At 25.9% G+C, this 72,089-nt stretch overlaps 3 protein-coding genes across 4 annotated transcripts; all 3 read left to right on the top strand.

Moving 5' to 3' along the window:
* Positions 1 to 12,595: 12,595 nt before the first annotated feature.
* On the top strand, positions 12,596 to 17,962 carry LOC145837938 (large ribosomal subunit protein eL37A-like). Its single transcript, XM_082945433.1, has 4 exons — positions 12,596 to 12,630; positions 14,021 to 14,135; positions 17,071 to 17,155; positions 17,863 to 17,962. The coding sequence occupies exons 1-4, from the start codon at positions 12,628 to 12,630 to the stop codon at positions 17,915 to 17,917; spliced, it is 258 nt and encodes an 85-aa protein (XP_082801559.1). The 5' UTR covers positions 12,596 to 12,627; the 3' UTR covers positions 17,918 to 17,962.
* Positions 17,963 to 40,271: 22,309 nt separating this feature from the next.
* LOC145837775 (nascent polypeptide-associated complex subunit alpha-like) lies at positions 40,272 to 45,916 on the top strand. The gene is made up of 8 exons (XM_082945219.1): positions 40,272 to 40,482; positions 40,917 to 40,961; positions 42,841 to 42,915; positions 43,412 to 43,480; positions 44,063 to 44,209; positions 44,562 to 44,693; positions 44,867 to 44,998; positions 45,568 to 45,916. The coding sequence occupies exons 1-8, from the start codon at positions 40,294 to 40,296 to the stop codon at positions 45,580 to 45,582; spliced, it is 804 nt and encodes a 267-aa protein (XP_082801345.1). The 5' UTR covers positions 40,272 to 40,293; the 3' UTR covers positions 45,583 to 45,916.
* Positions 45,917 to 51,176: 5,260 nt separating this feature from the next.
* Positions 51,177 to 54,717, top strand: LOC145839509 (uncharacterized). 2 transcript variants are annotated; one of them, XM_082947104.1, is made up of 8 exons: positions 51,177 to 51,309; positions 51,381 to 51,823; positions 51,860 to 52,268; positions 52,335 to 52,406; positions 52,511 to 52,657; positions 52,906 to 53,037; positions 53,330 to 53,461; positions 54,502 to 54,717. In XM_082947104.1, exons 1-8 carry the CDS (start codon positions 51,211 to 51,213, stop codon positions 54,514 to 54,516), a joined length of 1,449 nt encoding a protein of 482 aa, XP_082803230.1. In that variant the 5' UTR covers positions 51,177 to 51,210; the 3' UTR covers positions 54,517 to 54,717. The 2 variants fall into 2 exon arrangements, with proteins under 2 accessions (XP_082803230.1, XP_082803229.1); XM_082947103.1 differs by having other exon boundaries at positions 51,381 to 52,268.
* The last annotated feature ends 17,372 nt before the right edge of the window (positions 54,718 to 72,089 follow it).

Genomic DNA, 72,089 nt, shown 5'->3' with positions numbered 1-72,089 from the left:
CTACTTTTACAATGGCTATGTAATAAAACAGTTCAAAAAATTATAGTAAGTTGCTAGTGAAAAAGTATCATGGTATGTATATATCTTTTTCCTTTTTATAACTAGTTTGAAATTCTTATACAATTTACGTGAGAACACTTAGAATTGAAAAGTATTGTGCTTTTGCTTTTAAATAAATATATTTTCGTCAAATAAGAAAAGTTATAGTAATTCAAAGGATTTTATAACCTTTTAAAATTTATAACGTTTTCTTTCAATTTAAAACGCTTCAATTTTCACACTTGATTATGCAAATATGAATGCCAATATCGATATAAACAATCTAGCATAATTATCTAGTTTATTTTTTATACATAATGCGAACATTTAACAAATTTTATTATAAAAATATTTTTATTTACATTAAACTCATTAAAAAAACAACCGTTTTTTCTTAAACAACGTTTATTATTTTAAATTACTTCGTATTTTAATAAATATAGTTTAAAAAAGTTGTTTTATTATTATTATCGAACACATTGAAAAAATTTCTCTTTACTTTGGATTGTTATTTCTTTCCTTGATACCTGGAAACATAATTGTATTTTTTATTTTTGATTAAAAAATAGTTTAAATAAAATAGATATTTTTATTTTCATTTGCAAAACAGCTTAAATTAATGTGGCTTTAAATAAAAAATACAAACTTGTATTAGTTTCTATTTCAAAAATTAGCTACTTTTATTGACAAACACAATAAATTAACATTTACAGAAGATTTGAATTTATAAAATGTTTTAAAAGCTTATGCTGTTTATATAATTTTTAGGAATTCATATTTTAACACAAAGTATTAAGTTCAAAGGCTTTTTTTACAAATAATAAGAACTGCACAATCTTTATATTTTTGTTACATTTATTATTCAATACTTGATACATATAAAAGAATGCTTAAATATTGATTTATATTAACTTTTTTTGAAATACCTCATAAGCATAGGTAAATTATTTTGTAGCTTTTTTTATGAAAATTTATAGCAAACAAATCAATTTAGCTTTTTGATTTTTTTTACAAACTAATTGTTTACTTTTACTAAACAGTTTCAAACAAATATTTTAAAAGTGGTTTTTAACGTAGGCGCAAAAGTTTATGGTTGAAGTTTTGTTTAATTTATTTTCTATAAAAGTCATAAAGAATAATTTTACTCGGCTTACTTTAAAAATTCATTTTATTTTTTGTTTATTGATTTCAAAAACAAGTTATTTAGTTTTACAGTACTCTTGTTTTCATTTAACTCTTGTTCATTTAACTTTTGTTTGCTTTATAAATATTAAAATTACATATACAGTTTGAAACAAAAAACGAATTAAGAATTAACAAATGTAAAAAGTTTGCAAAAACTCACTGTTTCAAAATTTTAGATATACAGTTATCTTTTGCTTTAGAATAACAAAAAAATATAAATTACCTCCAATTGTTAGGGTTCAATTGGTTTGCATGATTATCCAAGTCAGACTTTGTACCAAGTCCACTGTAGTGTTTATCATAGCCTTGATACTTTTTTATACGTAAAAAAATTTGTTATTTGCAATAAAAATTAGTTTACATTTATATTCTCTTATAAAAAGAAGAGTTGAAATAAGCCAAATTTTGAAACATTTTTATTTTTAAAATAAAAGTAGTTTTTATTTCAAGTCTACAATAAAAATAATGAGTCAAAAATTTAATTTTAAAAAATCTTTTTGTAATTTATAAGTATAAATGTAACTATAAATATATTAGATGCTATAGAATTAACAAAAAACTCAGTAGAATAGAGAAAATAATTAAATTAATTAAAATTAATTTAAAATTTTACTTACTTCTATTTCTAGAAATAAGTTCGTTAATATAATAAGATAACTTTTTGTTAAATACTTATTGATGTTTTAAATAGTTTTTAAAAGTCTTTTTAATGTCTAAATAAAAATAAGTAACTTAAATAGTGTTTTATTTTAATAAAACATAAAATTACCATTGATTATTTGGGTTGCATTGGTTGGCGTGATTATTTAAATCTGAATTGTCCGAGTTTGATGTTCCGAACAGTAAACTGTAAAAATTTGTATAAATTTAAAACATTTTAAATAAAAACATTTTTATAGTCTAATACAATCATTTTTACTTGAACTCTATTTTAAGTTACTAAAGAATACGATAAAGGAAATTAAAATTAACTTATATTTATGAAACTATATTTAAAACATTACAACTTTAAAATGTATAGTTTATTGAAATTTTTACTTATCAATTTAAAATTGCAAAACAAAAAAAAAACACATAATCCACCCACTTTCCCATTATAAACGTTGTGTGCTCTGTGCTAAATCAAATTCTGTTTAACCTGCAGCAAATTCGCTTTATAAACTGTCTACTGCGAAATAAAATTCTTAACAAGGGAATTTACCTTTTAATTGAAGAGTTTGCGGTAATTTTATGCAACAAAGTATTTAACGATACGTTTTTTATGAACGAATTGAATTTTTGTACTGTTTGCTAAACTTTGCAATTCTGCTTTATGAAATGCTTACTGAGAAATAAAGTCGCTAGGAAGGGGGCTTTACAATGTCAGTATTTGATTTGTGATTATAATCTGTGAGTTTTAGACGTTTTAAATTGATTAGTTGTTTTTTTTCTTTATTTTTGGAATTTCTACATGTTAATAAAAGAAATAACTTTGAAATAGTTTTTTTACATAGAAACTTTTACAAAGTGGTTAAAACGAACAAAACAATTTTTCACACTTATTGCAATTTATAATAGACCATCAGGTCTTAAAATAATACTGAAAAGATTTAAATAAGTAAATGGAACGTTGTAACAAAATGTATATTGTGTTGTTTTTAAATGACCGCCAGTGTATTACTAAATAAATACTAATAGACGATTGTTCATCAAATCATCACACAATAAAACTTTAACAATATTTGCTATTGCGCTAAGTTCAGCCATAAGACCGTGCGGAAGGCACACAAAATTTAAGACCTTAAGACACTAATTAAAATAAGGAACTTATTTATGATTTTAATTTTATAAGATTTTTGTACTTATTTGTACTGTTGTACTGTTTTGTGCTCAGTTTAACCATCGTTGTGCATGAAGCACGACATATATCAAGACTCTGTTCTTATTAGTAGTATTATTAGTAAGACCTATTTTTGTATTTGAGATTGTGAAATTCAGACACTTTAAGAACAGAATTAAGAACATTTTAATTTGTAGAGTTTGGTGTTTACTTGTTGTGTTTATATTCGCAGTTTTATTCTACTGATATATTTGCTGCTTTATCACTTCTATTTAAGAATTTAAGTTAAAGAACTGTTGTTATTATTTGTTTGAAACTTGTCGTATAAAAAGAATTTTTAATTAAAAAAATTTTAAAATTTATTCAAATGCATGTATTAATACTTGGACAATTGAAGTGAAATAAGTATAATTTCACATAAATGTCCAACATCGACTCTTATCTAAAAAACTTTTTTTTTTAAGTTTGCAAAAAAAAAAATTACACGTTGTAATAGAGTTTTGTTGCCATTGACAATTAAATAATAAAAACACCAAAATAATTTTAAACTCCAAAAACTTTATTTTTGTCTGCAATATTTACAAACAATCACTAAAGAAACCAAAAACGAGAATCATCGATACAATTATCAAGGACTAAAAACGTAAAGGCATTGACGAAAAAAATAACATACATTTTGTTTAAACAAACTACAATAATATTTTTTTAAATTATTGTAAACAACTTCTTATTTAAGTGTTGATACAATAGGCTTATGAGCTTGACATTGTTAAATTAGTTTTCATTTTGAAATATTTACTTTTAAAATACTTAACTCATGCAGTAAAAATTAAAAACTAACAACTTAATTTGTAAACTCAATAAATATACTTAAATCATATAAAATGTCTTAAGCAAAATAAAGAATAAATATTTTTACAAGGATATTTCTATAGTTGAGAGAACTTTGCATCATATGCAAATTTTAACTATATACAACAAACAGTTTTTTTTTTTTAATTTTTTATGTTTTAACAGTATTTATACAAATATACACATATATAAATATATAGTTTTTAAAGTTATTTACAAAGTTTAAACTTCGCTTTGTCTTACTGTAGATGTTAATGTTTGACTTTGGTTGATTTGCAGACTATTAACAAACGACTTGGTCGGCTTCATTTTATAAGTGCTTTACTTCTATTCAAGATATGTAGCTGTCATAGATTATTTAATGAGGTGTTTCAACAACAATCGCTTTTCTTCAGATACTATATATTGTTTTGTTGCTAAGTCGAGTTTTTACCTTCAGGGTGGAATAAATACGCATACATAAGCACTCTTTTTAACTGTTTTATTTCTAGTACTAGAGCATTTAAATCAAGAGTGATTTTCTTTGCTGCAAATTAAATTCCTTTATGTCTGTACGGCTGATAAAAAGCGATTATATTTTTTACGACAAAAACAAGTGCAGTGGGAGTTAAAAGTGCTTTCTTTGCGGCTTACATGCGCTCATTGACGGCTTATATGCGATTAGCGACTTTTTAATAATAAAAGCTTTGCGTTAAAATTTTGTACACATTTAGCACAAAATAAAAATATAGATGACAAAAAACTGCACATATATGAGGAAATTAAGCAATTCTCAATTTTCTTGCTAGCAATTAAACCACTCGAGAAATAAACATTATCATTTTAATAAAACTCAGTAGACTTTTACCGGACGCTTTTACCTTTAATTTTACACTCACTGTCACAAAAACCGGTGATTTACACTACCATCCTTATTAAAATCAAATAAGCGATCATCGCAAACTATAATTAAGTTCAGTTTTACACGTAAAAAAGCATCGAAGAAATTATTTCGAGTTGTAAGTCTAAAAAATAAATGAATTCTTCAAAAATAACTTAGTAAAATGAATTATTTTCTGATCGGTTTTAATTAAATCGTTACTTATGTTTGCCTTGTCTTCGAAAGGTTAGTTTTACGAGCTGTTAGAGGACGCCATTATTGTATACCATATTTATTTATATGTAAAATAAAATGATATTAAAATATCTCTATCTTTAACGGGTATAAATAGGTATAGCAACTTAATTTACTTATAAAATAAACAACAAAAACTATGTACAATTTAATGCCTTCACAAACAAAACATACAAAATGGTGCGCGACGCTTAAGTTTTCTAGACATTAATCTTTTTACGAACTTCAATATCGATAAAGGTGGAAAAGACGATATTTATGAACGTAGAAATCCTATCAAAATTGTTTCATATCGTACTACAGCTTACGTCTTCGGCCTCGAAGTCTCACATAAGCTGATTTATATCGTTCTCTAGTCCTCTGCGGCCGCGCAGTCCGAATCCAACTATTTTGTATCGTACTGCCATTGACGTCTCCGGCCTCGAAATATCACGTGAAAAGCTGCAACTACTTCCAGGAAGGAAGAGTCGCCCCGTTGAAGCGGCCTAGGTCCGATCCGTAGGGTAGTTGAGGTATAATAACCTGTTTGTAGATGTGCTTCATTGTTTATATACGTTTTTACTCTCTCTTTTGCAGGTGGCTTGACATGTTGACAGTTGCAGGTGTCTTGGCATGTTGGAAGCTGCAAGTGTTTCGGCATGTTGGAATCTGCAGGTGTCTCGGCACGGTTTTAATAGCCAGCTTACATACTCACCTGGCTTTGCACACGGCAATTAATGAATACAAAATTGTATTTATTTTGCCTTTGTCGATCAAAAAATATCGAGTAGAATTTAAAATATAAGTTAAAGAACTGTTGTAATTATTTATTTGAAACTTGTCTTTTAAAAAGAATTTTTAATTAAAAAAGTTTTAAAATTTATACTAATGCATGCATCGATACTTGGACAATTGAAGTGAAATAAGTATAATTTCACAGAAATGTCCAACAACAGTTTTATTCTACTGATATATTAGCTGCTTTATCACTTCTACTCTCTGGTTATCATATTAATATCACTTTTTAAATAAACTCAATTCATTAGAGAAATTCTATATATATATATAAAGTTTATTACATATTTATTAATTACTAAGTTAAACCTGATGAGTAAGGTAAATTTAGTAAAAGCCTTAAGAGCTAAACGTTCAAAGCGTTTAGCACAAAAAAGGGGACTTAACCAATTGACGGTAGTTCCAACCGCAGTCCTAGGACTTCAGCGTATTACTAAATAAAAATAAGTAAAACAAAACTAAACAAAAATGAAGCATATAAAAACTTACGATTAAAAACTTCTGGTGGTGTACGACTCGATAACCGAAAGGTTTTTTCGTACACCAGGTCCATAGATCAAACTTTTTGTACGCAATAAACCATATATATTTTTATTCAAAAACATACCGAAAAATAGTTAGTTACTTTTACTGCTTTAATATGAAGTATAAAACTTTATATATTAAAAAAAGTTTAATGAAAATAAAAATATCAATAATAAACCGAACTCACATGGAATGAAGTTGAAAATAAAGAAATTTGTTAATAACAATCTTAAAGTTTGTAATTAGTAAAAGCTTTGTTAAAATGTTCAAAAAATAAAGACAAAAATTTTCAACTTAGCTCTCTGAGGTAGTTATGTAATGGTTTAATGGGACACTTTCAAAATCCATCCGCGATCAAAATCCACCGGTGTTCAAAATCCACCCAGTCAAATTCGAGGACCGCTTACCGATCGAAGGTAAGGGTTCAGGGTAAAAGTGATAGTAAAATATAAATAAAAATAAATTTTTTAAATGCAAAAAAAGTATAAAATAAGTAAATAACTAAAGAAAATATATAAAAAATCGGGTGGATTTTGATCGGGTTGATTTTGAACGCGATTAAATTTTGATAGTATACCGGTTTAATATAGTATAATTAATTTCGAATGGTACGAACGTCATTCTACTTACGGCCTAACTTTTACGGTTTTTACTAAAGTTCTTCAGTTTTCACGCTCAATAGCACCCTTTATTTTTAATTCTTTAATAATGTTATGTACATTATCTTTTAGCACAATATATTTAGTTTCCAAACTTTTATTTTTTTTAATGTTGGGTTACTACAAATGGTGCTGTAGCCCATAGAAAACGTGGTACATTATGGTTTTTTTAGTTTTTTAGGAAATCTGACAATAAACAAGCAGTTTTTAATTAATATTTTTTTAATACACATACTGAACACTCCTCATGCACAAATTTTTATAAAACAAATTATTTATAAAGAAGTCGTCAATTTACTGTTTTTAGTATATTAAGGTATATCTAAACAAAAATTGAATTGAAAAAAAAATTGTTTAAAAATCCACACAAAAATTAATCTACATTATGCCCATGAACAGTTTTTTTTAACAAGGGACTTTTGAAATATTGAAAAAAAATATTTTTTATTTTTTGATAACTGTAAGCTACTTTGTCTATGAAGTACAAAACAAATGCAGTGAATAATTTTTAAACACTTTTTTAAGTGACGCTAAAAAACATAAAACCAATTTAATACATAACTAGATGCTACTGCTTCATCAACATAACAGTTAAAATATAATTTAGGTAACAGAAAAAAAAGTATTCTTTTTACAAGTAAACAATTCTTTTAAAATTACTATCAGATATTTTTTTCCCTGACTGACGAGCTTAACAAAACCGAAACACGAGTCTCAGTCTACTGAAAGCTTGTCGTCCTGTAATCGAAGTGGTATAGTCATACCTTTATATCAATTTGAAATTTTCTCTCAGCAAACAAAGTCCAGGCTTTGCCTTTGTTATACTCTCGTCGTATTTTCTTTTGTTTTTAATTATATACTTAAGGAGCTCAGTTACAATAAATTCGTAATTTTGTAATTTTAAGCTGAATTAGTTTTAGATTCAAATTTTAACCTCAACTAAGTAGTAATTTTAGTAGAAATATTTACGTGTAAAATTTATAACTTTTGTTTTGTTTTACCTAAATTATATTTTAGCTGTTATGTTGATGAAGCAGTAGCATCTAGTTATGTATTAAATTAGTTTTATGTTGTTTAGCGCCACTTAAAATAGTGTCTTAAAAACAAATAATTCGAACTTGTTTTGTACTTCCATAGACAAAGACGAGTGTGAAGTTAGCTTGACCGCGTTTTTCAAGAATTTTTATAAAATGTCCAAACTTTGGACCTAATTATTTTCCTTATCTTGATAGCTAATTGACCTTTTTTTTTGTATTATAGAATCTAGAGAACGGTCCTTTGCCTTTAACTTAAAAAAAATCCATTGGATTGGGGTTTGGGTTTTATGAGTGGGAGTGTGGGACCCCTTAAAAAAATCGGGATTTTTTATGAATTTTTTTATTTTATGAGATAGAGTAAAAAAAAAAAATAATAATATTCTTTTTTTTTAAATCTTCTTATTAATATGTGAATTAACGGCTAAAACTTTTTTTTTTACCAACTCTATTAATTTGCACAATTAAGTCTTACTTCAATCTTTTTACAATCCGGCCAATTTTTTTACTCAACTTCATAAAAAAACCTAGTTAAAGCCAAATTGTACAAAATAATGACAGTTAGTAATAAAAAAAAATTATAGCCGTTCATTCACATATTAATAGGAAGATTTTTTAAAAGCATATATTATGATTTTTGTTTTTTTACTCAAACTATCAAAATAAAAAAAATCATAAAAAATCTCAATTTTTTCTAAATGGCCCACTCAAAAACCCAAACCCCAATCCAATGAATTTTTTCTATGTTAAAGGCAAAGGACCGTTCTCTAGAATATAAAAAAACGGTTAATTAGCTACTAAGATAAGGAAAATAATTATTAGGTCCAAAGTTTGGACATTTTATAAAAATTCTTGAAAAACGCGGTCAAGCTAACTTCACACTCGTGTATTATTAGAAAGAAAAAAAAATCAATGTTTAATATTTCAAAAAGTTCTTACTCAAAAATAAACTGTGCATTAACATATTGCAGATTAATTAGTTTTGTGTGGATTTTTAAACAATTTGTTTTCGATTCAATATTTATTGAGATATACCATAATATACTAAAAACAATAAATTGACGATTTGTTATAAATAACTTGTTTTATAAAAAATTGTGCATAAAGAACATGCAGTATGTTATTTTATATATAAAAAATAAAATTAACTAAAAACTGTTTTTTATCGTCAGATTTCCTAAAAAACTAAAAAAGCCATAATGTACCACTTTTTCTATGGGCTAAGCTGCATTATATGTACTAACCCATCATTGAAAAATTAGAAGTTTGGAAACTATATACATTAAGTTATAGATAATGTACAAAACATTATTGAAGAAGTAAAAATAAAGGGTGCTATTGAGCGTGAAAACTGAAGAACTTTAGTAGAAACCGTAAAAGTTAGACCATAAATAGAATGACGTTCGTTTCGAATCGTAATATTTTTGCTTTAGTTTATTGCTACTTTAATTCATTGCAAAGTTGCTTTATTTAGAAAGTTTATATAATTTAAGTTAATAATCTAAAATATTAATTTTAATATAAAACAAGCTTATAGAAGTACAGACAACACTTTACAGTTATAAATAAATCAAATATAAACTTTAAATTTGTTATTAACAAATTCCTTTATTTTGAGATGCCTTCCATATGAGTTCGGTTTATTATTTATAAAAACATTTTTATTTGATTTTTTTTTTATGTACAAAACTTTATACTTCATATTAATGCAATAATAGTGATTACTTTTCATTATTTTTTAAAATTAAAACGCGAGATTTCAAACCATAAGTTTTTATATGCTGAATTATTATTTTGTTTTATTTTGCTAATTTAAATTTAGTAATACCTTCCATTTATTTATTCAAATATTTTCATAAATATTATAACATTTGATAATTTCTTATGATTTGATATAAGAGTGAAACATTGTTTTGTTTTTAATATTATAGAAAATAAAGTATTATTCATCTCCGTAAAGACATTTAAGTTTAGAACTTTGATGTTGTTTAATTTAATATTTGTTTAGTTTAAAGCAAATTACAACAACATAGTACTTAAAACAAATGAAATTATATTTCATAATTAATAAGAAAGTATTAAATCGTACAATTAAAACTTCGTTGACTATTTTTGTTTGTGGGTAAATTAACAGTTTAATTATTATAATTTATTGAACGCAAAAAAAATCTTAAAACATTTGGTCCAAAAACCTGGTGCAAAAAAATCTTTCGGTTGTCGAGTAGTACACCACGAATACCTTCTAACGTCTTGTCCAGAAATTTTGTTTTAACCTTATCGTTTCTTGCTCTAAGTAAGCAAATTACCTGAACAAAAAAATATTTTTTAAATACTATTTAAATTTTTGGCGTACGAATAATTTCCATACTTTAAAATCTTTGAAAAGCTATAAAAGTAAGGGTAAAAATAATAAATGTTTTTTGATATTTAATTTATATTACTTTGTCTATTTTTCGCTTATCTAAAATAACATGACAAAAATTTCTAAGCTGTAAAATGGTAGGGCCATAAGGCAATAATTTAAAACCTACACTAGATAATATCGAGTTAACAATTGTGAGCAAATAAAAGGTCTTAGACGTAATTAGCTTAGATTTTTGAAAGATTTTATTGAAAAGTGCCATAGCTTTTTTTGTTTTTAAAAGAGGGCCGTAAGAAAAAAAATTGAGAAACCGTGATCTAATGAATTTTGACTTGAGTGGAAAGCGATAGTACAGCAAAATAGTTAGCATTTAGATTAAATAGAGAAAAGAATCCTTAACATTTAAAAAATCTTAAAGTAATTAGGGAGTTGTTTAGAGACTGCTTAAAAATTAAAATCAAACGATAATTTATTAAGTTTAAACTAGATAAAACTTTGTTTAATTTAGTTATTATTATTTAAGTTATAGGTAAGGGGTGTATCCATTCAAACTATTTTTTTTAAACTTTAATTTACACCTAAATAGTTCATTTGTTTACCAACTGTCTACTTATGAAGTTTACAGCATGCTGACAGTGTTTACCAAAAATTTATATTTGTTTGTTTTGTAGAAACTAGATTCTAAAACACTTGTTAAAATATATATTTACTAGAAAAACAACTCAAATCAATTTATTGGATTGTTTAAAATTCATTTAAATACTAAGTTTTAAAAGCTAAAAAAAAATAAGTTAAGTTGAAACATACTTAGCTCATTGCTATTTTCTTTACTGTTAGATATTATTAAAACTTAAAAACTTTAGTCTAAATTTAATAATAAACAGTTTCTCCTTCAATGCTAAATTTTTATACTTTTTTTTTTCTATAGAGTTTAGAACTTTTTATTTTGTATCAGATTTGTAGGAATAATGTAATTAAATTCGATAATTTATTTTAGTAAAAATTGTGTAACAACAGAAAGTTTAGATATCTGTAAAAATACTTTTGACTTTTATCAATTCTATTTTAAATAAATATGCAAACTAAATCAAATTTTGTTATTTTAATTAAACTTTTCCCTGAATTAAAACAAATTAAATAACTAAACTAATGCTTCTTAGTTTTTTTTTTCTATTTGAATTTTACTTTTATGAAAATTATTATTTAATTGAATTTTTTTTTTTAAGTTCTAATCACTGTCTTTATTGTAAATTATGTAGTGTTTTTTTAAAGTTATTTTTAATCATTTAAGATCATGTAAGAAATAATGTTACGTTAAAACTAGAAAAAAACTGTTTATGTAAAATTAGAACAACATATTGTTTTAAAAGTTTATATTAATACATAGTTAAAATTAAGAATTTTGTGTATTATATACTTTTATCGTTTAAAATTTTATGAAATACACTTATATAGAATTTTAATCTTAAAAACCAATTATTAAAGATACGTTTATTAGGTTATGATTTTAAAATGTTCTCACAGTCTATAAACTTTATATAGAATATGTATTTGATAAAAAGAATAGTTTAAATTTATAGTATGAATTAAATTTATAACTATTGAGTATGAATGTTCCACACAAATTAAACTTTTCTTTAGTTCGTTATGTTATATAATTTTAAAATTTAGCATAGAACCAACACAAAAAAGTAACACATGATTTAAGAATTATACAATTATAATCAGCTATATACTTAATCGATCATATGTAAAAAAAAATCTGTAGTACCTCTAAAACGTTTCTTTTTATAAAGTTAGTTCTTATGATAATTATAAGAAAAACTCAAAGCAGAAGAGTCAGATTTGCAAAACAAAGAGTGGTAAATTAAAATTTGTAAGTTTTAACCCAAAATTTTATGCCTGAGCAAATTCGTGGCGATTTGCTCATTTAAATTTGGCAAGTGGAATACACTACACAACACAGTACATACTTAAAGGTTATTATTTTTTTGATTTAATTAGGTAATGGTTTAAAAAAAAAAAAATAAAAACAAATTTTTTTTTTAACTTAAAACTTTTAAAAAATTGAATCTTAAGAAAAAAAAAATTTAACATTTGAAAACAAAAGTAATTTTGTAAAATATCTACTTTTTCTTAACTTAAGCCCTGGTACTTAAATTAATTTGACACTTAAACAATCTAAGTCCATTTTGTTCCTTTAGTAAAATCAAAACTAAATAACACAGTATTTGGATTCTTTTATAAGTTTCTCAGGACAAAAAATGGTAGGTGTTGTTATCATTATTTTATATTTATTTTAGAGATAAAATTATACTATGATTTGTTATGTTTACTTAAAATTCTACTTTATTTTAAATCTAGGTTTTGTATTAATTTACAAAACCTATACAATTTTAAAACTTGATAAAAGTTTACTTATATTTGAAAAGTTACACTGTCAATCTTGGTTTAAAACATATATAGACTTGGTTATTTTTTAAAAATTAACAAGTCTTCTATTATATTATAGAAACATCACATGAATCTATTTATTTCTATAAATTTCAAATTGCAGTTTTTTTGAGTCATAAAATTGGCCCTGATTTTATTTATTTAAATTAACATTGTTTAGAAAATGAAATATATTAATTATTTCAAGATGAAAAACAGTATAGCACAAACCCTTAATTTTTGACATTCTTTTTTATCAGAACAGGCTGAATAGTTAAAAAAGCAATAATTAATTATCCAGCTTTCTTAATGTTTAATCCATAGTAGATCAATAAAAAATTGAAACTTCATCACAATTTGAATATAATCAAAAAAGAATATATTTTTATCATTACTCTTGGATATTAATAGTTAAACCATTCTAAATTTATGTTAAGTTTATTTGGCAAAATATAAAATTGTTACCAATTTAGTCTAGTGTAAGTTTTCATTAGTTGTTATTTGTGTTATTGAGATTTATGTAAATTTATTTTTTGTATTTTCTTACATGAATGATCTTTTAAGTTACTAGGTATTAATTTATAAACACACTATTTATTCTTAGGATAGCTGTCTACTTTTCTGATGTTCTTGTACCTTAACAGAAGGGTTAAAATGATATTCGTTTCCCCCAATTCAAAACTGATAATAAATTTTTTTCAAATTTTTCATATTACATATACAATTTAATCTAAATATCAAGTTTTTTTATTGACTAACACAAATACTATTTTTTTTATTGACTAACACAAATACTATTTTTTTTGTAGAGCTTATTATAATAATGTAATTTCCTTGCTCAAAAACAATAATAAGCCTATAAAGTGATCATTATTCTAATAGGAACTGTTAAAATGAACTAGATATTAGTTTTTATACTGAGTTCAAAATAATGAAAAACAAATTTGAAATTTCTGAATTGTGTTTATTGTTCAAACTGATGAATTATTCACTTTTTATTCTTTGTTCTTTTTTGCAACAACTAATTTAGTTTGTATATATAGATTTAACAAAGTAATTTCACTTGTAACTATATATAGTATTAAGCTATGATCAAAGTAAAGCATATCTGTAAAAATTATTGGTTTTTAGGTTTACTATTCACCTGTACTGATAAAATATATCTAATAATTAACTTGATATCAAAGTTTAATTAATTAAATAAATATTTTTGTCGTCTTACAGACCAAGGGAACTCAATCATTTGGAAAGCGCCACAATAAGACCCACACATTGTGTAGGCGCACTGGCCGCTCAAACTACCATATCCAGAAGAAAACATCTGCAAAGATGGGACAATGTTAGTTTAAAATATTTTAATAAAATTTTCTAAGATTTTATCTAATTATAATTTTACTTAATTGTCACTCTTTTCCAACATTAACAACTAAGAATTAAAACAGTTTGAAACAGCATTAGATACAAAGTTTTACTATTTTAAGAATAAATTGTTAAATTAAATCAAACTGCACATATTCAGCTCCATATTTTATATTGACATTAGTATTTATAAGATATTTTAGTTCTCATTTTCATATGATAACCACAACATTTAGTGATATTGTTTTAATTATATTTATTTTAATTTTAATACTACACTGCTACTACAATTTTATTTCAACTAATAGGTCTCCATAACCAAAAATAACTGATTTGCTTTTAAGCTTTTTAAATATCTTAATTGACCTTAAGGAATACAGAATTATTTTTAAACCAATTTTTTACAGAGCTTGAATTTTATTGATGAAAATTTTTTCATAGGATTTAGGTAATGAGGCTCACCTTGTTTTTTACAAGTTGATCTTTTTTTGAAGAATTATATCTTCAGGGTTGCCAAAATACCTGTAATCCTGGAAAAACTTTGAATTTAACAATTTTGGCTGATAAGACTGCAGTTTGATAATTTAAAAAAATAAACCTGAAAAAGACTGGAATTTTAAACAAAAATAACTGAAAATTTTGATCATTTATTACATGTCAAGCAGTAAAATTTTGATTTGTCACAAAAATTTATTAAATAGATAAATCTTATTTCCCATCATCAAAAATTTATCTATTAGTAAACACATTATAAGTAGCCTAACACTATCTTTTCAATGTTTTTGTACTTTTTAACACAGTATATAAGCTTAAAACTTCACTTAAAACAAAATTTTAAACAGAAAATGTGTATTTTAAAACTTGAAAATTTTTTTCCAAAATATGTTTGTCAACCCTTATCTACAGGGTTGGCACTTTACTTGAAAATTCCTGTGAAAAATTAAGTGAATTTTATAGTATATGAGAAAATTGACAATGAAAATTTTGTGGTTTATGTGTTTTTATCAAGAGTTTACAAAAATTATAATATCTTAAGTTATCTAGAATTATTTAATTCCATAAAAAGACTTATATTAAATATTTAGAGCTTTTGTATAAGATCCTATGTTAGTTATGTAAAATAAAAAGTTAAAAAAGACTTCCCTATGCCCTTAATGTATGACTTTTTACCAGCTGATGAAATTAATTTAAAATTTTTTAATCAATTTCTTTTAAAATGTAAAACTTAAAAACTAAGAGATGAAGTAACTATAGGCCATAGGGAGGCTGCAACACATTTTTTTACACAAATAACTTAGGCGTTTTATATGAAATCATAAAGTACAAACTACAAGCTATTTTTAATAAAGTTCCAAAATATTCAACTTTTGAGATGTTTTATATTTTGTAAAAATAGTTTCCAATACAAACGCATGGACTACAAACTTTTCAGGGTGGATTTTCTCAATAATTTAAATATTCACTAAATTCTGTCTCCTTCATTTTTTAACCAATCTTTTTCAAATTTTCAGGGAATTTTACTTATATAATAAGAAAAAAAAAACATTACTTATGAATCTTAATAATTCAAAAAAAAATTATGACAAAAAAAAGGTAATTTACTTGAAATTTAAAAAGTCTTAAGTAATGATTTTTGTAATTGTATAAAGGTTAGACTGTTGAAGTTTAGAAAAAAAAGATTGCTTAAAAAGTGTAGGAGATAGATTTTAAATAAATTATTCTTTTTTTGCTCTTTTAGTTTTCCCTTCCCATAAGGAACCTATTATACGACCCAACTTTAACTGGACATATATCAAAAAATAGTTTAAAACTTTTAAAATGGTTAAAAGGAATATGAAGCTTAGTTAAAACTCAAAATAAGATCAACTTGTAAAAAAAATCATGGTCAACCCCCTATGGCATTAATAAAGAATTTCAAAAAAGTTGATCCTTCTAAAGTATCTCTAATACAAGGGCGAGCAATTTTTCAAAAAATAACTTAGGCTTTTATATGAAAGCTTTAAATACAAACTACAAGCCTGTTTTTATAGAATTCAAAAATATAATTTTACTTTTGAGATATTTTATTTTTTGTAAAAAGTTTCCGATACAAACGTATGGACCGCAAATTTTTCGGGATCAATTTTCTCGGAAATTTAAAAATTCACTAAAAACATCTCCTCCTTCATTTTTTGACCTAGAGACTTTAAATTTTCAGGAAATGTTCCTTTTAATATTTTGAAGAATCTGAATGTTGGAATTTTCGAAATTTTGAAAAATAAAAATTTTATCCACAAAAAACTAAAAAAAAGGGTAGTTTTTTGACAATAATTTTTTTTTACTCAAAATTAAAAAAAAAATCCTACTATAGATCTCTTTAAACTTTAATGATACACATTCTGTAAAAATTTGAGAAAGATTACTCAAAAAATGAAGGAGGAGATAGATTTTTAGTGAAATAGTCTTTTTTCGCATTTTTAGTTTTCGCCTTCCATAAGGAACCTAATGAATGCCCTTTCTTTGATCGCTTATATCTCAAAAGTTACTTTGAGTTTTTTTAAGCGGTTAAAAGTGTCTGATAGCTCAGATTAAATTCTACAAAATAAGATCAAGTTGTAAAAAACAAAGTGGACCCCCACCTATGGCCTTAACTAAAAATAAACCCAAAAAATGTGTACTTATAAAAACCTGGAAGAAATTTGGAAAACCTAGAATTTTTTTTTAATTAGTGGGAACCCTGATCATAAATTAAAAAAAAAAGTTTATGTAAGTTTTTTAAGTTATTAATAAAGTTATTACATGTAAAATTTAATAGATACTTGTTATGTTGACTTAAACATCTTAGTGCTAGAAATAACTACTGACTCTATACAGTAATTAATTCAGTTTTTTTAATTTTGTAACAAATATTCATTTTAAATTGTAATAATTTTTAGTCAACTGGAGTATGAAGGCAAAGAGGCGTCACACCACTGGAACTGGCCGTATGCGTCATTTGAAGCTTGTCAACAGACGTTTCCAGTGAGTTTTTAATTCTTTTACGTTGACAATTAATGAAAAATTGCAGATTATTTTGTTCGTCTTATATTGGTACATTAAAAAAAAAAATTGTATAAAATACTTTTTATTAATGCGAGTCGAAAACTTAATAACATTCTGAAGTTTCAACTTGATGTTTTTTATAAAAAAATACTGATTTTATATGTTCCATATATTGTTAACAAGATTTAGTAGTTAACTATATTATATTATTTTCCGTTAATTAAACCGTTTTTTTTTAAACGTTTTTTATCTAAATTTTAATTGTGCTAAGAGCCGATTCTTTATCTTTAATCAATCAATGATAGTAATACCATGATTCTGATGTAATTTTGATACTTATTATAGAGTAATTCAGTTTCAATTTTATGCCATATTCGTTTACTGTGTTTTGATTAGTTAACAATTTTTATGTTAGTTTTTGTATTAACCCAATTTGGATTAAAATCAGATAGAAGTACTCCTTTTTATAATTTTTATCTTCAAGAAAACTATCATAATTTGTCTCATAATGTTAATATAAACAACTAGTTCCCTAAATCTTTTAGCAACGATACTATCTTGAAAAATAAAAATAAAAACTAAGTTCCTTGTTATTAGTAAAAACCAAATTTTATTACAGATATTAATGAACAGATCTTTTATAATTCCCTAAATTTTAAATCTATTTAAATTTCGTGTTTTTTCAGCAATGGATTCAGAGAAGGACAAACTGCCAAGCCCAAGCAGAAGAAAGTCCAATAGATTCTTTAGTTAATTTATTAGGAGAAAATAAATTTTAATTTTCTATTGTCCATCTCTGTTATTTTTGTGTTTTAGTATTTGAGTAAAAGTTTTCGAATTTTTTTGATACTATTTATAACTAAAAATTATATGTCAATACAAACTGAAATGAAGTAATCAAGAGTTTTAGAACCATAATTGATAATAACTTATATGTATAACAAGCATCAAAATCTTAAGGTTTTTGAAATAGATAAATAAAAATTAACATTTAGTCCCAAAGCTAAGGTATTTAATGCCATCATTGTTCTGTAACGTTGAACTAGAATTAAATACAAGTTCTGAAAAAACTATAATTACGATTTGTGTTAACAAACATTTTTATTTATGATATTATTTAAAATTCTAATAAAAATATTAAAGTAAACTGACCAGCTACCAGAAATAGTTAAATTAAAACAGTATTACTATCAACAGTAATAAAGAAAACTTTTATTAACCTAAGTTATTAATATTAAATTGAAAAGCTGAAAATCCCAAAGCTTCTGATTAGTATAGATTTTTTTAATAATTGTCTGGTATAGGAGTAAGGGCTTCTAATGATTTCTGATATTAGGATCGGTCGCATATATCGCAACAAAAATTACTAAGATTTATAAGTAATGAAGTTTTTGATTAGATTATTATCTCAAAGGCTAATTACTGTGAACAGTTGATGCATTTAAAACAAAGTCCTGAAGTATTGTGGTCTAACAGAACAGTTGAGAAATTATTATGATTAATTTGTAATCTAGAAAATATTAGTATATCCTTTGAATCTAGTTATTAAGTACAATGTCGATCAATAAACCTCTGCTGTTTATACAAAATGTTGCCGAATTTGGTCAACTTAACATAGTCTAGGTTCTTCGATTAAATTGAAAAGTTCTAAGAGTAGCCTGTAATTCCGAACAACAACAGACTTGAATTATTTTTACATGTAAAGAAATTACATTGCAACGACATTTATCACATATTTATTGAAACTTCAAAAACATTTTTTATTAATCTTCAATGTTGTCATACTTTAAAGGCTGTTTTTATTTAACTTCGATTTTATATACAATATGACTTTAAAAGAATGAGTAGTTTCTGTCAACCCTTTTTATAATAGTCATTACAAAAGTGCGTTTAAGCCGGTAAACTTGTGTTCAAACAAAATTACTATGTATGATCCGGAGAGTAGTGAAAAATGCATTTTTTGATCTGGTAGATCACTAGTTAAGTTTTAAAAATCTTTAGCTGTTGCTGTTTCAATTACAACAATGTACTATTAATTTACCTCATTCGTATAAAGATTATTCATGAAAAAATTCAAAAACTATTACTCTTTCGGTTCCTTAATAGTAGCACAATTTGACTATGGTTGTCATGCACGTAAATTTTTCCCTTGGAGTAACTTATAGTTGTTCATATCAAGTGGCAACACATTTAAAAGTTATGTTTTTGTTGATGAAATAATTATTTAAAACAGAATTTTGATTGGAAGTATATAGTTAAATAAAACAGCATAAGTGAGATAAAACTGTGAATTACCTTTCTAAATAAGTTGATGCATTATTTAGTGAGTTGAAAACATGATGTCAGTATTTATCTACTTTAGTATCAAACTAACAAGAATAATTGAAATATAATGTACAAAAGATCAAACTGTTAAGTTTTTAGTGTAAAAATTTTACTTATTTCTATTAACTGGTTTTAATATTTCTAAAATCTAATTTTAAGATATAAGGTTTAAATTATTTGATGGTATACAGATTAATTTACAATTATAAAAACTTCATCTTTTGTAAGTAGTCTAGATATCAGTGATCTAGCTGATCCACAAAGTTAGGATCTGTAAATTAATCTAAAATGTCATGACATCTATAATTTTTAAAATAACTTTTTCTTAAAATTGCTGCATATGTTAAAATTTTTACTAAATGTTCTGTCATAGACGAACAAATCAAAGCATATAAAATTTTAAATGAAAAATTTATGCTTGTTGAAACAGATTCCTTTTCTCAGCTGTCTTGATGTCAACTCGATATAGCTTGCTATACAAAAGCAGCTGAATAGGTAAATTACCTTACTCTTTTAAAAGTGGACACTCGATCTTTTCCACCAGGTGATATTTGAGATGAAGATAATTGTTAGATTCGCTGCATAGTAAGAGTTTCTGATTAGTTGGTTTACCTTATTCTCATTAATTCCAAAGTTTTTTTTAAAGTAAGCAGTTTTAAAGTCAACACAGAACTATCAGGTGTTAATATCTTTCTTTTAACTAAGTTCTTGAAATGTAACTTAATTTTTTTCTTATTAAAAAACTGATTCCAGAATATTTTTATTGAGTTGATTAACAAAAGAATTAATAACTTTATAATGTTATAAAAAGGCTATAAAGAGCTACTTAAAAGTTTATCTTTGTTTTTTTTATAATTTTTTCTAGAATTTTTTATAAATCTATAGCAATGAGCAAACGAAAATAAATATTTGTTTACATATAACATTCATCAAATACAGTTTTTAAAAGTACTGATACATGGATTTTTTTATTTTTGTTAGTTCACAAAAGACACACCTTTTGATTTGGACCTTTTTTGAAAGTAAGATCTAGCCAAATATGAAACCTTTTTTTTTTAAATTAGCAGCTGAATCCGGTAGATCACTAGATTAAAAAAGACAACTCTCCAAAAGCCTTTGTTAGTATATACACAAACTTTCTACATAAAATATTGATAGATTAAAACAGTTAATAACCCATGTATTTACATACATATTAAAGTTAATCTAGAATTAAGTATTGAACTTGTAAAATATATGAATAACACAGCAATGCGTAAAACCATAAAATTTAAATAAGTCCATACAAAACTTAACTTATAATACTTATTACTATTTTTTTACTTAAAGATATAAAACAATCATCTTCTAATTTTTTTTTTTCTAGAAAGCTGGATCAAAACCTGGGGTCATAACACTTAGATTAGTTATAGCCAAGTCTTATTTTATGTCTTTTAGTTATTTTTCAAATATACTTTACTACTTATTTGTACATATTTTACTATCTAAATGAGTATAACAAACAAGTATAATTTTTATATGGTCTACACTGTAGCCTAACAGGAATTATATTATCTAAAGATGGAATTACTTTAGTCTAAATTACAAAGCAGTCTTACAATGCTAAAACACACTAGCTTTTGTTTTCTTTGTGTATTTACGCTTTTGCATAGGACTGAGCTAGGTATGTTAGATAATAACTTTAATGACAAAAAAAAGTTCGAAATATATATATTTTCAAACTTTATTGTAGTTGTTTGCTAATTAAACCAATAATGTATGTAAGTATTCAGGGATATCTACTTTCAATACTTAAGATAGATACTTTTTATCTAAACAAACTAATACCAATATAGGTTATAGTAAATTTATTGTCTTAATTTATTTAATCCTAGTCTATATACACTGAATTGTTTTTTTCTCATTAAAATTTTTATTAAATGTGGTAAACGATCAATTCTATTAAGCAATTGAGGTTAAAGCAGTTTTGATCAGGTCAACTTCAAATTTTTTATACCCATTTATTCAACTTCTTTCCAATTAAGTACATACCTTATCGTAATTTTCCTATTCAAAAAAAGTGCAACATTAAACTCTATAACTTATACTATAATTTGTTACTTGATGATAGTAATTATATTCACGCTTTTTTAGTAATTACATAACAAATGTATCATATTAAGTATCATTTAAACAACTATAGTATTTCTTTATGGTTTTAGATAGTAATTATATTTGTTGGACATTTATGTGAAATTATACTTATTTCACTTCAATTGTCCATATATCGATGCATGCATTAGTATAAATTTTAAAAATTTTTTAATCAAATATTGTTTTTAAAAGATAAGCTTCAAATAAGTAATAACAACAGTTCTCTAATTTATATTTCAATTTCTACTCGATATTTTTTGATTGACAAAGGCAAAATAAATACAATTTTGTATTCATTAATTGCCGTGTGCAAAACCAGGTGAGTATGTAAGCTGGCTATTAAAACCGTGCCGAGACACCTGCAGATTCCAACATGCATATACCAACATGCCGAAACACTTGCAGCTTCCAACATGCAACGAGACACCTGCAATTGTCAACATGTCAAGCCACCTGCAACTATCAACAAGTTAAACCACCTGCAACTGTTAACATGTCAAGCCACCTGCAAAAGAGAGAGTAAAAATGTATATAAACGATGAAGCACATCTACAAACAGGTTATTATACCTCAACTACCCTACGGAGCGGACCTAGGCTGCTTCAACTGGGCAACTCTTCTTTCGTGGAAGTAGTTGCAGCTTTTCACGTGAGACTTCGAGGCCGGAGACGTCAATGGCAGTACGATACAAAATAGTTGGATTGGGACTGCGCGGCCGCAGAGGTTAACTATAGAACGATATAAAACAGCTTACGTGAGACTTCGAGGCCGAAGACGTAAGCTGTGGTACGACATGAAACAATTTTGATAGGATTTCTACGTTCATAAATGTCGTATTTTCCACCCTTATCGATATTAAAGTTCGTATAAGATTAATGTGTAAAAAACTGAAGCGTCGCGCACCATTTTGAATCGTTTAGGCAATAAATTGTACATAGTTTTTGTTGTTTATTTTATAACTAAATTAAGTTGCTATACCTATCTATACCCGTTAAAGATAGAGATAATTTAATATCACTTTATTTTACATATAAATAAATATGGTATACAATAATGGCGTCCTCTAACAGCTCGTAAAACTAACCTTTCGAAGACAAGGCAAACATAAGTAACGATTTAATTAAAACCGATCAGAAAATAATTCATTTTACTAAGTTATTTTTGAAGAATTCATTTATTTTTAATACTTACAACTCGGAATAATTTCTTCAATGCTTTTCTACGTGTAAAACTGAACTTAATTATAGTTTGCGATGATCGCTTATTTGATTTTAGTAAGGATGGTAGTGTAAATCACCGGTTTTTGTGACAGTGAGTGTAAAATTAAAGGTAAAAGCGTGTGGTAAAAGTCTACTGAGTTTTATTAAAATGATAGTGTTTATTTCTTGAGTGGTTTAATTGCTAGCAAAAAAATTGAGAATTGCTTAATTTCCTTATGTATGTGCAGTTTTTTTGTCATCTATATTATTATTTTGTGCTAAATGTGTACAAAATTTTAACGCAAAGCTTTTATTATTAAAAAGTCGCTAATCGCATATAAGCCGTCAATGAGCGCATGTAAGCCGCAAAGAAAGCACTTTTAACTCCCACTGCATTTGTTCTTGTCGTAAAAAATATAATCGCTTTTTATCAGCCGCACAGACATAAAGGCATTTAAAATGCAGCAAAGAAAATCACTCTTGATTTAAGTGCTCCAGTACTAGAAATAAAACAGTTAAAAAGAGTGCTTATGTATGCGTACTTATTCCACCCGGAAGGTAAAAACTCGACTTAGCAACAAAACAATATATGTATCTGAAGAAAAGCGATTGTTGTTCAAACACTTCATTAAATATAATCTATGACAGCTACATATCTTGAATAGAAGTAAAGCACTTACAAAATGAAGCCGACCAAGTCATTTATTAATAGTCTGCAAATCAACCAAAGTCAAACATTAACATCTACAGTAAGACAAAGCAAAGTTTAAACTTTGTAAATAACTTTAAAAACTATATATCTTTATATGTGTATATTTGTGTAAATATTGTTTAAACATAAAATACTAAAAAAAAAACCGTTTGTTGTATATAGTTATTGTATAAGTAGAATTTGCCCAACTTGCAATACAGAAAGAGCAGTAATTGCAGCAGAAGATAAAGACCTACTTCTGAATAAGCGGCAAGATTTATCGAATATTTGTCCCCACAACCGACGATTCTACTTTAAATAACTCTGTCTACTTGTGTACTAATTTATTTCACAAAACTCACATTACAATTACATACACTTGCAAGCTTAATACTTCATATTTTTAAACTGTATAAATTATTGACCAATTTGTTAAATTTATTATGACGTAACATTTCTGTACAACTCAATTTAATTTTTGTTTTAAAAACTTGCCTATTCTTAGAGCTTTTTGAGGTTAGTGCCTACTTTTATTAAATTTGTACTTTTTGTAGACAATTTTATAATTTTATGTTTTTATCCCAAACTTTGTTTTTAAACCATAAAGTTCATTTATAGTTACTACCTACATAAACACTATACATAATTATACATGCTTTTTTTCTAATGTGTGTTAATATTTTATAGACTCCGTAGATCTGTTCTTAAATTTATTTGAGAGCAGTGAAACGCCGTTAGTTGAAATAAAGTTCTCTATCCCCTTTAACAACCTGCAACGTGAAAACATTTTCTCTGAGTTTGAAATTTTATCAGGACAACTTAGACATCACAGACCAATATCCCAAGAGAAGTTAGACGGTTGTAATGCAAAGCTATACAGCTTGTGTTATTCTTTTACTAGTGTAAAATGTAACTCTTCTGATTTTAGAATGTTTAAAGACTGCAATGAAGCCTATAAGTCTCTGAAATCTAATCCTGATATAGCAATTCTAAAGGCTGATAAGGGCTCATCTTTTGTTTTGTTAAATAGAGAGGATTATTTAAAGAAAATGTATGATATTTTAGAAGATAAAGATAAATTTATTAAACTAGGTCCTTTTGAAAGATTTGATTCAACTGTTAAAATAGAACGAGCTTTTCAACTTAAGCTCAGAGGTTGGTACGCCAAAGGTTATATTTCTAAGGGTTTGTATGAGTCTGTTAGACCTTCAGGTTCTCAGTGTCCGAAATTGTACGGACTACCTAAAACTCACAAAGACGGTGTTCCAACTAGACCTATTTTAGATATGAGTAGTTCTGCACAATATAAAATTTCAAAGCTACTAATCAAAATCCTCGAACCAGTTTCCAGTAAGTATTCCACTTTTTGTATAAAAGACTCTTTCTCATTCGTTGAAGTCATAAGAAAAAATGCTTTTTTACCAAGTAACATGTGTTCTTTTGACATAAAAAGCCTCTTTACTAATGTCCCAAAGGATAAAACTATAAATATATGTTTAAATGAACTTTATAATTCTGGTCTTACAGCTCCTTCTATTCCAAAAGATGTTTGTCTTAGTATGTTAAACATGGCAGTAAAAAATGTTGAATTCAGATTTAATTCTTATATTTATAAACAGATAGATGGAGTGGCGATGGGTAGTCCACTTGGCCCTATTTTAGCCAACATTTTTGTGGGATACTTTGAAACATTGCTCTTTTCCAAGTATCAAAAACCAATAAACTATATTAGGTATGTTGATGACATTTTTGTGTCTTACAATGATGAATATAACATTGAGGAATTATTTAGCAAAATTTCGAATTTACACCCAAATTTAAAATTTACTATTGAAAAAGAAAAAGACAATTGCTTACTTTTCTTGGATGTACATCTGTTGCGTACATCTTCTGAGTTGCTTACTACTGTTTACAGAAAACCAACATTTGCTGGTCAATATATTCCATTTCAGTCATTCTGCCCTTTATCTCAAAAACTCGGTTTAATTTCCTGTTTGGTATTCAGAGCACACAAGATTTGTTCGAAAAAGTTGTTTGAAGAGGAATTAGATAAAATAAAAAATATTTTTGAAGCTTTTGGTTATCCATCGCATATAGTCAGAAAGACAATTAACAATACAATCTCAAAATTTGAAAAACCGGTTAAATTTGGTCCTAGTAAATGCTCTGTATATTTGAGATTGCCATATCTCGGTAAAGTAGCAACTGCTCTAGAAAAGACTGTAAAATACACTGTAAACTCCACTTTTAACTCTGTACAACTAAGAATCAGTCATGCTACAAGAAAGCTCTTAAATGGAATTTGTAAAGACTGTACTGCCGATCATGAAAAAAGCAAAATAATTTATATGTACAAATGCCACTGTGACAGTGAGTACATTGGCAGAACGTCCCAAAGATTCCATATAAGAAGGGACCAACACATTTTTAATTCCCTCAGAAGATGGATGGACACTGGTTTAAAAAAAACATCTAATAGATCATCAGCGATAGCTGAACACTTATTAAACAATTCAGATTGCGCAAAGAACTATAGTGATAGTAACTTTTCAATTTTAAGTAGTGATGTACCGGACTCACTATCCGGGTCCGGGTCCGGCCGGATATTGCCATTTTTGTCTGATATCCGGATCCGGCCGGACTCTAATTTAAAAAAAAAGTCCGGATCCGGTTCCGGCCGGATTCTAATTTGAAAAAAAAGTCCGGATCCGGTTCCGGCCGGATTCAAATTTGAAAAAAAAGTCCGGATCCGGGTCCGGCCGGATCCTAACAGAGATCCGGCCGGACCCGGACCTAGTTAGTAAAAAAGAGCATACTGAAAAGTATTTTTTCAAAAACAAACCCTGTGTAAATTAATAAGAGTCATTTTCGTCAGTTAAAATTAAACACTTACCGTGATTGGCTCATTTTGTACACGTGACTAATTTACATTTGTTTACATTTAAACTATTAAATAAAGATTTCAGAAATGCAACTCTTTACATATGTTGTAAAATTGAAAACTTTAGAATGAAAACTTGCATTATTTATTGTTTAAAGTTGAGCTCAGAGAATATTTAGAGTTAATACGGTTGAATGTACCAGCCAATGAGAATCATATGACGAAATGTTTCAAACTAAATACTGATGCAACAAAACATCAGAACATGACAGGCAGTTTATATGTAAGCAGTTAGTTAGTTTGGTGTGCAGCTTGAAGCAACAAAATATCTTGAACTTTTTTGATAATGCTTATTGTAAGTAGTGTTTTGTTTTAAAAGTGAATATTTCAACTGGTGTTTAATTGTTTAAATATCTAAGCCAGGTTTATAGTTTAATAGTTTATAAAAATTTTACAGTTTCTTCTTTACTAAAAGTTTTATTTAATTTTTAGTTTATTGTTTTAAGTCTTTTGATATAGATTTAAATAGCTTCCAGTTTTTAAAGTGTTACCAAAGTAATTAATAATTTTGTATATGCTAGTATTTCTTGTTGTGTTTTATAAAAAAAATTCATCACTCAAAACTGTCGTGTCTGATTATAGAAAGTAGTCTCAGTTAGAATTTAGTATTTGTAAGATATTAATTAAATAAGGTAGGATTTAATTATGATGGGTAGTACTAATAAGTTAAGTGTACCACAATCAGTCCACAACTTTACTACCAAATTGTCAACCTTTGCTGGCTGTTCTACTGATTATTAGATTAAAGTAATTTTTTCAGTTTTTAAAAACCTCATTTTGACTCAGGCTTGTTTATACTCACTCTAGCTAATTTTATTGACCTAAACAGTGGCAACCCTGCTAGTTTCAAAGTTATTGGGAATTTTAGAAAATCTTGGACTGCCTCAGCCTAGTTTAGTTTTTTATAAAAACTCCGGCTAGTTTTCTTTCAAATTTTGAATGAGTTTGAGCTGATCCAGTTTTTAATATTTGGTAATTTTCTAGTGTATTTTGTTCAAGAACTAGATTTCAGATTTTTAATTGTAAATAACACCTAAATTTGTAAACCTTGTGGCTAGCTGTTCTACCTATTATTAGATTAAAGTTCTTTTTTTTTTCAGTTTTTAAAAGCCTCATTCTGACTCAGGCTAGTTTATACTAGTGATGTACCGCACTCACTATCCGGGTCCGGCCGGATATTGCCATTTTTGTCTGATATCCGGATCCGGCCGGATTCTAATTTAAAAAAAAAAGTCCGGATCCGGTTCCGGCCGGATTCTAATTTGAAAAAAAAGTCCGGATCCGGTTCCGGCCGGATTCTAATTTGAAAAAAAAGTCCGGGTCCGGTTCCGGCCGGATTCTAACTTGAAAAAAAAGTCCGGATCCGGGTCCGGCCGGACCCGAAATTGTGGGTCCGGTACATCACTAATTTTAAGTAAAGCTCGTAACGATTATCACCTAAGTGTTTTAGAATCTCTATTTATAAAAACATGTAAACCTAATGCAACAATACGTTTATAAATCTAATCTTTATAAGTTGTTATAGATTTTATTTGAATTTTGTCGCTTATTTTTATTTTATTTTTAATGTTGCTTATCTTAGTTAAATTACTGATAAACTGTTTTATATATGCATTTATGAATTGTGAATGTCTAATTAATTTTTGCTCAATTATGCTAATTAGTGTTAATTGATTTTTCTGATGTAACCTCTAACTATTTATATACTCAAAATTTAATCTTAAAATTAGTTGCTAACTAAAGTAATTGAAAAGCGTTAGCCGAAATCGATTTTACTTGTTTGTTGCTTTAATAAAGATGTTTTTGAATGAATTTTGTCTTAGATTTCTGTACAAAATAAAGTTTTAGCACAAGAACATCTGTGGTAGCTTAGCTTATTAGGATCTCCAGGATTTAACGCCTTTTAACGTTACATCTTATGGTATACAATATATTGTTTATTGTGGTGTACGACTCAATAACCGAAACGTTCCTTTGTACACCAGGTCCTTCGACCAAACTTTTTGAGCGCTTTTTTTTTATCGTTCAATAAACAGGTTTACTATCATTTCTAACTCGCTATCATTTCTAACCTGATTATTTCTAACCCGATCACTTCTAACCCGATCACTTTGAACCCGATCATTTCTAACTCGATTACTTCTAACCCGACCACTTCTAACCCGATCACTTCTAACCTTATCTTTTCTAACCCGACCACTTCTAACCCGATCATTTCTAACAAGATAATTTTTAACCCGATCATTTCTAACCCGATCATTACTAACCTGATCATTTTTAACCCGATCACTTCTAACCCGATCTAACCCGACAATTATTAACCCGATCTGTATGTTTATTTATTATTGTTTTAAAATAAGGGTTTGTTTTAAAAACAAATTGATCTCAACAAAGTTGTTTTTTAATGAAATTTAGTTTGTTTTGTTTTAAATAAAGCTTAATGTTCAGATAGCTTTGGTTAAAATTTAATTTTTGATATATATTGTTATTGGAAGTTTGTTATCCTGCACTAGACTCAGGCATTAAAATCTGGGCAACTTAAACTGATTGACACTTATAAAGAACACAATAAGACGAAAAGTTATATACTTTAAAATCAAAAATTACAGTATTATCTAATATTTATAGATTAATAGAAATCAACACTTTAGTATAATACTTATTGACTTATTTATGATTTGAAAGAGAAATTTTTTGACAAATTTGGTTTTAACTTCATAATAAGCAAGTTTAACATCAATTCTTTCATCGATCAGTGAGTTCCGACAAAACCAAACACAGCTGCACAATCTTTCAATTTAGAATTAACTTCCGATTTCTTTTCAGCATAAAATATTCTCTTAAAAATTCAGCAACACATATTAAGACGATTTAGTAAAATGTTTTAATGATTTTAGTGCAGCAATCAGCAAAATAGTCTGAATCATGCACTTCTTCATTAAAATAAGATTAATGGTTACTTTTTTAAAATTCATTTAGAACATACTAGAAAGTCAAAATTAAATCAAACTACAAAAGTTTATGAATAAAATTTATTCTTGTTCAAGCATCAAACGATTATACACATTCTGACTTTTAGAGTTAGGTTCTGTACATTTGTGCAACCGTTTGGTATTTCATTGTTTGTTTATCAATTATTTTTGTCACCTTTCCAAAGCATAATCGATACAATTAAAATAAAGATTATTGGAAATAAGGTACAGACAATTAAAAAAAAATCAAAAATTTAAGTGCATTGAATAACTACTAAACTAAAAATTTAAAGTCCAAAGCAAGAATACAGTTCAAATAAATATCTATCGAAAATATTGAAAAACGGTTTATTATTTACAAAGGAAAAGCGCTGCTAATAAAATCAAATTACAGAATGAACCTAATTCTTAATATTAAACTAGTTGTTTATAAGTTTAAAGAGTTGTTAAATTACTGATAGTTTCTAGTATAAAGTATCTTATCTTAATCAATTAGACTTTAATCAAAGTTATTCAATTTTTTTTTGCAAAAATTAGTTTTGTTTTAAAGCTAATTTCACATTTAAACTGAAAGATAATTATGACTGCATGAATTTTTCAATTTATTTACATGGTAATTAGTTAGTTTAATAAGGTATAAAAATGGATTATAAATTAATTGTAAGCAATTAGTTTTAAAAAGCATTACGAAAAGTATAAGTCGTTTGAAATCTAAAGATTAAATATTAAGTTTTGATAGTAGTAAATGTAACAAAAATAATGAGTATTGCAGCTGTTAAAGACTACTCCGTATTTTTTCTTTGAAGAGAATCTACATGCTTAATATATATTTATCAAGTATGGAGACCAGATTGACATGTTGCATACAAATTTAGGGCGAGTTTATATGAAATACAACTTTTTAACAATATTAATATAGTATTTATGAAACTTGAAATAATATAGTTTATATAAATTTAGTAATCGTAATTAGTATGGTGGTTTTATTTAAGTTAAGTGTCGAAAACTTATTATTTTGCTTTTTTTTCTTTCAAAATATGATGTATACAGAGCAAAATAAATTTACATTTATAATGAAAATTTAAAAGTTTTCAAAACTTAAAACTGCAAAAACAGTTCCTCACAATTTATAGTAGAAACTTCTTCAAAAATATTCTTAATATCTTTTAAAAGTTATTGTTTCACAGGCTTTCAAAAACACAAAAACTTAAGATTATTTAGCGATAATTAAATATGAAATATAAGTATAAGTTATTTGATTATTTTATATAACTTAAAAACTTACAATAAAATAATAAAATTTATTTGTATTGAGAAACTCTAATATAGGTTTAAACTTCTAATGAAGAAAAAACTCATGGCATTTATATAAATTTAGAGGTGCAAAAAAAACCGAGAATAAAGTCAATAGACTTCAAGCTTGCTTCACTGTAATGAATAAAAAGTAAATACGTTGCGTGTAATAATCGTCTAGAAAAATAGTTGATTAAAGGAAACAAAGAACTTGAGAGAGTTTTTTTAAACTTCTGCTCCTAGTTATATTTAATTTCACTTTAAATAATTTATATACTCTATTTTAAAATGTTTTTTCAGTGTTATTTCGTTTTTACTTACGTTATTTCAATTGAACATAATAAAGAAAATTTTAAAGAAATTTTTGTCAACTAAAGTACTAATTTGAGTTGTAATTGAAACATTTTGTATATTATATAGATTAAGGTAAAAGTTTTAAAGAAGATTACCTGGGCGAGATTTGGCTAACCTCGGACTTGTTATACAATTAAACATGTCAGTTTAATTTTTAGTGACTTTTTTTGATCTTGGACTAAATTTTTTAATGATGTTAAATCAAAACGGTCAATCGACTTAACATACTTTTGCGGTTCGTTATATGACATAACTGTTTTAATATCTAGGTTATACCTAAAAACCATACTTTTTAACTTAATATAACAAAAGTATTTAATTTCTCCTAGTGTTTGTCTGAATTCCATTATCGTAATAGGCCTATAAAAGTTGTAAAACAATTTGTAAAAATTATTAAAATTAAACTTAAAACTAACTTACAATAAAAAGTTAATACATTAGTCAGCGATGCAATAATACAACATTTACAACAGACTTACAATGCATTTTTAGACCGTAATATAAAGGTTTTTGTATCTAAATATAACAATTATAAAGGTTTACTTTTTACAATTTGCTTATACTTAAGTTATTATAGTCACGTGAATTATTATAAGATCCAACTGAAATATAGCTATAAATGCTTACTTTAAAATCCTACAAAGAGTAGTTCAAAATATTGTAAAGTAAACGATTTAGTGATTTGTATATGATTAACGAAAAACTTCTGTTAAAGTAGATTGAAAGAAGAAAAAGATATTAAATAATGAAATAAGTTGAAATTATGTGTAGGATAAAATGAGGTAATAACAATAAAATAAACTTATGCTAAGTTAATACTAAAAATAAATTTATACTAACAACGTTTTTTACGTAACACATTAAAATCATAATGTTTTAAAGATATTAAAGAAAAAAAAATATTTTTTTAACTTTGTTAAGACTAGTTTGTTTTTGCATAAAATATAGATTAAAAAATAAAAATAAAACAAACAAGTAGAATGGGTTAGAAGTGATCGGGTTAGAAATGATCGGGTTAGAAATTATTGGGTTAAATCGGGTTAAAAATAATCGGGTTAGAAGTGATCTTGTTAGAAATGATCGGGTTAGAAGTGATCGGGTTAGAAATGATTGGGTTAGAAGTGATCGGGTTAGAAATGATCGGGTTAGAAGTGAACGGGTTAGAAATGATAGCGGGTTAGAAATGATCGGCTCCCCAATAAACAATATAAGTATTGAGCGATAAAACTAAAAGCGCTCAAAACATTTAGTCTAAAGACCTAGTGAACGAAAAAATCTTTTGGTTATCGCATAGTGAACCAGTTGCATCAGTAGTTAGTTTTAAAAAAGTATAAATAAAAGGGGTTAAATAAGATAAAGTATCTTTATTTTGAATAAAATATTTAAAACGAAATGAATGGCTCAAGCCTTGTTCCTTAAAATAAACTTTTATATAAAAAACCAAGAGTACACTATCGTCTTTTAAAATTAATACCATTAACGACGCATTATATTCCGAACACTTGTTAGTTAAACTCTTTATATTAAAAAGAAGAGATTTTATAGCTAAAAATATTTCAAGCAAGTTTAACTCTAAGGCGTTAAGTAAAGCTAAGTCATCGGTTTAGCAAGTTATCAACGACACTAATAAAACGCCTGCTGTAAAATGACATAACACATATATCAGTAGCATACCAAAAACTTGTTAAAAAACGAATAAACAATATACCTACAACCAATTACAATTCTGAACTAGCAGTTTGAAAATTTTAGTGGAGCAGAAAACAAATGAAAAATTATTAAATATATAATAATTTTCATGAATTTTAAGTTATAATTTTTTGTAATACTAGTTTTTTCTTATTCTGTTAGACTAAATTATAAATAAAACTTCTTATTTAAATTTTTTTTATGTGTTTTGGATACTTTTGATTCTATTTAGTGATTTTGTTTTTAAGTAATTCTCTAGTTTTAACTTTTTGTTTTGATAATTTTTTTTTTACCTTATTGATTTAACGTTTATATACAACACTTTAAATGTATTTGTTTAAAAATGTAGTTTTGTAACTGTGTTTTTTTTCAAATGCTAAATTTTTTGTAAGGAAACTTTTATAAATCTCTATTTTGAAAGCTTTTTTCAACTTAACAATTTTTACTAGTTTTTGTTGTACTATGGATTTAAATTTATTAAATGTGTTAAAAAAAACGCTTAAAATTAGAAAAAGTTAATCTTTAATGTGTTAAAAAAAAACTTCAATATTAATAGTTCTGTCATTGATTTAGTCTTTCAAATAACTTCTAGTTTACTTAGTAGATTATTAAGAATACTTTTTTTTTATTTATTAAGGTTACATAATTTTCTTTTCAATTAAAAAAACCATTTAGTTATATAATTGTTTACACTAACTTTAATTGTAGTAGAATGTTTTTTTTTTCGTAATTGCCAAAGTGATTAAAAAAAAAGTATTTTTATATTAAAAACTTTTTGTATTATCAATATTGTTAAATAACTTAACTGACTTTTTGAGTTATATTAGTTAAAGATTACTTTTAAATTTTATAGATAAATTATATTTATAGCTATTTATTAAAATTTGTTTTTAAAAACCGTATATTACTCTTTTGTACAAAAACTAAGTTTTTTTTTAACTAACCTTTTATTTTGAAATACTTTAAAATAAATCAAATAAATGATAAAAAAATAACTTGCGCTTTCTTTTTATAAATCAGGTTAAGCCTTTTAAAAATTATAGAATTTTTGACTACGTTTTTAGTTCATTTTCATTGAAAAATAATGTTGATATTTTCTTTACATCACAGCGCTAAATAAAATGCAAAAGTATATAGTTTTCTACTGTGGAGAAAAAGTACGAGCGTTGACTTGGCTTGAATGGCCTTTCTTAGAATTTTTTTTTAAACCAATTTTTAAAACCTATTATTTTCAATTTCTTTAATGCTAACTTAGAACTTTTTTTTTCATTCTAAAGAACTTTCTTTTGCTATACTTTTAACAAAATTTCCATCGAATTGGTGTTATACTTTTGTAGTGGGGCCCCTTTAAAAACTTATCGTTTTTAGCATTATTTTACTTAATACCTATTTGATCTAAAAATAATATTATTATTATTTTTTTTTTATATAACATACTAATTAAACTGAGTTTAAAAACGTTATTATTATTTTTTTCAAAATTCTTTTTATAACATATGCCTAAACAAATTTTTTAGAAAAATTCCTAATTTGCACGATTTTCGTTTTTTTTGGTGCATGGTTTTATTGCAAAAATGTAATATTTTAATAAAATTTTTATTTTTAACGGACTTATATGTTTAAGTTTTATGACTTTATTATATTTTTTTCATAATTTATTATTAATTTTTGAATATATGACCCATACAAGTTTTACCTAAATTCTTTTGAGGGATTGCATGTTAAAGTGCAAAGATTTTAGATAAAAGTTGAATGGGTCATATATTCAAAAAATTATAATAAGTTAGGAAAAAATAGGTTTTAAAGTTTAGTTAAAAAAAGAATTACAAAAAAAGTCAATCAAGCCAACTTCACGCTCGTAGAAAAATTTTTCTATCTGTTAACATTATAGAAAATAATGAGCAAAACAATTTCAACTTCTTTTTACTGTAAAAGAAAATTCTGTTATACATACATTTATTTAAACTGTTTTTTGTAGCAAAATAAAACTGATAGGTTATTCAATACCTACTTACAAAACCTTATTGTTTTTAAATCGTTTTGGTGATTTTGTTTAAATGTTTTAATTCAAGCATAGCTTTAGAAAAAAAAAGTTTCGTAAATGAAGCTCATTAAAGATTACTACTTTTTTTAAACTTAAATTTGTTAAGTATAGACGGTAAAAGATTTAAGTTTAAATAGCTCAAGTATTTCAGTCGTTAAATTTATGCCATACTCAAGTTCTGGGAACTATGACTTTATTTAATGTATAAAAAAAAGAGCAATTTAGATCTAAACTGCTGACTGTTTGGATGTAGAACTTAAAAGCGTTACTAATTTTGTTTCGTTTGTCGTTCAATTAAATATATATACACCTCCCCATGAGTAAAGCAACTTTATGTACATTTTCAATTGTCATAACGAAATTGACGTAATTAATTGTAGATCTCAACAGAGTTGTCAGGATTTCCAAAATTTTGTTTCATGGTAGAAAACCATCACTTACTCTTTCCTCTTCAACGGTAAACGTTTTTTAAAATTACAAAAATAAAATAGAATACTGTTTGTTTGAATTTAAAATATCGTGATGTAGTGATTGCTTAGTGTTCTTCTCGTATATAATTAGAAATTATCCATAAAAAAGTTTCATGCTTGGCAAAAGCAGCACGTAATAAAAAACCAAAAACTTTGAATATAACCATACGCACAACTTATTTTTTTGAGTAGCTATTAATTAAAAATCATAAACATAAAAATAATAATTTTTAAGTATACAAATAGTTTTAATGTTTTCATATCTAATTTAAAACATTTTTTTTTATCGTATTCTATAGAACAGTGCTTCTGAACCTTTTTCTAGTGGCGGAATCCTTTTCCAAAGTTAAACTTTTCCGCGGAACCCCTAATTTTAGTTTTACATAAAATGTTTAATTTAATAAATGTTCTTTTTTAAATTTTGTAAGGCTTCGCGGAACCCCTTAGAGGCGTCGCGGAACCCCATTTCAGAAGCAATGCTATAGAGTATATCGTTCAAAAACTTTCATTTTTTAAAACAACCTTAAAAATTTAAAGTTTAAAACAACCACATTTTTATAGTAAATCACCTCTTAATTACTTTAGCATTACATTTAGTATTTTGAACAAACCAAACAAAATTTTAGTAATTATTTAAAAATTTTTATTTCTTAAAAAATTTCAAGCCTGCTTTAAACTGCTGCTTAATTATTCTCAGTTTCTTTTTAGCTAAAAAATAATACTTAAATTTTCATCACTTCATTATTACAAAATTAAATAAGCATTTAACATTGTAAAAACATAAATTTTTAGAATTTTATATTGATAATGCGCCAGACGAAAAAAAAAACTTAAAAACTGTTCAAAAATAACAGACTTATCTTTAAATTTCTTGATAAATTAATAAAGTTTTATTTGTAAACCGTTTTTTTGTAGATTTATCGTAATCGTTGTTTTATAACTTTTACAATAAAAAGTTTAAAACTAATCCTAAAGTAAAAAATGTTTTGGAGATAATAAATTTTGTTCAGTATTGATGTTCAATAAATGATCAAAATGGTATATAAAACTGCTATTTTATTATTTGGTCAAATTAGTTCAAGAGATTCTCATTAGAAAATTCTAGCATTAAATTTGTGTTCAACATAGCTATAGGAAATTCAAGGTCTAATATTAAAATGTAAATTGTAATGTACTATCTCCAAAATTTCAAATCTTTTACACTTTTCATTAACATCATGAACATAATTGATAGTTTTGCAGTAGTTACAAAATTTTGATTTATTAACCTTTTGTTATTTAAAGGTGTCTAATGCTATATATATCAAGAAATGTTAAAAAACTCTGGTTTAATCATATATTTATGAGAGTTTTTTTTAGTTTTCTTAATTAGAAATGATAAAGAATTCATGTAAAATTGCTGTGTTTAAGTATATTTTATATTTTTATAGTTTTAAAAACATTAAATTTCTTCTTTTCTTTTATGTATATTTGACAGTTAAAGTTCTTAAATTTATTTTGTTTCTTAAATTAAATTTCTTTCAAAAAAAAATTAATTTCTTGAAATAATAAATCCACTTTTTGGTTGTATTGAAACTTATTCCTCCACAATTTTCAATTTTACACTACTTGTGTTGTGATTTTTATTTTAAATTGATTAAATGCTCTTGATTAAATATATTCTTTACAAGGTTGCCACTTACTCAAGATAACTCTGTTGTCTTGACTAAATTGTTTTTTCAGCAATTTGCTTGTTCCTTTTATAATTTTTTTATTAATTCTGGCTGACTGATGCTTATTTTTAAAATTTTGGCTAGTGTTTTGTGCTCAGTCTGTTATTTTTGCTGCAAAAAGTGGCAACCATTAAAAATTATTATTTTAAACAATTGATAAAAAAAACTTTATCAACATTTACTTTCAACTGTTTCTTATATTTGTTAATGTTGATACAGTTGTAAAGTAATTTTTCTGATTTTTCCATAAATATATTGAATTTACAACTGTTTTTTTTTATTAGTTTTAATTAGATAAAGTGAATTTTAAATTGTTGTAGTCTAAAACCGAACTAATTCTAAAAAACAACTTAAGTTTTATTTTTATTAATATATTCTAGCTTGAGCAGATTAAAAACAAAACATCTTTATTTTCTCAACAGTAACATACGAAAAATCATAAAAAAAAAAAATAAGTAAGCACCAAGGTTGCCAAAACACCTGGAATCCTGGAAAAATCAGGAAAACTGACAATTTATGCTAAAAAACCTGGAAAAACCTGAAATTAAAAAAAAAACCTTGAGCTTTAAATAATTTTTACATATTAAGTAGTATAAATAAAAACTTTTGTCATCATCAAATTTTCTTTTTATTAAAAAACACATTAAAAATCTTTACTATACCTTTACAATGTTGTAGTACTATTGATCACAGTTTTTTATCTCAAAACCTGGAATAAATTTTGAAAACCTGCCAAAAACAACAAACTGCAAAAATAGACCATTTCATTAAAAATCTATCTTCTACGTTTTTTTGAGATTACTACCTCAAACTTTCAGGAAATGTTCCTTGATATATTTAGAAAATTCTTTAAGAAAGAATTACAAAAAAATAAACAATAAAAAATTTATATGAAAAATAAACAAAAATAAACAGTTTTTTGTTTATTTTTTATATAAAATTTTTATTGTTTATTTTTTGTAATTCTTTCTTAAAGAATTTTTTAAATATATCAAGGAACATTTCCTGAAAGTTTGAGGAAGTTATCTCAAAAAATGTAGAAGATAGATTTTTAGTGAAATAGTCTATTTTTGCAGATTGTTGCAAAAAATTTCAACGTTGTTATACTATTAATTTAAGTATTAACCTTAGCCTTAAATTTAAACTAAAAATAGACCCTAAAACATTACTTGTAAAAACTTGGATGAAATTCAGAGAACTTGAAAGAAATTTCTCATAAACCAGTAGCCACCCTGTTAAATGTAAATTTTATTGTTTTTACCACTACATTTTAAAATTTCTACAAACTTTTATAATCTTAACTAGTTTGATCTAAATCAAATTTGGTTTCGGTCACTCAAGCATGTTTGCCTTAGAGGATTAGAGTGCTAACAAACCTTAGAGGGCATAGGGGTTCTGACATTTTTTCTAATAAAAGTAACATTGTATCTTATGTGAAAGCTTAAAGTACAAACTACAAGCCAGTTTTTTTAGAAATAGAAAATATTATTTAACTTTTGAGATATTGTAATTTTTATAAAATGTTTCTGATACAAACGTATGGATTGCAAGTTTTTTAAGGTCAATTTTCTTGGAAATTTAAAAAAATCACAAAATATCTATCTTCCTCATTTCATTTTTTGAGATAGAGACCTCAAGTTTTCAGAAAACATTCGTTCCTTTAATAGATTAAAAGACTTTGAATGTTGGAATTTAAAATATATTAAAAAATAAAAATATTAGATAAAAAAAACAAAAATATAGGTGGTTTTTTTTTTTAATAAAAACTTAATTTATCAAAATTAAAAATATACCTGCATTCAATCTTTTTAAAATTTAATAATACACTTTCAGTGAAATTTTGAAGATTGCTTAAATAATGAAGGAGGAAACAGATTTTAGTGAAATGGTTTTTTTGCTTTTTTAGTTTGCGCCTTCCATTAGAAACCTATTGAGGTCACTGACTTTGACTGCTCATATCTCAAAAAATACTTTGAATTTTTTCAAGTTGTTAAGAATATCTGATAGCTCAGATAAAACTCTATAAAATAAGATCAACTTGTAAAAAAAGATACACCCCCCCATGCCCTTAATAAAAAGTGTGTAGTAATATTTTGAAACATAACCTAATTATATTAAAGTAAGTTTCCATTTATTTGAAGTACCAAAATATAATTGCCTTTTTCAGTACAAATTTTGCAAGTTCTCATTATTGTAGTTCAAGTTATTAAAAACAAGTTATGCCATTTTAACTACTAACTTTTTATGATCACAAAGTTGGTAATATAAAGATTTTAACTTTTTAAAAAGATCTTTTTTAGACTAACTGAATGTTGTGTCATTAAACAAAATGATACTACTTAAAAAAAATCTATTTCAAAAAGATAAAAAATAAAGTTTTGGTTCAAATATTATAGTAGTGATAGTAAGGTCAATAAAAAGTTTATAGTTAAAATGACAGTTTTAATTACTGAAAACAAATTATATAAACATTACAGGGTTGCTACACACTCAGGGAACTCAGGGAAACTCAGGGAAACTCGGGGAAACTCGGGGAGACTCGGGGAGACTCAGGGAAACTCAGGTAATTTTGATTCTCTTTTTTTAATTCAAGGAAACTCAAGGCAGTTTTGGTTTTTTCTAAAATTTTCAGGGAAATTTTAAGATTTAAAAAAATATTTCAGGGAATTTTTATTACTAGATCTAGGATGAGATATAGTTAATCCAGTTTCAATATTTTGTTCATAAAAGTTTATTTTATTCATTTTTTAGTGCTTATTTAAAATTTTAAGCCTTGCGGCAAGTTCTTCAATATTCTTAGAATTAAAATGGTAATTTTTTAATAATTAAGATAATTTGAAGGGTTTGAAAAAAGACTCAAGGAAACTCAGGGAAGTTTAAGGTTACTCAAAGAAGTTTCTGGTCACTCAGGGAAGATTTTTGACTTAAAGAGTGGCAACCCTGACATTAGAATAAAATAAAATATCTCTGTTAAATATGGAAATAAAAAATTCACAGGAAATTTCTTTAATGTAACCTATTTTAAAACATTCAAGTTTTACATTTATTCACAATATCACTATTATTGTTGATAAGTATCAGATTTTTATTCAAAATAGACTTGAACATCTAATTACTATCATAGGATTTTAAATCTCTCAGAAATACATTAAAGAAAACCAATTTTTATATTTTTTGAATATAATAGCTAATTATTAATAAATTGTAATAACTTAATTTTAATAATTACTTTAATTTGTGGTGAAATTATATACACTTAATTTTACAGCTATTTTATAACACATTTAAAGCAAAATGGCAGATGTACAAACTCCAGTTGAAGTAGCTCCAGCTAAAATTGAAGAGGTTGTTGATGAAGTTGTTGTAAATGAAGAAACCACAACTGAAGCCAAAGTGGAAGAAGTTGCTGTAAGTGAAGAAACCACAACTGAAGCCAAAGTGGAAGAAGTTGTAGATGAAGTTGTTGTAGCTGAAGAAAAGCAGGTGATTTTGTGTAACTTTTTAGTTTTTCACATATGCAAAAGCTGGAAAACGTTTGTTAATACTATTTTTATGAACTGAACCTTAAACTGATAGTAGTTTTTCTTGCTTTGAGAAAATATCACAGAAGTTGTCTTAAAACATATAAATTTTATAGTAGCAGCTATTCTAAAACCAATTTATGATAAAATTTTTAAAGTTTTGTCTAATTTTACATGAAAATTATTTTGACTGAAGTGTTTTAAATACCTTAAAGATAATATTTAAATGTTGTTCAGATTTCAGTAAGTTAAAACTATATTAGTAACACTTCGGAACCAACCTAGGTATTGGTGCCTCTTAAGTATTTAGATACTTTTAGGTACAATAAAAATTCTCTAATAATACTTTCTTACATTTTATAACTAAGCTAAAAGATAATTTATTTTAAATTTTAGGAAGAAGCTACTCCAGTCACTGTTGAAATTGTTGACAACAAACCAGTATGTTTTTTTTAATTATAATTAGTTATTAAATAAAATTTTAATTATTCACTTGAAACTTAGTTTTTTATTTATGTGTTTAGCAAAATTTTATTCAACAGATTATGAAAATAATGCTAAATTTCACTCTATCTAATTGTTTATTGTCAGTTGTTAATAAAATTATATTCAAATACAAGTTGACTCAAGCTGTTAAATAAAATCTTGATAATTTGTCTTCTTGTATGTTGATAAATTAATAAATTTTTATTGCACAATCAAGAAAGAGGTAACAATACATACTACATTTAGTATAATAAATTAGCTCTTTATGGTGAAAAAGTACTTGAATTATAGTTATTTACCAATTCTAAAAATCAAAATTTCTTGATCTTTATTTTGCTTCCACTAACCCTATAAAAAAATAATCAATCCAAATAAGATTTTACTTAAGTTAGTTTTGTTTACATGAATGTGTGTTGCCAAAGTATAAATGGAATTGTATTGCAAAAATAAACAACATTTTTCATCCTTATATCAGTATCTGTGAATTAAAAAAAAATTTAGTATATGAAGAGTCTAAAGTCAATTTAGATAGTTAGTAATTTTAAATCAAGTTCTAGAGTTGCCACACATTAAAGCAACTCAGATTATTTGGCCAAGTCAAGCTAATTAAATTTTTATAAAATCTTTGACTAAATCATGCTAGTTTAATTTCTTTTCAGGTTATTACATATGCTTTCAAGCTGGCTTAGCTTATTTTAGATTTTGTTGTAAAATTTTGGATAAATTTTATTTTTTTCTAACCCTCTGCTGGTTTTAATAATTTCAATTTTAAATTTTTTTTACGTAATAAACCCTTATATTACTATGACAAGGTTGCAAAAATCCTGGAAAAACCTGGAACTTGAGAAACTACAAAAAAACCTGATACTATGAACAAACATGACTGAAAAACCTGAAATTTTGAACTATCTTTACAAGGAAAGTAATAATATTTTGAATCTATACAAATAATTTGTTGTAAGGATAAAAACATTTTTTGTTTTCAAGTTTTTTATAAAATAAACATTAAAGATAGCTTAACAGAATATTTTTAATGTTTTTATACTATTAAAGACAGCTTTTTTTCCCTTAATCACTTTTAATACCAATAACAGACCATAAAACTAGTGTTTAAAAACCTGGAAGAAAGATAAAAACCTGGAATAAAATTGCAAAAAAACCTTTGGCTACCCCTGTTATGAGCTTGTTCATTTAAGTTTGATAACTGTAATTTTTCAAGTTTAAGCTTTTACTCCTTTTTATTTATCTATGTACCTTGACTGATACAAGCTGGATTAATTGTTCTACTTTTTAGTCATTTAAGGTTTAAAAAGTTTTTTATCATAATCATATTTTATGATAATCATTTAAAAATAGATCCTTAATCAATTTTAATAAAACAATCCTTAACTGACTTGAAATTTTAAATATGAAAATCAAAGTTAAATACAATTTGTGTTTTTGTAGCAAAAAAAATTCAACTAAACTAGCTGTTATCTGAATTTTTTACAATAATGAATCTAATTGAAATATTTTTTTAACCCTCACTTTATATATTTAAAATTTTACTGTAGAGTTAAATTAACTAAGTTTTACTATAAAGTTTTATTTATAAATTTAAATCTGATTTAAGTTAAACCATCTACTTTTTTTTTCTACAACTGTTACTATAATAAGAGCTATTATTTCGATATTTACCCTAAAAGACCAAATTGACTTTTTGAATTTTTGTTTTATTTTTAACAGTGGCAATCATAAATATTCTCTCGCAAATTTGCTATTAACTACTTATGCATAGATTTACTATATAGAAATTTGGTGGTGTTAATTATTTAAATCCAAATACATGATATAGGAAGAAAACGTTGAAGAAATTAAAGAAGATAAAGTGGAGATGAACGAAGAAAAGTTGGCTGAGCTAGCTAATAAAGTAAGCTTTTCTGTAGAATTTAACCAAAGCAAAAGTTTATATTACTTAATTAGTTTAGATCAGGGGTGGGTAACATGTATGGTCAACAAACCAGATTTACAAACTTTATGCAACCTAGTCTTAGTGGGCCGTGTAACTTAAAAACTTGTTGTATAAAAACTAAGATCTTAAGTATTTATTTAACTGTAAGTATTTCTGCAACAAAATAATTATTTATTAATCATTAATATTTACTAAAAGTAAAACAAAGAACTCTTGTTAAATTATTTATATTAAAAAAACTCAACTTTATTTAATTTGCCCAAGGTGTTATCAAGCTAGAAATGCATCAAAGCCAAATTTTTTTTTGTTTACAGGCTGGATCAGGGATGATCTTTGCTATCCCTAGCTTAGATCAATCTGTTGTCAATTAAATATATTAACAGTCATACTTTTTTATGAATCCGACTAATAAATTGTTTATACTTTAACTTCTAAGCAAATTTATACATCACAGATGGCTGCGAACATGGATATGCCAAAGAAGGCCGCTAAGCAAGGTCGTGGGGAAAAGAAAGCTAGAAAAGTATGTTAATAAGAAACTTACATATACTTAAAACTTCAATATACCAAATTGAAAGATAAAAAAAGTCTTACTTAAACTATTACTCATACGTACATAATAAAACAGCTTTTGCTTGTTTCAGTTACAAATATGAAGTAACTTGTTTTGTAAGCTTCTTATTTTCTACTTAATAAATAAAATGTAGTATTTTGCAAAATAGATTGCTATGGAAATACTAATTCATATAAAATTATTGTAACATTTTTATAAAATACCAATCATATTTATTAATGATAAACTAATCCTACTAAAATTTGTTATAAAAATACCTTTTATAGTTGCTTTATGTTGTACTTAAAATTTTTTTACAATGATTAACATTGGCTCTTAGTTGAAAGTTTACACATTATATAAACCATAAGGTAATTTTGATAAAACTTAAACGTTTAAGTCAATTTTTGAAATATGACCATTTAAAAATTCCACTTCCCCTTAAGATTTTAATCTAAAGTCCATTTGTAAAATAATAACATAATACTTTTTACTAATTAAGTTTTAAATAAAAGTTTCAAGTTTTTTAAGTTGATATAAAATAATCCACAGGAGCTTGCTAAACTCGGTTTGAAACTTGTATCTGGAGTCAACCGTGTAACAATCAGAAAATCAAAAAACATTCTCTTTGTTATCAACAACCCAGATGTCTACAAAAATCCAGCTACTGATAGCTATGTTGTTATTGGGGAGGCCAAGGTAAACTTCATTAACTACTTTATTGTATAGTAATTAAATTTATATTCAAAACTTATTTAAAGATATTTATCTAATGTAATTAAACATTTTTAGGCTCAATTTCTTGATCTGATAAATAAATTGAATAAGTGAATGTGTAGTTTATTTTAGAATGTTGTAGATGACTTGACTCAAAAACTATAACTTGAAAATTAATTTTGGTAACATTAAAAAAAAAAAGTATACGTAGTTTATTTAAGAAGGTTATATATAACTTGAGTTGTATGTCCAAAAACTAAAACTTGAAAAATAATTTTGCTAACATTTAAAAAATGTTGATAACATTCTCTAAATTGCTGTCTCTGTTCAACAGATCGAAGACCTCGCACAGCAACAGAAGTTCCAAGCCGCAGCTGAAATGCAAAGAAAGCAGCAGGAGGCAAAGGTGATAAAACCAGAAGCTAATCCTCTCCGTCCTGAAGACGAGGAAGATGAGGATGAAAATGTAAGATTTTTAAATATTGTGCAAAAAACTAAAAAAAATATTATTATACATTTTGTTAATTAAGAATAAAAAAATATTTTTATCAGTTTGTTAGTGTTAGTTATATTTATTTTTGAATTCAACTTGCTAAGATGTAAATAACATTAGGGTTAAAATTATCGTAAAACAATTAGGAGGAAATCGAAGGCGCCGATAAAGTCGATGAAAAAGATATTGAGCTTGTCATGCAGCAAGCCTCAGTTTCTCGCCAAAAAGCCACCAAAGCCCTTGTCAACTGCGATTTTGACGTGGTGAATGCCATCATGGTTAGTTCTGTTCAATTTTACTCCTAATAATCCGCACTTTAAATTCACTTTTGTATAACTTGCAAAATTTTATTCAACACTTCACCACCAATATGTAATATTGATTTTCTAACTACGTTTTTACAGATCTTATAAATCAAGCTCTGACTTATTTCAGAATCCCTTTGTTCTTGAACATCCATTTGTTTTTAGATTTCAGAGAATTGTGTAACAATATTTAATAAGTAAAGACAATAGTTGATATTGAGACTTAACACGTATAATTGTATTTTTTATTATACGTATTGTGTTCGTCAGATTTTAACTTAAATTAATTTTTTTATTACTTAATTGGGTTTTTCTAAAAGTTTTAAAGTGTCCTATCTTGATTTTAAGTTAATAAAGTTTTTATCCTCTTCACAGTTTTTAATCTATAATTTTTAATGTTAAGTTTTAATTATTAAAATAACATGTTGAAAAAAAAAAGCTAAAATACAACAAAACATACCACACACAGTATTTTGCACTGTGGACTTTTTATATTTGTTCTTTAAAAGTATAAAAATATATTAAACCAAATTTATTTTCAGAAACTGACGATCTAGTACCTGCTTCGCCAACAACATCATTAATGCTGGGAACGCGTGACTGAACCCGATGCACTTTTTACTTCTGTACGTCTCTGCCGACAGTTGTTTAAACTAATTAAGTGCTTGATTTTCTTCAGCCTTCACATTGTTTTCTTCGCCATGTTGAATGAATTCAACACATGAATTTAATTGCATGGCTTCAGCCAAACTTTCCCTTCATCAATAACCCTTTACTCTTTTACTTACAAAATTAATTGAACTGTCTGGCTTTGGCTAATATGCATATTTTTGAAATTCTTATTTATATACTAGTTGTAATTATTTGCTAATAAACTCTTGTTAGGCTATTCACCTGCTTTTGTAGCATGTTTTTTATAATAAAATTTTGTTATGTATCTTTTTATTAAAACAATGACAACTAATACGACAATATAATTAGTTGAACCTCTACTAACTGATTTAATTTTTAACTAGACACAAATAATGTTAATCGAAAATCAAACACAGTACACAGTTATAAAAATTGTAAAATAAAGATAAATCAACAGTTGTTATTAAACTGGTTTACGCGACAGTATTTGCCGAAACTAAATGAACAGAATTTAGAAGAAAATATTTCTTTTGTTCCATAATGTAGGTAAAATAGTTTGAAGAATAGTTGAGACAATTGAAATTTTGTAATAGTCAAGTAAAGCATTTTCTTCTCCATAGTTACATAGTTGACAAAAAACCTGGAATCCTGGAAAAACCTGGAATTTGACAATTTAGGTCAAAAAAATCTAGGAAAACCTGAAATTAAAGAAATTTTGATAAAAAAACTTCGAATTTTGAACAAAAATCACTAAAAACTTAAAATTTTAAACAGTTTTTACATGTTAAGAAGTAAAATTTTGATTTGACACGAAAAATCTACCATGTAGGTAATTTTTTTTTTCATCAAGTAATTTTTATTAAAAAACACATTTAAACTAGCTTTACAGTATCTTTTCAATGTTGTTATAGTACTTAGCACAGGCTTTAAACTAAAAATATACCCAAAAACGTGTACTTTTAAAAACCTGTAAGAAATTAAGAAAACCTGGAAGATTTTTTATTTTATTTTGCCAATCCTCTATTTAGTTTTAAGTTTTGAAATGAGGTTATACTGAGCTAGTTAAATGAATTAAGGTTCTAGCGACTGAAATGCCTTGATGCCTACTGGAGTTATGTGATCATAGTATAATTTTTGTGTAGAAGTGATTAAAGAAAATTACTTATGTAATTTTAGAACAAGGTAAAATATTACAAGTAAAAAAAATATTATAACAAAAATTGTTTTAGATTAGAAGAGAAGAAGAAGCCTCGTAGTCAGTAGACAGTTCTTAGTTAAATGTTTTGCAGAAGAAAATGAAGTACTTCTAGATAGTGAGATAGTTTAGTATTTTAATTGTATAAAAGCGACAGCTAAGTGTTTTATTTAAGTTCACTTAATTCATTACAAAATTTAAAATTTAATTTACAATTAGAGATTGTTATAGGCAATTTTAGTTTTTTTTTATGTGTCTAAGTTTTTATTTCATAATTTTCCATATTTCATTAATAATATTTTAAAATATGAATTAGTTACCGTAGTAATGCATTACAATCTCAAAGTTAATTACTAAAAACAATTTATAAATAATATTTATACTAAATAATCATTGTCTTTATAAAATGATTAAAATAAAGATTTTATAATATCAAAATATTAAAACTAAATGAATTATATAGTAATGGTAACTACTCCCATAGTTTTTAACCTTAAAAAATGCATGATGACCTGTGAAATAAATATAATTATTACTTATAAAAAATAAAAAACAAAGTTAAAATAGTTTTGTATTAGTTAGCTATGGTTTATATTTCAGCGAACACAAAGTGCAATCACATTGTAGTAAGTAGCTTTAGTTTTAACTTATAACTAATAGTAAAACAATTGATTTCACAAAATATGTCAGAAGCATTTTTTTACTACAACCTTCAGTATTTTAAGGGATAAAAACTAAGATTTTAGTTGTTTCAAAATTTATAAAAGCTGGCATTGATTATCACAGTTCATGCATCACTCAAATATGTTTTTCCGTTTAAATGTGTAAAACCATTTTAATGTATTTGTCAAGTTGTCTAGCTTATGCTTATAATTTGGGTTGCTTGAGTGTAATTCATATAAAATAAGATGCTGCTTGTTTTCATTAACTTACTAGTCATTACAATTTTGATTTCTCAGCATTTTTGTAAAAATAATTTAAAAGAGTAACTGTATTAATTAACTATTTAAATTTAGTAACTAATTTTTTAAGTAAGATACACAAGTAAAGTGATCCAAATGTAAGATGTAATTTTATTATAAATTATGAACTTAAGTGTAAGACCCAATTTGTATACCAACTATGAGCCTATTTCAACTTAAATATTTAGCCGACTCTGTATCTTAATGTAAGAACAAACGAAAGTTTTTATAATTAATTACATGCAAGTTGATGTTAAGTAATTATAAAGATCATTAACAACTACAAACATATGGCAAGGGATATAAACCTTATCGAATAATTACATGTTGATTAAGTAAACATATAAATAAAAAGTTACTATATGCATGTAATAACTATATTCAAATGTATTATTATTTTTGTAGTATAAAAATCAAAATAGCCGTTCTATAATCACGTAAATACGCATAAGAGCCAATCAAAAAAGAATAATTATCTTTTACGCTTGTACAATACTATTATATCGGAAAAAAATTATTTCTGCTGCAAGCAATGTATGAATGACTGACATTAATCATTTAAAGTTCTAAAACATGTTTTACTAATTCTTGATTTTGTTTGCATTTATAAAATTTATTTTATGAAAATAGTTCAGTCCATGAAACACTTTTCTAGCATTTAGTTAAATTAGATATTTTTTTGCTGTCTAACCTAGAAACTTTTGTATGAGTAACCTTGAAATAAAAGTTTTAAAATATCTATTTCATATAGTTTTTACGCAACACTATTAAACTGACACAGTTTTAAAAACTAAAAGAATAACTAAAATTGTTTATTTAAATACTAGTATTTTAAATAGAATTTTAATTAAAGTAAAATTATTCTTTTTTTTTTCAAGTTTGATACTATTTTTATCTTAGACACATTCAAAAACAAGCTGTGAGGACTGCTTTTTCACAACTATTGATCTAGAATCCACGGTCATCATTAGTTATAAAGGGTTATCACACATATTAAAACTGTCACTTAATGTATATGAAATTAATGACACGTTTTGTTTACAGTTATCATGTTTTGATGGGGTATTTTAGATAGTAACATGTGAAATTTCAAGCACTTTACTATTTGTGCATAAGCTACACAATAAATGCTTGAAACTGATGACTTATTTTCGCCAATTCTCGATAGAATTATATTATTATAAATTTTAAGTTGTGTAACTGAGGTAAAAAGTGTTTGGATAGTTTTCTTTCTACTTTTTGTCAGCTTAAGGTAACATAATGTTTTGGTCAAACCTTTTAGATCATCAGACCACAATCACTACCTTTTGGTAGTCAGTCACAACAGAAACAACATGCAGTCATCAATCTATGATTTAATTTTTATGAAGCATGATAAACCTTTGGTAGATTATAGACTGCAAGTTTCTTCGGTTGCTACTGACTGACGAGTTTCAATTAAAACTAATCCCAGGTCTAAGTCTACCGAAAGGTTGTCGTCTGATGATCAAAGTGGTAATATCATAACTTATTCTTTTGAGCTTGTCTTACTGCACATGAAACTCCAGGCTTTGGCTCTGAATACTTTTGCCAATGTATTATTTGATTACTTTTTATTAGTAGAGAGTTTATAATATTATTAATTACAATGAAGCATTAACTGTTTTGTATAGTGAAGTTGATGTAGCTAATTTTTATACATCTAAATTGTAAACTTAAAACCTAACTTCTTATGTTTAATGAACTTTAGGGCTCAATTCCTCATTACCTACTCATTTCGTCAACCCAAATATTCTGATAGTTATTAGATTTTATGCATTATTTTGTACACGTTGAATTAAACATAATTTTAGTTACAATTTTACAGTAGTCAAAGTTGTATGTATATATTTACATCACATATTATATTGCTTAACTTTTTAAGATCATGATCTTAATAATGACTGTTATAATAACTTAGCAAAAAATTAAAAGTTATCCTTAGATATTAGAGTTTGTTTTTATATATCTTCATCATCTTCGAAAAACTATTAGATATTATAATATTAAAATAAAATATTATTTAAATTTCACTGAATTTCTTCCATTATATTTAAATATATTGGTGTAACTTGTTATTTACTGTTCTAAAACTGTTGACATACTCAAAATTTGATTTTAGAATTAGTTACTAGCAGAAGTATTTGATAAGGGTTGGCTAAAATATATCTTATCTGTTTGCTCAATTAATTTTTTTAATGAATCGTGTCTCAAGTTTTTGTTTAAAAATAGATTTAGTAAATGTTTTAAATTCAGAGAAAAATGTCCATAAAAAGCATCTTCTTTATACGTTTGTACCAGAAATTTGACTGTATCTGAAAACTGACTAAAAAGTGATCGAAGTTTTATGTTCTATTAAAAGTTACTTGTCGATAGAACATAATTTTCACGGAAGGGCTGATACCAGTTTTGTATATATATTAACTCTAAATGAGTTGTATAATATTGTCCTATAATTTCAGTTTTTTATATTTTTTGAATGTTTAAATTTTTTATAAAAAGTTTTAAATAAGGTTTCCCTTAAAAACTTTATAACAATGAATTTTTTGAAATTTGTATAGAAACATAGTTTTATACAGCAGTCTTTGTTTTAATTTGTTGCTTTCGGCAACCTTTCAATATTATGTAATACTTCTATTGTTTGCTTAACTTTTAATATTTACAAGAAAAATTTATTGATATATGTAATTTAATAAAACCTAGATTCTGGAAGAACCTTGACTTTAATAAATTGGCAAAAAAATCTTGGAAAAACCTGGAACTTGACAAATTTTGATAAAAAAAAACGTTATGAGATTTAAACAAAAAATACTAAAATATTTAGAATTTTAAACTATTTTTACATGAAAATGGTCGATTTTTGATTAGGTACGAAAAATCTATATAGTTTTTGTATCATTTATAATTTTGTTAATTAAAAAACGCATTTAAAGTATCTTTACTGTATCTTTGCACTATTTCTATACTATTTAAGACAGTTTTTACCATAAATTTATTTTTATACTATAAAAGGACAACAAAAACTTGTACTTTTATAAACCTAGAAGAAATCTAAAATATGTTTTGGAAACCCTGTTGTTATATCTATAAACAAGTTTATTAATCTCTAAACAATTTATTAATCTTTTACTATATAATAAACAAATCAAAAAGTTATAGTCTTAAAACAGTCCTAGTACGACTTTACTAAAAACTAAACATTTTCAGTAAAAACATTGTTTATAAGTACAATAATAAACAAGTTTACAAAACTAAAATTTGAAAAAAATCAAGAATGTAGAATATATTTGTGTACTTATTTGATAAGAAAATTAAGCTGAAACGTTCTAAAACTTTCAGGTTTATATATAAATAAATTTTTATTAAATAAACTCATAATGGAGGCAGTCAACAATGCAGTTGTACCACCAGAAGAAGTTTCAGAGTTGGAAACCACTTACGAGTCTGCAGTGTCCGAACAGTCCGGAGAAGCAAAGGTTATTCAGTAAACATATCCCTTCAAAACTAAACAAAAAAAAACTTTATTGAATGAATTTTCAACTTACAGATAGAGACTTCAGAAGAAGTAGAAATTCACACTGAACAACCAGATAACACTAAAAAGTTAGGTGCCCCGGAAGAAAAAGGTGCTGTTGAAGTAGCTATCACTGAGCAAGCTGTTACTGAAGAACCAAAAGCAACTGAAACACCAGTTCCCTCCGAAGCTTTGGTTGAAGAAGTAGCTAAAGTTGAAGAACCAGTCGAAGCTGAAGAACCAGTTCAAGAACCAGCTCCTGTTGAAGAACCAGTTCAATCTGAGGAACCAGCTCAAGTCGAAGAACCAGTAAAAATCGAAGAACCAGTTCAAGTCGAAGAACCTGTTCAAGTCGAAGAACCAGTTCAATCTGAGGAACCAGCTCAAGTCGAAGCTCAAGAACAAACTCAAGTTGAAGAACCAGTTCAAGTCGAAGAACCAGTTCAAGTTGAAGAACCAGTTCAAGTCGAAGAACCAGTTCAAGTTGAAGAACCAGTTCAAGTCGAAGAACCTGTTCAAGAAACAGCTAAAGTTGAACCAGTAACTACTGATGAGCCAGTTGTAGTTGAAGCGCCTCCTGCAGCTGTCGAACCAACCACAGTAATTACTGAAGCTCCAGCTGCTGCTGTAGAAGCAAATATTACAGAAATACCAACAAAAACCGAAGTACCATCAACAACTGAAGAAACAGTTGTAAATGATGAACCAGCTGCAGTCGAACAGCCAAGTACTGTTGAAGCGCAAGTAACGGCTGAAGAACCAGTAAAATCGAAAGAACCAGCTGCAATTGCTGAACAGACAGAAGAACAGGCAGAAGCTGAAAAGCCTGCTGCTTCTGTAGACCAACCGATTGCAGAAACCATAGAAGCAATCACCCGTGGCATGAACGCAGCTGATGAAAACGTTATAAATGCAGCGACAGTTAGTTAAAGATATTTTAAATATTAGTACTGCATTTTGTTCAAGCTAACTGTTTTTTATCTACAGAAAATGGCGGCTGGAGACGCCGATACCGTTTTACCAAAAAAGCAGACACGTGGAGAGAAAAAAGCAAGAAAGGTTTTTTATATCAAAAAAATATAATATATATTCAAACTTATTTATTATAAAGTCCTTAAAAAAAAATAATCTAAAAAAAACATGAAAAACTTAACAATTTTCAGGTTTTGTTAAAACTCGGACTGAAACAAGTGTCTGGAGTAAATCGTGTAACAATCAGGAAATCAAAAAACATACTTTTTGTAATCAACAATCCAGATGTATATAAGAACCCAGCTACTGACAGCTACGTAGTTTTTGGTGAAGCCAAGGTTATTATTATTATAAATGTATCTGATAAATATTTATTTTAAAGTAAAAGTATCTCTCATGTAGTTATTATTTTACGAAACTACTAACTGCTTTTTATTTAGTCATTTAGAGTTAAACCCATGAAAACAAAATAAGATTCCTATATGCGCTAAATTTATAAGAAAAAAAGATATACTTTTGTTGTTTTACATTAAACAATTTTACCATCAACTTGATTTGATTTCTCTAATGGACGCAATAATTTCAGATTGAAGATTTGTCGCAACAAGCGCAAATGGCGGCCGCCAATAGAATGCAGAAGAGGAAGCAAGAAATGGAGATTAAAGCTCCAAGCATCAAAGTTGATCCGCTCCGAGAAGAACCCGAGGAGGAAGACGTTGTTAGTTTGGTTTTCTTGTGATGTGTTGAGTTTATGGATTAAATTTATTATAGTTTTAATGAAGTTTCATTAAGGCGTTAACTGCTAAAAAGTCTAACTAAGACTTTTATAACTTTGTTCACTTATCACATGAATCAAGAACTATATACTTGCATATAATGTTTGTTAAAATTCGTCAATTATAAAAATAAACAGTTCCAAAGCAATATAGTATAAACTAGCTCAGTATGTTAGCCAACATATAAGTTGATATTTCGTTAGCTTACTTGAACCAACGTATTAAATATAACAGGGTGAAATTGAAGGAAGTGATAAAGTCGATGACAAAGATATTGAGCTCGTCATGCAGCAAGCCAACGTTTCCCGCCAAAGAGCCACCAAAGCCCTTCTTAATTGTAAAAATGACATAGTTAACGCTATAATGGTTAGGTTTTTTTTATTTTTGTTAATTAATTAAATTAATTTAGAAAAAAAAAATATGTTCATATTCCTTTTGATTTTTTTTAACGAAAACTTGTTTGGTTAGTTTTTATATAAAACTTTCGATACTTTTTATAATTAAATTGTAGTAAAATTTTTAAAGTTATAATTTGGTAATTATAGTGAATTTTTTAACCAATGCTGCTAATACCTGCTAAATACTTGTTAATACATCTAATTTTGATCTCTTATGTATACAAAATTGTTTTATTACTTTATATATTATATTAATCTTATTTTATTTTAATAGTTTTAAATTGGGTAAAGATTAAAAAAAAAAGGTCCCCCAAATAAAATAACAATTTGAATTTAATTGAAAAAATCCATGTTTTGTTAGTTACAGAGTTGCCAAAAAACCAGGAAACCTAGAATAACCTGGAATTTGACAATTTTGGCTAAAAAAACCTGGAATTTGAGAAATTAAAAAAAAAAACCCGGAATTTTGAACAAAAATCCCTAAAATATCTGGAATTTTTAACAGTTATAACATTTAAGAAGTAGTAAAATTTTGATATGACACAAAAAATCTATTGTAATAATATTTTTTTTTGTCTTGATCAATTTTTTTTTTATATTGAAAATCAAATTTAAAGTAGCTTTACAATATTTTTGTAATGTTTTTATACTGTTCAACACAGTTTCTTACCTTAAACTTTACTTAAAACTAAAAATAGACCCGGAAAGGTGTATTTTTAAAAACCTGAAAAATATTTGCCAAATACATTCGGCAACCCTGTAGTTAAAACTACAATACTTTCAAACAAACGATTATTAAATATTCACGTAAAAAAAGAGTCACCTAGAAAAAAAAGAAAAAAAGATAGAAGTATTTACAGAAAACAAGAAAATAATTTTGTGTAAATAGTTTAGATGGTAATTATAAAATAATTTTTAATTAAATAAAAATATTCCTATAAGGTTTTTAAGAGGTTTGAACAAAGTCAATAAAGTATATCATAAATAAACAATAAAAATAATTTATAGGAACTAACTATGTAGCAGTAGACGTTGGATACTGGAATCAGTCGAATATATGCATTACTTTGTTTTAATTATGATATGGATTCAGTGGATCATCGGATAATTTTTAGATTTTAATCTAAAGACCTCTTTTTACTGTTTTTTTCAACTCTAGGTTTTAATTTTTTAGTGCGGTTTTTTATTCGCAATATATAAAATAATAAAAAATACTTAAATTTAGATTACTCTTTTTCTTCAAATTATTTTTATTAAATATGACTTTCAGTACTTATAACAATTGCTAAGAATTTTTTTAATATCTAATATCTGATTTTAACAATTAGTAAGATTATAGCGTAATTCTTGTTATTTATAAAAACACATCAGGTATTATAATTTTAACTATATTAAGTCTTCTAAAAGAAATTTTTGGTTCAATAAAATTAAGTTAATCTGAGTTCTAAAAATATAAAACCTATAAAGAGCACATAACAGTCAAAGATATACCAATAAAATTACTTAAAAAAGTTTACAAATGCAATAAAATCTATGAAATACTTTATTTATTGTAGAACTTAAATTAATTGTCATATGGTCTAAAGCAGGATTTCCAAAACTTTATTTATATGGCACCCTTTGAATAAATTGAAAGCTATGGCTCCTTCTCAAAAAACAAGTGTTAAATACGCCTAATACCTTCTTATTTGCTCTTCACCGTCAACTTTAGAATATCTAGTGTAAGTTTCAAATTATGGACTCTTTAGTACTCACGCCCCTCCCTCTGCAGCTTATGGCCCCTTAAATTGCTATATGGTGTACAACTCGATAACCGAAAGGTTCCTTTGTACACCAGGTCCTTAGACTAAACTTTTGGAGCGCAATAAACAACAATTTTATGGCTTACTTTGAGAAACCCTGGTCTAAAGGATTTTTGCAAGCAGTAAGAGACTTGAAAACAAAATTGGTTTATATTTTCACAGCAAAACTGGAAGTTTAAAGTCTTTTTCATGCATAGTTTATTGCAAAAAACAGCTGATGTGATTATATGAAGTCTGATTGTAATGGCGATATAATGTTTTGTTCTTATAGTTGTTTACATGGAAACTTTAAAATAGAAGGATTGAATTATAGTATTTTATAATAGATAATGACCATATTAAAAAAAATTATTGTAACAGAATAAGTTTTAAAATAATTTATTCTCGACAAAAAAAGTCTGTCATAGTTGTAGAAATATAAAGACATAGCAAATTATAAATTCAATGAACTTAAAATAATTATTTTCATATATTTGCGTGAATATTCGGGTTTTTCTTTAGTTTAAAATATATAATTTGCTACTATGATAGTAACAACTTGATTAAAATTAGTTCTAAATTGATAATTTTTTTAAATAAACTTGAAAGATACCAACAACTTCAATATAAATCTGTGCCTCTGTAGTCCATTTTATGCTTACAATTATACAACTAATTAAAAGTATTTTAAATCAATTAAAACTAATTATTGGCATAAGTAAACTAAACTGGTTTATTCTTGAACAAGAAATAACTATAGAAGAAACTTTTTGGCATGAGTATATAAAAAACTGCTTTATTAAGAAAAGTCAGTATTTAACTTTTACAGTTGTTAAGAAAAGTGAAAGAAGTATCAGTTCAATTTGAAAAATTGGTCATTAGTTTTATTTTTATACTGTAAGGAATAATTATCTTTGCTATGTGTTTTATATATAAATGATTTTTATAATGACATATTGTCATAATATGTTTTAGATAAACTACCATCGTTTTACTAATTAAAAATTGCAAAGCTTTTCAATTTGTTAAAAAAGTACGGATTTTAGAAATTTAAGTTTTTGTATATACAATATTGCTGATACATAGTTTTAAATTAAAAAAATGGTTTTAGTTGATTATTTAAATGAGTACAAATTTATTTAGTCAACCTTGGTAAAAGTACAAAAATTCAGGCTAACTCCTCCAGCTAGCTAAAAGTTTTCTAAGATTAAAAGTTAATTTTTGTAAAAAAAATCAGGTTGAGTTGAATTTTTTCTCCTTAAATCTCAATCTATTTTTAGAAAACTTCAAAATTAATTATCTTTCTTGTCAAGTATTTTATCTTAGATAATTAGACCTTAAGTTATTATTATGATTTATAAATCATAACTAGTTAGTAACGGCCACTAGCTTTTAATAATTTCTTCCAAGTTACTGAAATAATGCTAGCTTGAAAGTTTTTATTTTTTTATTAAATATAATTTTGTATTGTATTTAATATTTATTTCATAGCTAATCTTTTTTATTATAAAAATTGTTCAGTTTTCAAGGTTAAAAAAGGTATCAAATTCCTGGTTTTTTTAACTACTTTTTGAAAATCATGACTTAAATAGCCTTGGTTAACAGTTTTACTTTAATTTTTGGCCTTTTCAATAACTCAGGCAAGCTTTTTGCTTCAAAGAATAACAAGTCTGTAAACTTAAATATTCTAATAAAAGGCCAATTAGTTTTTCAGTGATAGTTTTGGTTATATAAAAGTTAAATTCCATAATAACTTTTGGTGCTTCATTTAAAAACTGATTTTAGTTAATTTTTCAGTGGTAATTAATGAGTATTAATAAAGTTTTAACTTTAAACATTGTTCTAACTATAGTTATATTTTATTTGCAATGTCAAACATTCTTTGCTAACACGTTGTTGTGCTTTAGAATTAGTTTAAATTTTTGTTTTCATAAATTAACTTTACATTTTCATTAATTAAATAATATCTCACAGTACCAGAGCTAAGATCTTAAGATTTTTTAAAGTGCAAAATCAATTTTTTTTTGTGAATTTAATTTCAAAAAACTAACTTAATGATTGTTTCTTAATTTTGAGATGTATAATATTTAACAACTATCTTAAGAAAAAGAAAAGTTTTTAAATTTTCTATATAATACTTTTATAAGCTTTTGAAAAATGTCATTGAAATATCACTACAGTTTAGTTTTGATAACCATATGAAAATATTTAAAACTATTAAATCAGTTTCAATGAACATATAGGTGTAATAAAACTGATACAAAAACTCTGAGGTTATAAAATTCTTGAGGATGTCTAAACCCACGTAGCCATGTTGTTAACATGTTTTGATAGCATGCATTTCTTGTATACCGTCATAGAAATAGTAGACCTCACACTGCTTAATCAAATAAGGTGATTTAAGCTGCCTGAAAAAGGATATTGAGGAATCTAAAAACGTCAGCTAAATAAATAGCTAAATAAATTTCAGTGTGACCTAAATGACATCATCATAAAAAACGCTTTGTTTTTGCTTCCCTATAACATGAGAAATAAAAAGCACCTTTAACATGTTTTTAAAACAAAATATACTTACTGTAAAGATATAAAAAAAAATCTTGCCCTTCTACTATTTTTTTCTAATTTCAAGCTATTCGTATTTAAAAGACGGATGATAAAATTAGTCGATGACAAAATATATTAGCTTGTTCGCAAATAAGCTTTACAATAAGTTATTAAACAGTTCAATCTTGGAATGATAAATTATGTTGCAAACAAAATTTTATATTTTATTTGCTAATTTTGTTTTTTTAATACAGAATTTGTATTTTTACGGTATATAAAATTTCTTCTAGACTTTCTTTAAGGTTTTGATCAATACTTGTTTTTAAATTTTTGTCTAATCGCAAAGAAAAAATTACTTTATGTAGCTTCATCTGATTGCCAATAAAGACTTGTTTTGAGTTAAAAGATATTTAGAAAATTTGTTATGTTCTTTTATGTTATATTACAAAAAAAAGTATCTAAATATTACAAAACTACGCCTTGGTACATGCTTACTATTTAAAATAATTTTTTACAAGTTTTATATATACTTTTATATATTCTGCTATATTTTTTGAAGTATAATAAGTTATTAGTTGTATAAAAAAAGAAAAACATATAAAGTTAAAAAGTATTACAACACACACTTGTTAACTTATAACTTGGAACTTGTTAAATAAATTTTGTTAGTATCCAATAAATTCGTAAATAAATTTAAATGAACAAATCTTTACATGAAAAAATAAATTTGTAAATACTAGCATGGGTAGATGTGAAAATCGCACAGCAACACTTTAGACGGAGAGACACTTTAGCAGGGCGTCACTCTTGATCGTAGCTTTACTTAAGCGCGATTAGTAATTTTTAGTTAACAAGTTTAATAACTTTAAGGTTGTATTGAACAAAATGTTTATTACGCTTAACAAACTAATAAATGCAAAAACTAGTTCTAAAACTTTAGAAAGCTAACATTTGAATTGAATAGTTTTATTTTTTGATTAACTTAGTATAGAGTAGATGTTTTATTTTTTTATGTGTTTTAGCTCAAAAGTTCATTTAATTTAAAGAAATAAGCGGCGATTTTTAATTTTTTTAGTTTCAAATAGGTATAATAGGTATCATTTTCTAACAGTTTTATAAGTCTTGATTCAAATTTATTACCGGTTTTTAGGGTATAACTAAAATTCTGATTAATATAGTAACAGTTAACAACTAAGTTTAAAGTGAAAGACAGCATTAATAGACCATAAAAAACGTCGATTAAAGCTACTGTATTCTCTTATAAATATTCTAAATAAATATTTTGCTATTATAGATCTTTAATTAAGCTATTCCTTAAATTTATAAAAGAACATAAGTAGTATAAAAACAAAGAAGTTAAGTTAGCTTACTTTTGTAATAGTTTATCTATATATAAAACAGAACTTAATATAATTAACTCAATCAAATTTCACTGAAACACTCGAAAAGGCTTTTAGATATTTTATTTTAAAGAATAAAATCCAAAAATTAACAGTGCAATTGTTTCGTATAGCTTATTGCTATAATTCTAAGCTGTTTTTAATTTCGAAATGACTCGATTGTACATCACAAAAGTAAACAAGTACAAAAAAAATTAAAAAATACTATGATGTAATTATTAATTTTGTTCAAGCAAATATCTTACAAAAATCCAACAACTGAAAGCTATAAAACTACAAATAAATAGCTATAAAATGAAAAAATAAAACTTAATAAAACTTTAAGAGAAGTCTTTTATATGTCGGCAAGGCGATACAAACTTATTTTTCTTATATAAGCAGCCCTCTTGTTTCAACGCATTCACAACGGCAGTAGCTTCTTTTAAGCACAGCCTACACACCGAATTTTTACCATCGGCTACAGGCTTTTATAACCTCCAAAATTATTCTAACATCAATGTTCTTGCGCTTTAGGCCATAAGCATACTTTGAAAGCTCAATCTCATTTTCATACGCACCACCTTTAAAAGATTTTTATGGTAAGCACATCTGTATTGAACTGAGTTGAGCAAAATCTGATGTTGAATTACTTTTGTTAATATACATAACTTTTGCGTTTTGCTTTTTATAAGGCATATAGAAGATGTCATACAAATTGAACTTAACATCTAGTTATTCAGTTGTCACCATTGACGATTCAGGTTTGTTATGTTTAAAAATGATCAAATTAATGTCAATTTATAATATATGATTATAACTGTTATTTTGGAGAGATCAAACAAATAACTTTTTTCTGGCTTTGACCTACAATAGTTGTACGGCAAGGACAAAATATCTACTTTTGTAGGGATTTGTTAAGTATCGGATCTGGGTTTTAACATACATAGCTGTTTATAAAAGCTTTTACATACCAAAAAAATAAACAATTTCTTATAAACAAGCGCAGGAGAAAAAGAGAAACTATGGCTTAGAGAAAATTTTATTTGTTCTGTCAGTTGTCGTTCGAAAAAGTCAAATACTACTTAGCCAAATTACTAAATTTTATCTCTTTTAAACTGTTTAACTTTTTACTATTGCCCTTTATAATTTAATTCTTTTGTTTTAAAATTTTAACACAAATATAAAAGCTATCAAATTTATTGAATCAAAACCTTTTTAATTTCATTAAAGTATTTCGAAGTTACAGATTCAGAATGATCATGACTTCTTTAAATTTTCAAAAGGTTGCTATTTGTATCTTAACAAGGAAACGTGTTTTATGTAAACAAAATGATTTATTTACTATACTGTTTATTTATTTTTGTAATATTTTATATTTTAAAATTTGTGTAATTTTCATTGTATTAAATTGTATTTAACAACTAAATTATTTGTAAATAAGTATAATTAGTTTTACTTAATTGTCACTAATTGATTTTGTCTTTTAATGATCTTTTGATAACTTTGCAATGAGTTTGTTACTATATAAGTTTTAAAATAATGTCTAATGTTAACTTTGTATACTACTGATGAGAATAGCTCGAAATATATCTAGTTTGTTGAAACCCTTTTGTTTTCATACAAAAAAACTTTTTAGACATCGTATTTAAAATAATGCTAATCGGAACTATGATTGTCTAAAATAGCTGAAAAAGCCTTAATTTTCAAAACATAAAAAAAGCAGATTAAATAAATGATGAATATTATAGAAAATATATTTAGAACTATTTAATTTAAAATATTTTAAAACACAAAGTAAACTAGTATGGTTTTATAACATTTTTTTGGTAGTACAACAAACTTCAAAAATTTGATGTGATAAGAAAACTTATTTAAAAAAAAATATCTTACTTTATTTACTTAGTTAGTGATTAGTTAGAAAGATATACTCATAGTAAACAAGCTTTAGTAAGTGGTCCATATTATTTCATACTTATTATAATAAATGTAATTAAAAATATTTTAAGTCACCTAAAATAAGCAATTTAAAATATTTTATTATTGCATTAAAAAAAGCTATAGAAGAACATTTTTGACATGATTATAAAAAGTGAGCTTTATTAAGAGGAGTCAGTATTTAATATTCAAAGTTGTTAGGAACAGTGAAAGAAACATAAGCTCAATTTTAAAAGGTTGTCTTTATAATTCTTTTTATACTGTATGAAAAAAATATCTTGAAATTTAAACTAAAAAAGTTTTTTTTTTTATCAAGTTAACTAAACAAGTACAAACTTAATTTGTCAACTGTGGTAAAATTATGAAAGTTCAGGCTAATTCCGGTCAGTTAGAAATTTTTAAAGGTTTTTTAAGAATCACTTGTTTAAAATTGCTTTTTTATAAAAACAAGGATAAACTGAATTTTTTCCTTAAATATCATTCTATTAATTAAGTTTTAGAAATAAACTATATTTTTTATTTAAAAAATAATTTTCTTTTTGATTATTAGACCTTAAGTCATTAGTATGATTAATTTAAGTCATGGTGGCCACTGCTTTTTAAGAAATTTCTTCCAATTTATTGAAAAGATGCTACAAAACTGTTTTAAAAGTGTTTTTCCATTAAACTAAGATGATATATAATTTTATTCTTGAGTATCATTCTTCTTTTATTTCTAATCTAATTTTCAATATTTTGAATATAAATCTTGTTCAGTTTTTAAGGTTAAAAAAGTATCAAATTCCAGTTTTTTCAGACTTTAATACACTTTTAAAGAAATCTTCTTTTGTATAAGCTTTAAGTATATGAACTTTTAAAGTAAAAGAAATTCAAACAATTTTTTTTTATAAAGTTTCTCAGTAAATACTTTTTAATAATCAATTGACATTTTTAGTACCTTTTTTCTCAGCTTAGTTGTAACTACATTACTTTATTTAAAAATCTTGTATTAATTATAGTTATCTATCGGTTTGATCTGAACAGATAAAGCTTTCCAAAAAAGTTTGAATCTAAATTGTCCAGCATTAAATTTACATGTAATGTTCTAAGTTTAACATCTAGCATTTCTCTCTTTAAATATAATCAATAAAAAACTGTTTTCAAAACTGACGAATCTGCAAAATATTAACTTAGTTTAAGTGTTATCCGTTATAACTTAATTTTCTGCAAATTTTACTTATTTACCTTTTGTCTTTGCTTTAAAGGAGTATTTAACGAAATTAAAAAACTAACATGCTAATTTTTTTTATAAAAAAGCAATACCACTTGTATATTTTGAAAGTGAAAGTACCTACTGTTGCTTTTGTCTATGTTATTTTGTGAAGTTATATACACTTTTTTGAGGCTTAATTGTCCATCTACATTCTACAAATATCTTAAATGTTCATTTATAAGCTCGGAATAGTTAATGTTTAAAAAAGTTTTAACTTTAATTTCAAATTATGATTTACACTCGCTTAACAAAAAGAAATATTTATATTTTATCATGACCAAATAAAACTATTAAGCAATTATAAAAAACTTGCTGCTTGTTTTCAATATCGTTAAAAAACTTAAAGCTGTATTACTTAATTTTTTTTTCTTCATTTTGCTTGTATTTTGTTACCTTCTTATGACATTCCATGAAGGTAGAAAATCAAACCTTTTCAGTAGTATAAGGAAATTATACAAATCGTCAACTATACTGGATGAACATTCGACCATAGATTATAAAATAGTTTTTACTAGAATAATAACTATCTTTTAATTTTAAGCAGTGTACGTAGAAATATTTTTTGCTGCGCTTATATGTGACTTACAACTTAAATTCAATAAAAGAAAAACGAATTTTCACATTGTTTGGTTGTTTTCAAAAAATTTCGTTTGAATTTAAACTACCGGAAAGCCTTTGTAAAAAAAGCGACTAGTTTAACTATTTATCTAAGTATTATTAGAAAAAAAAAACTTTGATCTTCTTAAAATAAAAAATTAAAATAAATATTGAGCTTTATTCTCTATTTACAAGTCGTTTTTATGCAATTGACAAAAATAGCTTCAAGTTTCAAATTTCTTCGTTAATTTTTAAAGAGTCTATGTATAATTGTAACATTAATATGTCATATGGGGTATTATAAAACATTCTATTAGATATAGTGATAAATTAAAATTATCAAAAGCGTAACTCCAATAGTATGTCAAAACCGTATTTAAAATTTTTTAAGCTTCAACACAGTACCTATAAATAGTCATGTCTTAACAAAAACATTTAATAGTTTTTTTATCCTACACGACAAATAAAATATAAACAAAAAAATCTTTAAACTTGATAAAAACTAAACAGTTTATACTTTGGCTTGATTTAGTTTATAGCGTTTTTCAAAATTTCTTTACTGTCTGAATAAACTGATGTAACGGAATAGTTTTTATTTTAGACGGTTAATTAAATTTTTTTAGATTGAAATTATTATAGTTTATTGCACGACAAAAAAAGAGACGCTCAAAATATTTGGTCCTAGGATCTTTAAGAACTTTTCGGTTTTTACTCTGCTCAATTTTTTTTTTGTTTTCTGTAATTTGTTATTATTTTTAGTTAATATTCTTGAATTTTAATCTTTTTTAAACATTAAGAAGTCCCCACGTGAAACTTTCTTTAAATAGTCTAAAGTTCCGTAGAGTATATGAATTTTTTAGAAAACTGCCACATGTAAATCAGCTAAATCCTAAAAAGTTGCACTTTTAAGTTTTATACAGTTTACATTGGAGTTGCTTTCAGAAAATTAAAACTAGCCTGTATAGAAGTTTTTCTATGACAGCTAAAATTTTGCACAGGTGTTTTTGAAACAAATTCTAAATGTAAAACAGTTTTCAGCTGAAGACTTAAAGGTCGAAAAACTTGCACCCTAAAGTATATAGTAAAATGATTTTATTTTGATAGCTGTTGAGAATCGTGAACTAAGAATCTATTGTAAAAAAATAATATTAAATTGCTATTGTGCTGCTTTTGTGACAAACTTTTCCATAGATGCTTAAGTTTATAAAAACATTATTTTATATTTGCATATAATTTTTCTTGTCTAAGTATATTTAAATTTATCGTAGAAATTACTTACAGTACAGTAGTTTGTTTTGTGACTAAATTTGCTGTACTAAAAACATATAGTAGAGCTTTTTTAAATAAGTTGATAACGACAAAAAATATTTAGCATACTTGTTGTGATAGCATTCCTTTGCTTATGCGATTTAAAAAAATCTTTTAAGAGTTAAATAATAAAACTTTACATACTAATAAGCTTAGAAAACTATTTTAAATAAAAATCTAAGTTGTACTATAAACTTTTAAATCGGTTTCTTATTTTAATTTCTAATTAAAACTTTAATTGTTTGTTTAAAGAAAAATCTGTAAAAGAAATTATTTTGCAAACTTCATCAGGCTTCAGATTCATTTATTGATCCGTTATCGTCGACAAATTTTACATGCTTTTCATCAAAACTCTTTTCCGTCATTTGAACTAATTTCTCGGTTTCGTTTAAAAAACCCAGCAACTTTGCAGAGTCGTATTTTGCGTTTGCAAACCTTCCGACACTTGCTTTTAACTTTTTCAGAGCTTCTTTTTGGCCAATGAGACATTTGTAATAAATATCTTCCTCACTTATTTCCAGTAGCTTACGAATTTCAACGTTTTCCGGCGTGCTCAAGTGATTTTGCAAACGGTGAACCAACTTTGCGTTCTTTACTCCTTTTCCGACGATCTCAGTGCGTTCAACCACTTTAAGCTTGCGTAAACTTTCCGAAGTTTTATCAACACCGTTGTCTACGTTGCCTACTACGTCACAACGAGACGTGCTGAACAAATTATTTGAAACCAAAAAATCAAAATTGTCGTCGCCCGAAGCTGTAGAACTATCGCTCGGCTCCTGCAAAAAATTTTTGTGCTCTATGACGATCTTACCTTCTAACGGAAGCGACTCCAAGTCGAGTTCTATCTTGATTTTAGAAACTTCCTGACTTTCAATTTTCTCCGCCAGACTCTTGAAGAAGGCGTTTGTGAATTTCTGCTCTCTGTTAACGTAATGAAGGAACATTTTCTTCACTTCGGTTTCCACTGGGCTTCCCCTGATCTTTACGGCGGTCCTGCAGGTCTCTCCCTCTTCGTTTCTGTCCACCCCCACTCTGAGGTACTTCTCCCACATGTTCACTCTTTCAACCAACCATTTTTCTTTTATTTTTCTCAAACAGTTCAGGTACTGTTGTTTTGTGTAGGTCAGATGATTCTTGAAGCGCTTGTTCCAGTTTTTTTCTTCAATAATTTTGAACGTTTTCTGAAGGTCTTCGAGACCGACAGGGAACAAGTAAGACACATTGCTGAAATTAAAAAAATCTGGTAAGCTCATCAAATTTCTAACGACACCCCTTTCCCATTCGGGGTAATTTTTCGGCTCGACGTACTGGTACGGGTTTACTTTCAGCCTTCCGACCGCTAAAATCTCGTTTATTTTGCTTTTGCCTCTTTTTTCCAAGTCGACCACGTGCCTGACGTTTTCTCTCACTCGAATGCGCGGTTTTGAAGTTTCTATTATGACGTCACGGCTTATTTCCATTTTTTCGTCCATGTTTTTAGCTGCGCTTGACGTGTATGCCAGTTTGAATTTTAAAGTTGTTTTGCCGAAACTGGGTTTTAAAGGCTCTTTTACAAGGATAACTGGAAGAAAAATAATTTAATTTTATAGAAATTTTTGACTACTAGATTATTTAAAGACCTTGATAATTAGTGAAAAAAGTAAATTTCAAGTTAATTAGTTTGAAAAAACTTTATTGCTTATAATTAGGCTAAATAATGTTTAAATTGTATCAGTACTAAATAACTTTATCATTAAATCTACAATGAGAATTTATTTTTACTTTTAGTCTTTTATAGTTATCATAGTTTACTTGCTAGGAAAATGTTTGCTTTTTATTTGTTTATATGTTTTTACCATTACAAAAAAGTTAAACTTCATTAAAAGTTAATTTAAATTACTTCAGATTAAAAATAGTCACATTAAAAACTGACCTGAAACTAAATACTTGTAAATTTTTGCTTTTTTGAACAAATGATGCTCTCTTTTTAATAGATAAGATTTAAAATAAAAGTAAACGCAATCAAAATGTTTTATTATAACTTCTTATCCCGTAAAAATATAATTAATTTACAAATATTTTAAGACAAGGTGTATAAAAAGTTTCTAGGCATACGATTGACAAAAATAACTTTTAGGATGGATTTCGAACAAACATTTTTATCCATGGATTACTGTAACCTCTCGCGAATCTACGCACATTGTGTTCATAGCAAGGACGTAGATAGGTCGAAAAAGTTATAAATAATATACAAAAAAACAACAGCACAATACAAAAAACAACGGGGACGACGCATGATGACGTAATGGGGGTACAGGGTAATCTATACTACCTGTAGTGCTATTGTGTTTTATATTAAAGTATGCAGTTATGTGAAACTTCAAAAATAAATGTAATTTTGATGTATGAGAAGTAACTGTATACAAAGCAGTTTATGTTGCGACACACAAGTGGCATTGCGTGGTATTTTTTAGGAGCTGCGGAGAATGTTAAAAAATCCCCAAATTTAATACTTTTATTTTGAACTAAAATAAGACCTTTTACTTTACAACTAATCAATTTGTTAATGTAATAAATATTTGTTTTATAAAAAAACCAAAGTAACAATAAAAAAACTTAATGTAAAAAATTACGGTTTCTTTATAGTTATAACTATATTTTTGTTTTAATTAAAAATATTCCGGTCCTGCTCGAGTTTCTCCTGCTTGAGTTGCTCCTGCTCAAGTTGCTCCTGCTCGAGTTGTCTTTGCTCGAGTTGCCCCTGGTCGATTTACCCCTACTTGACCTCAACTTGTCACTCTTTGTCTTATTATTATCGAACAATAGTGAATTTTTTACTACGCAACATCATAATTTTTAATTCATTAACATTTAAAAATCTGTAGCTTTTATAATTATTTTTTTTGACAACGCATTGCTTTTTGATAAAAAGAATCTGAGCTGAGTTAAATGTGTATAAATTAAATGTGTTTAATTTGTTCAAATCTTTAGAAACTACAAGTTCTAATTATTGATTATATTTTTAAAATATCTACCAGGAGGGCAAAATTAAGTATATAAGATATCAAAAGCTAAGAACGCAGTATCTTTTTAAGTTAAAAATTGGAAAAAAAAGCGCGTTTTTTTTTGTAAAATTGTATATGTGCCTGGTTCGTAGTAAAAGCGTGTAACTAAACTAGTGAACGTAATAAATGATAGGAGCAAGTACAATGTCAGCTGCAAATTCAATTTGTTTTATTTGTAATGTGTAAGAGGTAATGGTCTAGTAAATTAAAGATTTCGGTTGAAATGTTATTAATGTACTGCTGAACCGGTGTACTTGCTATTCCCACACATGATCAATTCCCCCCCGCGCACCATTTAAACCCATTTTTTCTTTGTTTTTATTTTTATATGCTTTTAATAAAAAGATCCTGAAGCCTTACTATTATAGCCGACCCGCAAATATACCTACTATTTTGGCAAGTTTACTAATGATGCATTTGATTATGAATTGTTTGGAGACTTTTCCACTTTTAAATCAATTGTTTACTTAACTAGTTTTGATTCAAGTAGAATTTAACATCTTGCATTCAAATCATATGCTTTCTTAATCCGTGTACTTTATGTTTTTACTATAACTTTTTTTAAACACCTTAAACAAAATTCTTGTTATGTTTACATTATATTTATTTGTAAAACTTATTGTTTTTGGTACCTTTGTGTGAAAAGTAACGAAAATAAATTTACATTGTTTTTATTTTATAAACACCAAAGTGTAAACACTACTTGTTATTTTTTGAATTTATACAAAAAGTAGAGGTGTGTTAAGTAATTACTAAAAATATACACTAACGCTGAAAATTTATAAACAGCTATAGTAGTAGTACACAAACTACAGGATTTAACTAAACGTTTTAAGGTTTTATAAGGTCTGACATAAAATGGACAAAACAAAACCATTCTTGAAATTTTATACTGTTATTTTAGAGTTTTTGATTGTTGATAGTTAGTTGATTTGTACTTAAGGTGGTATAATGAACGCAGTTATTTTAAATTTTTATGGAACCAGTGGTAAACTAAAAGAAGTATTTTTGAATAAAGTTATAAAAATATATTCAAAAGTTAAACTTTATAACATGTTTATCGGAGTTCAATGCTTTCTTAAGTGTAAATTCAGGTTGTCAGAATCAAGTCTGTAAAGTGTTACTTATAAATAGATACAGCATTAAAAGCTTTATTGTTCCTGTTTTAAACATTATAGATATTTTAACTTATGGACAACACAACTATATACCATAAATTTTAAGTTTTGTTAAAGAGTCTTTTTTTAACTTATATAAAATATTTATTAAAAAAGGAACCTTTAAAAACTTGTTAAATTTGTTAAAACTTTGTACTGGTGTATACTTACAAATATTTTAAAGACAAGATTAACTAAACAAACTTAAGTTTTACCTAAGTTTAAAAACTTGTTTTAATGTTCAACAAATTTACAAGTCTTTTTCAAAGACCGTTAAAAAAATTAGTCTAGTTGTATCAAATTAAGCAAACTTGAGTGAAACTTGAGATAGTTTTAAGTAAATTTATGTAAATTAAAAAAAAATTTTTTTTTTCATACTTACACTTTTAAAATCAGTTCAAGTTTCGTTTATGGCTCTATTTCGTAGCAATGGAGAAACTAACTTCAAAGTTAATTAAATTTGCAGTCAGACGTAATTGTCTGTCTAAAAGTATTTATAAAAATTTATAAGAATTCAATCTCAATTAGAGATTTTTTTATAAATACATATACTTTAACACTGTTAGACTAATATACAAAAATATAGACTTTTAGGGTTTTCTAATTAAAACTTTAATTTAAAATTTAAAAGTCGATGTTAAATATTTATAATTAGACAACATAAACCTGTAAACAAACAGTTTGCATATTCCTAAATAAAAAAAAGTAGTTGAGTACACGGTTTTACCATTTTTAAGAGTATAAAAACTGAAAAACTAAAAACATCTCGATTGATATGATTGATGAAAATCTAAAATGCGAGTATATATTGAAGAAAATCGAAAAAGATCTCAATGAAAAAGATTTCGTAGACGCATTTAAAATTAATGCTCTTCTTCCAATAAATGAAAGAGTATTAAAAAAAACAAAATGAATTTGAGAAAAAAGGTTAGTACAACGTTTTATTGAATAAAGTTTATGAAATAAATTGATAAGCGTAAAAAAAAGAAATTTTTGTATAAGTTTATTAGCGAAGAGATGTATAGTAAACAAAAAAAAAACAATTTTTTGACGACTAACCATTATACTGTTGTCTTCTTAAAGTTAGTAAATTAAGTTTTTTAAAATTTAATGTTTGTGTTTGAATAATGTGCTTCTTTGTTCGCATAGTAGTTGCTTTATAACGCACACAAAAAGTGTAAATACAAACACTTTAAAAAAACTTGGAATTTTTTCAAAGCTTCTTAGGAAACTTTGTTTCGCAGTATCTTATAAAAATACTTTAAAAAATTTTTGAACAATACAAAAAATTAAGTTTTATCTTATAAATTCCACTTCAATTGAACTTACCTATAAATAGAAGAATGGGAAATAACTTTGGAACAATGAGTTTAAGTTTTTTATAAATCTTTATTTATTCTTACAACTTTTGAGAATTTTGTTTTAAAGTTTTTAAAAGTTTTTCTAAAACAATATTTGAATGGCTATTTACTAAATATCTGAATACTTATAAGTCAAATTTTTATTGACCAGTGGTATTTAAAAAGCTTTTGAAACTAATAAAAAAACTTTTATTTCTATGTATTAAAACCATATTAAGTAATTAAAAAAAGTTAAAACTAAAATTTATGTTTTTTAGTCAAAGAATTTTCATAAACTCTAACTAGGAAAGTAAACAATGTTTGAATTAACAAAATTTGAACTATTTTAAAATATTATGATTAGTAACTTTTACTGATCAAAGTATATACACTTTATGCACAGTGGGCTGGTAAGCCGCCAGTGACTTTTATAGTATAGTTGTTTATTGAACAACAAAAAGCGCTCAAAATATTTGGTCTTAGGACCTAGTGCACGAAAAGCCATTCGGTTATCGAGTCGCACACCATGGATACCTTTTCCAGGACCATAGTAACTAAAATATCAATCTAGGATGTAAACATAGTTGGGTTAAACTGAAACTCTTATTTATAAAATGTTTTTATACTCTTTTTGCTCCAAGTATTGCAGAAGTTAGGCAAGCCTAAGCTTTTTTTCTAGTCAGAAACTACATAAAAGTATTGCACAACTTTAACTAAAAACTAAAATTTGATTAAAAAACACAAAATTATCTAAAATATCTGCATATACGGCTAGATATGGTTTATAGTTCCTAAAAAATAAGACGAGATGTTTTAAATCCACTCTTTTGATTCTTTTTAATTTTTTTATTGTATTTTTGAAAAATCAACGGTGACTTTAAGTTAATTTAAGGGTAAATAAAGGGAATATAACTTAAAAAGTCACAAGGAAACTTATGCTGATTTTTTTTAGGCTAGAGTACTTTTTATTTGGAGTCTAAAAACAAACTTTTATAACTTTTTAATATTAGAAACTAAAATTTAAAAAATTCTTGAAAGTCAAAAATTGAGGTCCAGGACACTAAACATTTCAATCGCGACGTTATTAATTATCAGTTTTCAGTAAAATTTGTTACTCTAAGAAAAGGAGTGAAAGTTTGAAAATAGCCTCTCTTGACTTTTATCTTTCTTGTATGAGTTAGAAATTAAAAATAGTTAGTATTTTTATACAAAAAAACTAATCCTGCTTAGTTGGTAAAAATATTGCTAGAAATTGTGTTGTGATACTTAACCTCTTTTTTAGCCTACTGTGTTAAATGATTAATGTTATATTAGTTAAAATCATGACATACTAATCGTCTATAAGTTAACCTTTTACTAACAATTACCAAAGTTACAGAGCATATAGATTTGTTCGTAAATTATATCTATAAGTTTTTAAATACAGAGTTTTTCTAATTTTTAGGACAGGTAAACAAGGTTCAAAAATAGAAAATTTGCACAAATATTACAAATATAGCAGAAAGTTGAATTTAAAAGTGATAAAAGAAATTTTGAAAAACACATTAGAAGAAAAGTTAACTTCTAGTAACGTGTGTTTCTACCTTTTTTTTTAATAAATAGTAATCTTCATGACAGTGAAATCATTAAATTGTTTAAAAACAAAATAGATAGATGGTTTTGTTATATATCAAAAGAAGAAAAACATTTGGATTTACCTTTCAATATAGTAAAACGTATTTGTAAAAGTCAGAACTTGAAAATAAGTTCTGAACTTGAAGTTTTTACCTTCATTGACACATAGGTAAATCATAAACAAGTTAACAGATGTAAGAATTCTCAGTAACTACTAAAAACAATAAAACAACCGTTATTTACGGTAACAGCTTTAAATCATATACTAAAAGGCAAAAACTCATTTTCAATTTGTTTAAAATGTCAATCGCACATTAAAGATGCGATTAGTAATAAACATAATTTTGATTCAACATCTGATGATTGTCAAAATCGATATTTTAAAGATGTTGATTCCTCAACAAAAATATCCTAAGCCGAAAAGCTATAGTTACATTTTAGTAAAATTCGACGAACAAAATAATTCACAAATAGTTAGTCAAATAAATTTTTTCTATGAAATTGAGGCAGGAATGTATAATGATGAGAATGTGTATTACTTTATCACTAAGTTTTTTTACAAAAAAGTAAAAACTAACAATTTAGGAGGCTCAAGTGATAAAAAAATTCTTAGTCTTCTATTAAAATCTCATTCAATCAAAAGTA

This window comes from Thalia democratica, chromosome 6 (assembly GCF_965202585.1).
Source record: "Thalia democratica chromosome 6, ktThaDemo2.hap1.1, whole genome shotgun sequence".
Classification (NCBI taxonomy): domain Eukaryota; kingdom Metazoa; phylum Chordata; class Thaliacea; order Salpida; family Salpidae; genus Thalia; species Thalia democratica.
Note: the sequence above shows the minus strand (reverse complement) of the source record. Positions and strands in the feature narration are given on the sequence as shown.

Excerpts from the sequence above, each read along its gene's own strand:
- LOC145837938 (XM_082945433.1), top strand. Across the intron at positions 14,136-17,070 it reads ATCTGCAAAGATGGGACAAT|TCAACTGGAGTATGAAGGCA; the intron begins GTTAGTTTAAAA and ends AATAATTTTTAG. Across the intron at positions 17,156-17,862 it reads CTTGTCAACAGACGTTTCCA|CAATGGATTCAGAGAAGGAC; the intron begins GTGAGTTTTTAA and ends GTGTTTTTTCAG.
- LOC145839509 (XM_082947103.1), top strand. The coding sequence starts at position 51,211 with ATGGAGGCAGTCAACAATGCAGTTGTACCACCAGAAGAAGTTTCAGAG. Across the intron at positions 51,310-51,380 it reads AACAGTCCGGAGAAGCAAAG|ATAGAGACTTCAGAAGAAGT; the intron begins GTTATTCAGTAA and ends TTCAACTTACAG. Across the intron at positions 52,658-52,905 it reads TAGTTTTTGGTGAAGCCAAG|ATTGAAGATTTGTCGCAACA; the intron begins GTTATTATTATT and ends CAATAATTTCAG.
- LOC145837775 (XM_082945219.1), top strand. The coding sequence starts at position 40,294 with ATGGCAGATGTACAAACTCCAGTTGAAGTAGCTCCAGCTAAAATTGAA. Across the intron at positions 40,483-40,916 it reads TTGTAGCTGAAGAAAAGCAG|GAAGAAGCTACTCCAGTCAC; the intron begins GTGATTTTGTGT and ends TTTAAATTTTAG. Across the intron at positions 44,210-44,561 it reads TTGTTATTGGGGAGGCCAAG|ATCGAAGACCTCGCACAGCA; the intron begins GTAAACTTCATT and ends TCTGTTCAACAG.